A 72,089-nucleotide genomic window follows, 5' to 3' on the forward strand; every position below is an offset into this window, starting at 1 on the left:
ATTATGAAAGTGTTAACCTGGACATAGCGAAAGCAGTACAAAAGATGTTTTCAAACCACTTGTGGTACCTGAGTGAGGAGTTGTAGGCCTGGCATTCTTTGACGGATCCTTTTATAGGTATGAAAAGGAAAACGTGATACTCCGTATGAGGACATGTGAGGGAAAATATGATCCACCGAAGAAGGCATTCTATAAACATAAAGACATGACTAAGGTATCTTTATCAAATTTTGTTACCACTCATTCGAGAAAGCTATTTAATACATTGTAAATATGCACTCCATTCTTTGATGCGCACATGCGAGGATGGGATGAACAACCAAGAACGATTTGTAAATTATTCGCGGTCCACAAGTGGTAATTGATTGTGCAGAGAGAGGTGTGAAACAAATTCAAGTTTTCCAGTCAGTTAAGGAAGAAACTTTCAAAATTTATTACTAAGTGCGAATTTTCATCGCAGCACAACCCCCAACGTGCGCAAGGACACTTAAATTGCCAAATATGGGGTGTCAGTGAAAGATTAGAAGTACTCTGAAAATTGATTTTATTTTGGTTGATATCTACTGAAATTCATTACCAGCGTGAAAATAAATTGATCAATTGGATTGGAAATATTGTCATAGCAATTAAATTCTTTCTAGCGCAAGCACATTTTTTCAGAGGCTAGATCTTGACCCCACTTTGACACTACGTGTCGAAACCGGGTCGGTATTTTGTTAATAAAAAAGTGTGTGGAAGTTAACCATTTTATTTGATCCTCATGAATGTAAAACATTTCCACTATATATCGCCGGACACTGTGAATTATAATGTGTAATTAACTCGGACTCCATCACTCTAAGAACTCTTCCGCAACTACTACTCAAAATATAGACCCAATCGCCTAAGGAACTAAGTATTAGTGATACATAAACAGCAAGACGTAATACGAATCAATAAAGATAGGAAAAAACCTCGCCACGGAGCCCGAAAGAAAACACTCCGACGCCCCAACATGAGTGTGGAGTTTCTTCAGTGCATTCCATCCACTAATCTGAATTCTGATTGGGCTCATGCTCCTGGAGTTTGACTCCTGCTTCGGTAGCTCTGTCGCGTCCGTCCTCGTCGGCTCTTGGTGTCACGAAGGCTAAGGATGCAGGCTGCTTCATGTGCCAACCTTTCACGTTTTCACCGACCCGACTACATCAGTTAAGTCGGAGTCACTGCTGTCTACATATTATTGAATACGATAGAACATTCGCATAGTACGAAAAAGGACTAGATGGAAATGAAAAACTGTATGGATAATTTTCCAAATTCTTCATGAAATGAGATTTTGTTTCGAAAATCGATATCAGTGGAAAACAAAATAAATTTACGCAATTCAAAATTTTATAACGAGAGCAGTGATTCATTTGCGTTAGAGTGGATAACAAAAATATGGTAATGCCATCATATGCTTCGGGAAAAAAAATTTTTCGTAGAGATCAGAATCCGTGACTTCAAATTGCTGCCGTGAAAAATAATTTGCTTTTCCACTAAGCCAACTCACTCACTGATTTCAATATTGCTTCATTACGGGCTTTCTGAAATCATGCAAGAGAACGAAACAGTCTTCTAGTGTCATGAAACCAAACTAAATTGGAACTCGCTGTGCCAATATTTGCCGTGATATTGCGGCGAATATTTTATGCGTGTGCTTTGTTCGTTATTTCTCATCTCAAAATCTACACAGTTAATTGTAATAATAATTACTTCCACGGATTGGCCAATTTACGAGATAAAGTGATTTGAAGTTATGGAGGTGGATTCATGCATGAGCTGCACAATTTATGTAGCATTAAAGATTGCTCACATCCCGTGTGCAAAATTCTTTTTTAAGGTGTAATAATGATGAAGATATTGCGGGAGATGGGAACGTTGATCAAATTTCTCTCCTATTGGTCAGTGGCGGCTTGCCCATGAGGACGCCGCCCCTCCCAAAGATTTGAAAACGGAAAAAATTAAATACCCATTCAATTACAATTATACACCTAATTAACCAAAGTATTTTTTTCAATCGCATACATCGAAAATGTAGAAAAAAGGAAGAATAGCGCGCGAAGTATTAATTTGTAGCCGTGGGGCGCTGGCCGGAATGTCCCAATCCCTTTTAACATGCAGTTACATGATACAGTGGTAGTGGTGGGGGCAGCAGGTGCTATGACGCGTCTAAGCTTATGCCGTGTTAGACAAAGTTGACATAAGCGTCCAATTAGATAGTGCGTGCAGATTAAGAATTGAAAAGCTTAATGAAGAAGTGTCTAAAAACCGTTACACAAGCCTCACGAGCCGCCACTGCTACTGGTACTATAGAAAACAATGAAACTCAATTTCCAAACTGCGGCGAAAGAGGCTCAATTCTTAGCAGTTCTTTTGAATCCGACTGTGCAAGGACTGTGTTGTGTGAAGTTTCCCCGAACATAATATTAACTCTTCCTCTGAGGTCAAAAGAAGCATATATTGTCAGCCAAGAAATCGTTTCATCTAAAGAAAAGTCTCTCGGTAAATGGGTTCGTGGTACTTTATTGGGCCTTCAAAAGGCCCTTATTATACGAGACTAAAGCCAAGTGATCAAATTAGTATGGTAATAGAAGTGTGAGAAATATCACGTAAGTAAATACCTTAGGAGGGAACGCATTTCTGTTATACACGACGCACTTTTTAGTTGTATACATTTGGCGGGTTGCTGGATAGTATTTTATTGCAAAGAAATTAGCAAAATTCGAATAAACACTATTCAAGAGCTAATTAAGAAACTCAAACGTACCACTTCATTGGATGGGGATCACTATAACCTCAAATAAAAATACAGATAATGACCGCAATGGAAGATAATTCATCGGATCACAACATTATAATAAATGCTATTCTCCGATAGATATACTAAGTAATACGTCACTCATTTCTTATACGCAAGATGTTGACTCGTAACTAAGTGTTTTGAACTTAAAAGGACACAAAATTCACACGAAAAGGCACAAAATATAGATATGTGTAGAGCGTTACTCATTTTTATTCGCAAAATGTTGGTTCGCAACTGAGTCTATCGAACTTAAAACGGCACTAAATGTACATCACAAAGGTAGATGTAATAAAGTTACACGCAAATTAGCATGACCGCATTGTAGACACAAAAATCCCGCGCATGAAAAAAGTCGAGAATAAAAAATCAGTTCAATCTAAAAATAGGGATTATAAAAAAAAACAACAGAAAACGCTCACGGTATAATATTAATCAGATTTCCAAATAACGTACCCTCCATCATAATAATTATAGTCTTCATATGCACATATGTATATATAAAATGTATGCACTTATAATACTTATCTCTTCGCAAAAAAAACACATCACTATGATTTGTCCTGTTTCTATGAAGAAATTCGTGAATAGTTTTTCATGTTGTGTGGATGCTGATGCATGGATATGATTGCGGACAACAAGATAGAAATGGATAAAATAAGTGACCAAATTTAAACTTGCAGGAATGTAATTTTGGAGGGGAAGTACAAGTACAAGGTGGACCTACAGAAAACTGATTCTGAAAATACCATATGACGTCCTATTATTGAAGTAATCGATGGAAAAACATCAAAATGAGAACGTATTTGGTTTTACGCAATCACAGCCTAAAAAAGTGGACGAAGCTAAATATGACGGAACCGTTTTCATAACGATAGTAAACAAAACAAAGGTATCCATGGGCCACAAAACGAAACAATAAATATATAAACAAATTAATAAAGACCATTGATGTACGATAAATGCGGGAGAATAAACACATACCCCAACTGAAAGCACAATTCATCTGTCACTCACACAGGCAATATATCACGACAAAGAATATTACAGAAGAAAAAACTAATAGAAAAAGGCCAATGGCGATTGTGAACTTCATTCGTAATAGTCTTGGCGGTATGAATTGTGTTAAGCTTAAGTGCTCTTCGAAATATAAAATGAAAAAGGAGACATGTTTGAAAATGAAGTTATGCTGGCTGTCATGGCCTATAAATAAGGTCAACCTTTAAAATAACAAACAAATACCAACAGCAAAGCTTCGTGAAAGACCTGAAGGTCAACGTGTCTCTATCAAAGAGATGTAAGTAAACAAATTAGAATAATTTGATCGTATTTTCAACCACCTTTGGCAGAAATTGTGTTTTCTTAGCTAGGCTTAGATTGCTTGAACAATTGAGAATCGATATCTTCAAGAGCGACACGGAGAACATAATATTAGAGCCCCCACTATATTTCCAAATCCCTCATAAACGATAAAATTAGAGAAATATTTGGCCAAACGGATGGATATGGAAATTTGCATTTGCCCCGTATCATTACGGACTTAAATAAATGGCAGGCGTAATTCTGTTTGAAGATTCACTTTTCATATAGAAGCGGCTGGTGTTTTAACACCCCATGCCACACGCCTTTTTAGAATAACAACACAAATAATAACAGTCCAAGAGAGAGGAAAATTCATCTGTCAATTAATACGAAAAAAATATTAATGCAGAGTACTAAGGAAGAAATGATTCGTAGAAAAATAAAAAATGACGATCGAGGATTCCATGCGTAGAAGTGTTTGCGATGTAAATGAGATTCACGTCCAACAATGACATCAAAAAAAAGAAAGAAATGGCTGAAAATGCAGTTAAGTTTGAAGTCTTGTCTGCAGCAACAAGGTCGACCTTTGAAAGAAGAAGAACCTAAACCAACCAGTCTTTCGAACCGGCGAAGCTTTTCGAAACACGAAAATTCCAAGTCAATATATCTGAAGGTCAACGCCTCTCTATTTCGTAAAGTAGTAAGCAGACAAGTTATCTTCATTCCCTCGTACTCTCAACCATTTATTTTGCTGAACATTATGTTGCCTATTTTATTGTGGAGACATTAATTCCAAATCTGGCAATATGCGACGAAAGACTGCCCTTTTAAATGACTTCGTAAAAATATATAAAGTGACGGTAGGTGTCCCGTAGTGTAAATGAAAACAGCTGGACAGGTTCTTTAAGAGTTTAACTTGAATATCTATAGCAAGGATCTCCTAATAACTAAGAATTCATTAACTTATTTAATAACTAAATGCATTAGGAAGAAGTGAACGATTAAGTTAGGAGCCTTTGCCATGCTTTCAAACATTCAGTGGATATCGACGCAAGAACATATGAAAAGGTAATTCCGTTGTGAAGAATAACGTTCATTAAAGGTTAATGTGTAGGTTTTCAGTAAATGCCAACTAGACAAGACTATTCACATTACTTCATCACTATTTAAAAAATAATCGAACAACAGCAGGCGAATCAATTAGTAGCATTGAGGCATAAACGTGTTGATGTTGCCAAGGAAACATAATACTTTCCACAGATAATAACAGCAGCGAAATGAATAAGGCCAATCCTTCACCGAATGCAAATATAGCCGGAAAAAAACCCTTATGAAGCCTATTCACAAGACGCTAATATCCATGAAGAATACTCAAGTGTAGGTAAAATTTTAGAATCCAGTAAGTGGTAAAATGATTAATTTTGAAATAAGTAAACTATGATAGGGAAATTTAAAAAAAATCGTCACCTCCATCTTGAGATCTACGCAAAAAAACCTAAACTCATACGAAGCTCTATCGATCTTATTTTGTATTTTCCCTGCATTGTTTCTAATAATTCCATTAACGGAGGAACAAGACAAAGAAAAATAAAATCTTCAGTTCGTAGACGAAAGCATATAATCCCGCACATGTAAATAAATAATTACTTCCATTTGAAGTAAAGGTTAGCATATTAATGGCAACATTTTGGCATATAACATAATGAAATGATGTATAATATTAAAAAATGAAATCCACTTACCATTTCTCCCCTCAGGATATCTCTCCGACGTAATATAATTCCCAGAAATTCCACACTCGTTATAACTGACACAGCAGTATTTTCACACGGAAAAATTTACTGGAAATAATAAGAAATGGACACACATTAACATAATGCTATCATCAAGCAGAAACCAAAAGTACAAAACCCGAATGATTAAATATTACCGAAGCAACGTCCGGCTATTGTGAACACGGAAAAGTGTACATCGGAAATTAAAAAATAGTGAAAAATGATAGTTAATCAACTTAACTATTCAATTCAATTCTTATAATTTGCAACAGTCGTGTGATTCAACGGTAAAGAAGAGAAAGTTAGCGAAAAAATAATGAGAAGTTTTTTTGGTTGAATTCAGACGAAATATCCGAATAACTGCGATAAACTTAAGCGATCACAACTGCTTGCCGACGACAGAAAGGAGAGAGACGTCTACTTCAAATATAAACGCGAATTATATTAAGAAGTTAGTCCAGTAAGATCTCCGCATAACTCTCGTGACTGAAAACATCTGGGTGTAACAAGCGATGGTCAAATGGGGCAGTCTTGCGAGAATTCCATCTCCTTGGTGATAAGGCCCATAAAACTCGGAATATTCTTGCGGCAAGAGCTACCTCCGAATACGAGAATAATACGAGATAACAATCGCTTCCACCAAACGATGGGGGACGAATTCTTTCGTGTACGTTGTTCTCAAAACCTCTTAAGAAATCACCGGAGGAGTTAGTTCGTATGACCTTAGGGAAAAAGTACTCTGCAAGCAATTCACATATTATCGCAATCATGTCTTATTGATCAGAATCCGCCTTACATTAGTGAAAATAAGATCACAATATGACCAATGGATCGCTGCAACGGACAATTTATGAACATCTGATATGCGAGACATTCTGACGACATTACTGAAACTAGCTCACTAGACATCGAACTCAATTTGTGAACAATGTAGACTCGCAATAACTCTCGGAGTCGTGAAAGCGAAAAAGCGGTAATGAATAGGGAATGTATTGAAAATCGAAAAGAGAAAATATATCCCAATATCGTCCTATCTTTGGCAGAAACAATGGAAACACAGTAATCACTCTCTAATGTATCACAATTACGCTACCTTCAAACGTTTGAGGTTCTTTGCCAAGGGTAATACAAAATAATCAAAGGCGGGATAAATCTCAATAAAGTAGAGAAAATCACGAATTATTATAAGCACCAGGCAAAGCAGATTCACTGATATATTAAACATTAAAATGTTATAGCAATGACATATGTATGACACGATAAAAACGTAAACTAATGAATGGCTTGTTTACTTACGTCTTAACTCCACGGTGGTTAGCAGGACACTGAGAAGGATTGGGGCTCCGTGGATGCGATTCGTCACCTGAGTGAAGGACGTTTATGACGTCACGAAAATTTGAGTCTCATTTATTTCGTAAAAAAATAAAAATAGAGTATCAGTATTCAGCTAATAAGTAATATGAATTTAAAGTTAATTTTTAAATGTAATATTTTTAATTAATTCATTTAAAATAATTTTAAAAACTATTACGCCACTTTTTGATTTACGATTTCGAACACCGATTGGCTTTTGTTTTCCTGACGTCACGTCTGCTTTCCTTGTGCGCGGAACAAGTTCGTCTGTCTCAGTGTCTGGGCCCTTTTGACTCTCCGACGGTTTTTAAATGCTCTATTCAACTCCTCATTCCATTTTCGTATCCTCCCCACCTCCCTGACTTTCCTCCTCCACCCACAACTCAACGGTCTTCTTAAGCGTCATCACACCATATAAATCGTTATCTTTTGTCTCATTTCAAACTGCTTGCACACCGCTATAGCGTAACATTGTCTACATCAACAGACGGCTGTTTCTAACTCCATTGACGTCTGTATGACGACCCAATGGATACACGGATGCAGATACGTGATTATTTTTCGTGCACGCGGAGTTTGGTGGAGAAATTTAAAAACAGTGAAATAGCGTGTGCACGAGAGGTCAGAGTTGGAAGAAAACCTGGTGCACACAACGGCTTGCTGGGACGACATAAACGTGATTGGCAGTATTTGGGTCCGTGAGTAAAATATTATTATTAATGTGTATTATCATTATAATTGCCATCGTATAATATGCATTTCATTGCTTGATTCGTCGTTGTTTGGCTAATATCCATCAAAATACAATAACATGGTCAACTGCTGGGATCTTATGATTCAATTTGCTGCACTTTTTGACTCCACAACTCATCACAAACATCTTGCCGCCCTGCGTTTTATCAGCGGGTAAATCAGTTTCCCTTCGAACGGTATTTCTTTCTTAAGGCATAATTAAGCGGTACATTAAAACGTACGGGTTAATATGTGAATGAATGAACGACTTTGGTGGATATAAACGGAATATTTCACGAATGCATGAACAAAATTAGAACAGGTTCCATTTCCTGTAGATGCATTTGCTTAAGCTGGGTGGTTACACGCAGGGCCGGCCTTAGGGCGGGGCGACCGCCACGGGCCCCGCGCTTTGGGGGGCCCCGCGTTCCTGAACAAAAAATGAAATATGCGATAGTTTTGAAAACCCAATTCCAACTATTACTGTATTGTTAAGTCCAGGCTAGACAAAAATTAATATCATGAAAAAGGAATAATAATGCAGTAAATTTATTGTGCAATTGCGTTTGTCAGTACAGTACTGTGTCGTGTGAGTGATAACAACGAACTCAACTGCGTGATGGTATCATAACGGCGTAATTACGAAGTCTGAATTTGGGAGGGGAACGCATACTTAGCCAGAGAGTGGTAGGGATTAAAAATGCTCGAGTTTGTAGATGGGGTATAGAGTTTAATATTTTAAGTGAACGGCCCCGCACTGAAAGTTCGCCCCTGGCCCCGCACCTGCTGGGGCCGGCCCTGGTTACACGGTGCATTTTCATGTTCATTTACGCGTTCGTACATTTAGACATTAAGTTGTTAATGGCTGATATTCCGTGTAAACAGGCCGTAAGTGACGGTCTCTTTTGTGTATTTTTAAAAGGTAAATGCTTCATCGCCGTTTTGCTGGGAAATGATCCTACGGTACATGTGCTTTACTGCTTACAGAGAATGGGGGTACGGAATGTCCTCCCCATGTTTACGTCTCTCCATAGCAACCTTCCGTTTGATGCAGCGATCGAGTGAGTGATTACAATATAATTATATTTTCGAAAATCCCCTCAAATGTAGTTCCACGCCCCACCGCAATTGCTCAATGACGCCCTTTCTGTTGTCTTTTCAACAGGAATCCCTCAATAATATTCCATAAACTTATCGGGTTGCATAGGATGGGTTATTGACATTGTTTTCACAGTCCCATAATATATTACAAGTACTTTTTTCAATTTCTCGGATAAACTACCTGTATCTCAGCAATATTTAATGTGGTCACTTATTGATATTTATGATTATCATTTGTTTGCTTAATCACCCTATCAATAGAATCCCTACAAGTCCCATACTATAACGATAATCCCATAATATTTATTCAAACTATCGGATTCATGCAATATATCTATTTAAATCTACATCTACTTCCAAAATCTTTTACTTATATGTACTTCCAAAACCCTTTCTAATGCTGTATTTATTCTTCGGTGTAATTTTACAGTGATGCTGAACCAATCGTTTTCCTGGGCATTGATCCAAGTGTTATTCGGAGCTGCTGTCAAAGATATGAGAAATAAGCAAGGAGAAAATGCGGTGTCGATATTTAGTACGAATATGGCATCGGAGAAGAACTTCACGGGAAAAAATTTTGAACACGTGAGTAAAGAAAATGAATTTTCATATGAATGGAAGTGCTATTGCAATCTACACAGGGGTGCCAACTCCCCCAACCCCATGGCTGTACTTCAGCTTACCCTCACTGAAGACCTTATCCTGCGAAAACAGATGCTAATAACCACGGATGTAGGGGGGAGTAACAGGGGTCATAAACCCCCACATTTTATCTAAAACAGTTTATAATTAATGGTCCAACAATTTTTGTATCCTTGTAAAGAAGTAGTGAGAGTGTTTATAGGGGGAGTTAGTTATATATATTACGAACGCCAACATACTACGGAAGATCAGATAATAATAATAAAATAAGAGATATAATAGACTGCAGGACACATTGATTCAGAATGTCGGTTTTTCCACGACAGATAAGACGAGACTACAAAGGCAGCGTATTTTCAAATGCTTCTTTCCTGCAAACCCGGGCGTATATGGACAAAACCCTTCGACAGTATTCGTACCTAAGTGTCTACTATCAAATAAAAATAGTTTCATTTCTTTCTTGAGATTACTTACGTAAAGTATCCTTGTCAGAAAAAATACGTCATTTTTTTATCGTTCGTTCATCAGGGTGGTTTGGGTCCTCCAAATACTCTCCCCCCGAAAACGGCCTCTGGTCATCGCCTCCGTGGCGAAAAGCCGATTTCGCCACGGAGGCGATGTGGGAAGATGATTTCTATTGGTCTAAGGATTCGTGTAGGTGATACCTAACTTTCACTTGATTAAAATTAGATAGAGAATTTAGTGTTTCTACAAATTTCGGTAGGGTTGGATACCATGATTTTTTCGTATTCCGGTTCGTTCACACGAAACATTATTATGACTCTGTAAACCAGAGGTGGGCGGTGGGTTTTAAAGTATAATAATGCTACACCTTGGCGATAAATAATTCTAAATACATACAATCAGTGTGATTAATAAAGCCAATAAAGCTTTATTCCCACAAGCAAAGGTATAAATAAATGTAATACAATTAGTGTAATTAAATATGAAAATTATCCTTACTTTATTTTTTCCTTGTAATTGGAGCCGTTAGACGCTTTCCACAAGAAAGAAGCCAAATCGTAAGATCCGATAATCCTTGTTACTCTTCTTCGGTAACTTATTTAATGTTAACCCAACAAGCTACACAATACAACACAATCACCACAAGGTGCTTCCCCACGTACACCATAGAACGCACTTGACACTACATATACTTATGCACCAGGCGCTAATTCAGTGATTTCCAAATTCGGATTATTTTATTAATCCACATTCACCAATGCACTTATTCACTTTGCACCACGAAAGATAAACATCTTGGATAAGTGTGAAACACTTCTTTCATGTTGTCAGAGCACGGGAATAATTTCTTCACTAGACAGAAAAGGCACACTCGGGAATAAAATTCAACACTCTCGTCACACGGTTACCCAGCAACTGAACGATATTCAGAGTCGCTTCGCATAGTCGATGCGATATGTTTTCTCCGCCCTCAACTCTGAATTGAGTCATCCCAATGCCTTATAGACACGATTCCTTCCTACGGTTAGTACGTGACACAGATCACTGCATTTTAAGCAAACATTGAAGAAAATGCGGCCAGCCGAACGGCAGTAGTTCGCCATGTTCACAGCGAGAGTGAATGATATTAGCCATCATTCACGATGACTCCGTACGGGATCTACAGTTATTCTTTGGGGCTTTGGGCATGGGTAATGCTAATCTACGATCCTCAGTGATTGTAGTCTAATCTAGGGTTAAAATGTATCTCATGTTTAGTAAGGATTCGAAATATCAATTGCTTAAAACTTGGAATTAACAGTGAATAATGAAATTAATAGCATTCGTCATTCCCATTAGAGCCTCCCCTGCATATTTGCACACCTATAAGCTCCGCACAAAAAAAAACACAAATTCGAAATCGCAGGAGTACTGCCGCCTTCACGAAGATTAAATAAAATTCACGAACGGATTTGTCTTGGACGACGCAGCGAGCTAAACTACAGTGATGCATCGGGTGAATGATAGCGATCATGCACGATGCCTTCGTATACGGAATCCAGAGTAATCTTTCCCATAGAGCGCATTGGCAAATAGGTATAATATGGAAAGAAGGATGAAATATAAGACCTCGCTGCGGCATGCGATAGCGTAGACTCAAATACAAAAGCATAGATGAGAGACGAGGTCTCATGAATACAAACAATTGAATAGCGATCGCCACATTACGGCATCAGATGAATCATATAGTATTAAATACTTTTTTAATTACTCACCTTCTTATTCTCTGTGCTTTTACCAGCATTGATTAGGGATTATAACTAAAAATTTACATCCAAGATGACTCAATGCAGCAAATTCATCTCCTTTCCACGCTATTCCTCGCGTTTGCAGATACAATCCGATGCAAATGTAATTAACATGGACGTACCCAGGAGGGGGGGCTAAAATCCCCCCTAAAATCAAAAGTAATTTTTAACAATTTTCCTTTAAATCCAAGAATAATATACCACTATAAAACACGTCATTAAAATCAAATGATTTTTTTATGAGCAAACATTTAAAAAAACCAAGAAAGCGTTCTTATAATTTTCTTGAAATTTCGGTTTCCTAAACCTTTCATTTTTTAAATCTTGAACGACCGCGGCTCGTTCCCCCCTCTCTACTTTTTATAACCCGGACACGCCGTTGTTTATGAAAACAATCGGTGCATACTGTTTGGCCATAAACAAACACCAATTCGAAATCGCAGGGGTACTGCCGCCTTCACGAAGAGAAAAACAAACACGATAAGAATTTCCTGCGAGGACGCAGCGAGTTGTATGACAGAGATGCGTCACGTTATAACCGCTCGTGTGAATATTAGCGATTATTCACCATGTCTTCGCGTATGGAATCCAGAGAAATCTTTCCCTTTGATCGCATCGCCAAATAGGTTTTTAAAGGGGGCTGAATGTGTTAGTGCACCCATCCATAGGAGACTGATTTTTATCAATCGATTGATTCACTAACCATCAAAACCTTCATCAATTAAATCACCGCGCAGTAACAGTAGATTTTTCTCTAGATTATGCTGTAGAGGATAGATGTTGGAATAGGGTGGTTACCTATTATTTTTTTATTGCCTGAATCGAAATATTATTACTCATGGAGTACGTATTTCACGCATTTAAATTTTTAAATGACGATATCTATTCTTCGCGATTAAATGAAAAGTGAAAATTTTCTCCCGCGCGAAAACGCGACGGCTTAGTATTAATGATGGGAAAACCCCGTGTGACGTCATTCTGGTTCTCGCTGTCGCCGTGTGAGTTGACCTTGGGGCGATGCTATGAGCGCTGATACGACGCAGTCTGCTAGCAGGTAGCGCTTGGCTTAAATAAGGATTATTTATACCTTATCAAACTCTCCGACAATAGGCAATTTTTATAGGTGATTATGAAGAAATGTTTCCCTGAGCTCTATTGACCATTAACATTCGTCTAAAATTGGAATTCTAAAACCAAATAATTTTTTTATATTATGAATACGCTTACGGTGGGTAACGAATAGCAATCATTGCCTTTCATTTTCGTTGATGAAGGAAACTACCCTATTGTTGCTTGCATGTGCATTGCCTTTTTATATAACTAAAGACTTAGATTGCCTGAACAATTGAGTATTGATGTCTAAATCTACATCTGCATAATACCCTGCGGGCCACCTCTGGGGTGTTTGGCAGGGGGTGATCAATCACCAGCATGCAGATGGATGCAACATGCACACCACACGGTCCAATAAAAGTCACGCATACTAACAAATTACACTACCACTTCGCCAATTTCGGTGAAGTCAAGAGAGTGATTTCCCTGCCCTAATACGTAAAATTCATACACCCCTTGCTTAGCCTGGAAGGATCTCTATCATGTATACACCACGAACCAACCGACCGAGTTAAATCACTGTTTGAATGATGACCACACATTTTGTTCATTAAATCCAATTCTATTTCATTTTGAACACAAAAATAGAGAGGAACAAGATAAGAAGCATGCATCACGAGATACATCCGTTCTAAACGGTTTCGTATTCAATCACGAGTTGAATACGAAAAGTTTATGCAAATTCATTTCAGCATCAATACTCTTTTGGATACAGCAACCTCTATGAAAACAAATTTCAAACAATTTTGGGCACTTATACTTGCACGTTTTCTCGAATCAAAAGGGAAATATTATTAACGCTTGTATCTATGAATCGATTTTGGATTTTAGACGATCTCCTCATTATAAGAAATAATGCGAAATCATGCGTTCACGGCATGAAACTCACTGGGTTTAAGAAAATATTATTCATAATTATTGTTATCACCCTCCATTTTACATCTACGTGTACATAATAATCTCTTTCAGAGCGACATAGAGAACCGTACCATATTTCCAGGTCCGAAAGAAACGATAATTTAAGAAAGATATTTATTTAGCTGAACGGATAGATATGGGAGTTCATTTCTCCTCAACTAATGCATAGCAACGGGTGATTCGTGTGTTGACAATAAGTGCTATTACATTATTAATACAGGTAAACAAAAACATTGCGCAATTGCGTTTCAATTGACCAAACAGAATTAAATGAAAACTAATAACGAAGCGTGTATTAAAATTAATGATGCTATAACTTAATGCTATTATTAATGCTAGTCGTAATTTCGATGAAGTATTTTGCTTTTTCATTTCTAATCGGCTCGTGCCTTAACACCCCCTGCCACACGCCTTTTTTTGGCGCCTTGCGTGGTATTATGTAGCGGTATTGACTCATAGCTCCTGAGAATATGTTTTCAGGTACCATGAATGTGATTTCTCATTGACCTATCACTTTATAACTCATCATTCGGTCATTCACATTGACATCGACAGTTTTTTCCATCGCTTATTCCGTCTGTTTTGAATTTAGCCCTGTCATTCAATTTGTAGCCAATCAAATAGGTGTTACGGTCGCGGTGAGCAGCCGTGCCTTCTGATTGGTTGAAGGACCGTGCCAGCGATGGGAAAAGGGACGTGCCCAATGAAGGGATAAGGGATGGGATTGCCATCCCTATGGAGCATAGGCGGAAAATGGTGATATAAGGGAAACGGTCATTTTTCCACTATCACTTATGCGATCATTGGAGCGATCATTTTAGCCTGTTCCTTGAATAGGATGGAAAAAAAATGATTGCGTCATTCAGCCTTTAGTAAAAAAAACAATAGGAATTGTAAGAAAGTAAAACTCTGCGAAAGAAATCCCGAAATAATAAATTTTCACCTGCGAATATCAGTGGCCTCCATTTTAAATCGAAATCTTTTTGAGGAAGGTTTTCCGTGATTCTGCCGTGTAGGCTCATTTTTGGAGGACAAAAAACTTTTTTAATGATATATTTTACTAAACATAAAGAACCTTCATCAATTTAATCACTGCGGAAGCCTCCGCAAAGGTTAACTCTTTGCTACGCCACAGCGAACGTTCAACTTTCAAAATTGCCAAAAAGAGAGTGTTACTGGTTTTCTTGGATATTACACAGTTACTATAAAAACACTTCTTTTTTTATATGGCGCGACCCGGGTTTCAATGAATTATCATTATCTTTAGGCGCAAATAATGATTTGTTTATCTTAATATTGTTACCTAGTTACCAGATGAATTTTATAACGGACGCCAGAATAGGGGAAAAGGATGGGTAGAAATATTCATTTATAAGAGTACTGTCCTGACTTTCAATAATTTTTAAAATTTCCAACTGCTCTCTAGAGTCCAATTCAAAATTTAAAAAATTACGATCGATGCAAAATTTTAAAATATTAAGTTTAAAATCGCTCCTATGGTAGTTGTATATTAAATGTTCAGCAAAATTACTTTTTTCATCTTTGTTATTTTTGTAAGCACTTGAATGATCTTTCTGAATTGTGCCATATCCAAGAAAAATTGTTTATCTTATTATTGTTACCTAGTTACTGGATGAATTTTAAACGGACACCGGAATAGGGGAAAATGATGGGTAAAGATATTCTTTTATAAAGCCTAAATCACACGATCATTCTTTTTCGCCGCGAAAGTGATCACTATCGCAATCACTTTTCCCGTCGCGAAAAGCGATCGCTCTAGTGATCATTTTTCTGAATCACACGGTCACTCCCGTCGTCGTCGGCTTTCGCATCACTTTCAATATCACAGCTCGTTGTCATAGGACCCGCATCACGAAAATATACAGCGTGTTTGTTTATCTATGTCGTTCCCACAATTGTCAAACGTTGCGCTGCAATCGCTCCATACGGGCATGCGTTCCGATTAGCTGATATGGGGTTTTAGTGACGGTTTTAGCCCTTTTAGCGACGGAAAAAGCGACCGGACTAAAGAGATGAAAAATAGCGATGGGAATCCTCATCGCGATCCCTAAAAACAATTGCCGGCGACGATCAATTCGCCTAGTGATCGCGATAGTGATCACTTTCGCGACGAAAAAAATGATCGTGTGATTCAGGCTTAAGAGTACTGTCCTGACTTTCAATAATTTTTTAAATTTTCTAACTATTCTCCAGAGTCCAATTCACGGCGGTCATTGCATTATGGTCATCAAAATTACTTTTTAATAAATTAAAAAAATCAAGAACAAATTCAGTTGCCGATCAGTACCGACACTAGTATACCACAGAATGTAGTAGGCTGTCTGTTTCCTGAGCTAAAAACTTTTCCTTCCAAATAATCAACAAAAACATCTGCCAACAACGGAGAAAGTGGTGAGCCCATAGCGAGGCCACTACTTTGTTTGTAAAATTTATCATCGAACTTGGCATAATTTTCCGCCACACATATTTTGAGAAGGGTGGATAATTCGTGCTTCGTTTTTTCTGCGATCTTGGCTGCCTCCAGGAGATCTGTTGCTAGGCCGGTTGCTTCCTCTGGTGGCACACAAGTTATAAAAGGTAGACGATATCAAAAAATAAAAGTCTTGAGTTCTTCGGAGGTATGATGTCTTTAATTTTAATAAAAGATACAGTGTCCGGCGTGATGCGGTGGAAATCTCTGATATTCAGCTTATTAAAACAACTTGTCCGTTTCCACACCATTTTACTTTCACCGACAATGATTTCGGCATTTTGTGCCATTGTCAAGGTCCAGTTTCCTTGGGTGACAGCCTTTTTGTAGTTTTTCAGGAGGGGGAGGGAGGGAGGGGAGGGGTTATTGGGGTGTGTTCATGCCGAGGTTACTGATGACGTCAATGGGCGATGGGTTGGAGGTGGGGTAACGTTCAGAAGGGGTGAGTGGAATATGGTCGTTACATAATTTAAAATCAGCGGGGCAATTCACGATTTCAAACTGTTCTAAGAAATCCAGTCTCCTTGGATCAAGAAGGAATTGCAGTGCTGGTGCGGTATCCGTGATTCCATCTCCCACCACCTCTACTACTTGGTAGCGTCGGCGAGCTATCAACAACAATCGGCGAACTGTCGAAAACGCCTTAAAGATTCTATGTCGAGTCGATGCACCCTGCAATGTGCATCTATTGCCGTGTGACTTCCATATTTACGCTGAATTGAAGAATTGGCCAGAAGGGAAGCATTTTAAAACGGGCGACGGGCTTCAGGACAAACACAAAATTCATTTGAGGCGGCAACCTATCCCATAATAATAAACTGGTCCACGGGCACGACCAATAGGTTAGTTTCCTTCGTCTAAGAAAACGTAATGCATTGATTGCGATTAGTTACCCACCATTGGTGTATTCATAATATACTAATTATTCGGTTTTAGTAATCCCAGTTAAAGACGAATGGCTATGGTCATTTTTTAACCTCATTTGAAAAAGGCCAGATTGGCGCCCATGCGATCCTCGTGACGTCACAGGGACCTAGTTTCTATACGAGTTCCACATTGTCTGAGATTAATAATGGATGCATGAGGCACAGAGCTCAGGGAAACATCTCTTGATAATCACCCATTAAAATTGCCTATGGTTAAAATTTCCTTCGTTTGATAGGGTAATAATTATCCTTATTTAAGCCAAGCACTACCTGCTAGCAGGGTACTCTGCTACCTGGTAGCATCCTGCGTCGTATCAGCGCTCAAAGTCTCGCCCCAAGGTCACCTCACAACAATATCGCGGTTCTTCGGCGTAGCGCCGGGTTTCCTCTCCTCTGTCTCTCTTCTGGTTTGGAGACGTGGCAAAGTGGTGTAACGCATGGTTGAGGCAAGCCATTGGAAGTCAATTCCCATATCTATGCGTTCGGCTGAAAATATCTCCTAATTCATAAAAAGGGTGGTTTCCTATTATTTTTTATTGCCTAAATAAAAAGATAATTACTCCTGGAGTACGTATTTCACGCTTTTATATTTTTAAATGACGATATCTATTTTTTGCGATTAAATGAAAAGTGAAAATTTTCAAGCGCGCGAAAACGCGACGTTTAAGTATGTATGCTGGGAAAAGCCCGTGCGACGTCATTCTGGTTCCCGCTGTCGCGGTGTGAGGTGACCTTGGGGCGAGGCTCTGGGCGCTGATACGACGCAGGATGGTAGCAGGTAGCAGAGTACCCTGCTAGCTAGTAGCGCTTGGCTTAAGTAAGGATTATTAATACCTTATCAAACGAAGAAAACTTTCCGACCTTAGCCAGTTATAATAAGTGATTATTAAGACGTTTCCCTGAGCTCTGTGCATCATGCAAGCATTGGTTATCTCAGAAGATATAAAACTCCTATCTACTCGTATAGAAACTAGGTCCCTGTGACGTCACGAGGAGTGGCATCGCATGGGCGCCAATCTGGCCTCATTCAAATGAGGATAAAATTGACCGTTGCCATTCGTCTCCACTCGGATTTCTAAAACCGCACATATTGGCGAAGAAAGTATATAATAATACGTCACTTTAATGATTTTTTTCTCAATTCTGATTCAAATTTTTCTTTTATGAAAAATTCAAAAATCAATTGATTTTTTAATTTTTCATAAAAAGATTTTGATTCAAGACACGCCAGTGCAATAAATGACTCCGCGCACCATAAAATTAGCCGTTTTGTCAACTTCGTGAACTTTGCAACTCAACCTAGAAATAACAAATACGTCTACAACATTCGTCTTCCGCAATAAGTTGCAAACATTAATACAGATTGATAAAATGGCTATTGCGTATTTTTAGAACGCATACTTAGTTGTAAAATTATTTTTTCATTGGCATATATGCTATATTTGAGCAATTTTTTTCTTAACTTCTTGTGTGGATAAGGTCATGAAACTTTTCACATGAATTTGTTTAGTTACATTTCACACATTGAATTGCTTTTAAAGTTTCAACACTTGATAGTGATTTTTTCTGATGCACACACTTCATTGGTTGATTGGTTATGGTGCGTTCTTGGCATTACTATTTATTAATGGTTATTATCGAAATACAATGTACACTCACGTTCTTTAGACGCAGAAGGATCGCTCAACATGTTCCCCTACGGAACCCCAGAATCCATTTTCCGAAGAAGTCTGTTAATTTTTAATTCTAAAATTGTGTTTAAAAACTGCTTACGCACAGAAAAAAGCCGAAGAATTCATTTCAAAGTAGAAAAAATAGTACTATTCATCGAAATTTATCATTGAAAAAAAAACTATTGAATATTTAACCACATAGCAACGGATTCCTGCTGTGAAGATGATCATAAATGAGTGGAAGGGTTGGGTTTAATTGTCGAAGAATGGCCCTAAAGGACTCGCTAAGCTGAGTGTCTCAGGCTGGGCCTGAATGCTTCCGACATTGCTACCACGATCTTAGAAAAAGAGATTTTGCTACCTCAGCGGTCGCTTCCCTTCCCTCTCGACAGCAAGACACAACCTCCGATCGTTTACATCTAAAACATCCGCGACAACTATACCCAACGTCATTGGTCTTCCGCGTATGAAAACGTCCGTCGGCTTAACCCGAAGTTCGGTGCGAAAATGCTACGACCTAAGCCTTCGACGCCTGGAACAGAAGATGCATAGAAGACAAGAGAATAAACAGTCACACACACAAAAGTATTATTTTTTTTTAATCTCACGAACAAAGGTCTTATAGGGAGCTCGTTCATTGGAATCGGGCAAAATACATTGCAAGAATTGCATCGCCACAAATCCCGGCTGACTTTTAAAAGTGATTCTCCTATCGGTGATCGCAATCACAGGTAAGAATCGCAGTTACCATGGGCGCAGCTAGCAATTAAGGCTGGGGGGGGAAAGAGGTTTGCGTGCAACTAATACCGCGGGGTGTGTGGGGGTATGGAATACCCTCCAGGATACGGGGTAGGTGCGAGATTAATAAATTGCGGAATTTTAAAGATAAATAAACGATTTCAGTTTTTCCTGGTGAATACTTCTGACAAATATTTATCGGGTTTGCATCCAGGTTAAAGCTTTTATGCAAGCCGACGTTTCGGAGGATGGAAGACAAGTCGTCTTCCAAAACGTCAGGCTTGCATAAAAGCTTTAACCTGGATGCAAACCCAAGAAATATTTGTTATAGATAAATGGTTCAAATGGCGAGTTTTATGGCTTTCTGAGGGAAACTTTATTAATCCTTACACTATTCTATATTATTAGTAATATCGATCTAATTAAGTGAGATGGATTAAACTTTAAAAAATTTATGAGCTCTGGGGGGGGGGAGGGGTTTATCCCCCTAAATCCCCCTGTGCGATGTGCCACTAAAAAACACAACGGTCTGATAGGGGAGGGTTGTAAAGGGGTTGAATTATTCCCAGCTGGGTGGATCTTGGCCAAAAAGCGTGAACGCAAGGTAATATTAGTCCAGAGGCCTTTACTTATTTCTTTGTGAAACTCTTTTCTGCTTCTTATACTAAAACCAAACACGCACAATAGGTTCTGCATGTATAATTGTAACAGCCAGCGGTGGATGCAGAATAAGGGCCAAAGCAGGGGGTATCTATTACCTCTCTGCATTAGTGGGGGTTCGAACAAAATCACCACTCTATCTAGTGTGTATACACACCTTGGACACCCAAGGGGAGGGCTGTGGCCCTTTAAAGAACCTATACCACTCAATTGCAACATAATAAAATAGCACGTAAAATAGGGTCTATGTTTAGAGCTAGTTTCTATATCAATTCGTTAGAGTAGGTATATATATGTAACGGAAAGCATATCTATAAATACTATATACAAGGGAGCAAACCCTTAACCAAAGCATTCATGAACGGGAAAGAGTTTCTGAGAGGATCATCACATAAGAATTTCAACCTTTCCGTGACTGTGCTGTGTGAATAACTCAGTCACCCCAAATTACGTTAATCTTGTTAACTTTTTAATTATTTTGTCCCTTTGACAATTTTTGTACTTGAGCTCTACCACTTGGTCATTATTTAGATGATGGATGATTTTTTAAACATTTATATTGTTTTTGAAAACTTCAATTTTTATTTTGAAAACTTTGAGATTTACCCCACAGCTGTTGGTGGGAAGAAAAAAAAAACTTGTTTATTCATATGAGTGCACGGATAAAAGTTGAATGCAATAAATTTTATTAACTTACCCCTTCAACAATGTCAACATTCTACATGATGGCACCTTTAGTAGTTGTTTTTCCATTCCATGATAGTCAATGCACAGTTACTTGCAATAGCAATTAATATGAAATATTCGACTGCCATTTCGGAGAAAATAAATGTAAAAACCTAAATGTAGCCTCCTATGTATTTATGAATTATGCATAACAAGATATTATATAATTAAAAAAGAAAGACATGGCGTTGAATTACAGGAAATACTAAAACAGTGCATATAATTTATGAATTGTAAATGGGGTACCCACGAAATACTCAACAATGTCCTTCACAAAAGTTTTCTACGCACAGTACAGGAGGGCAAAAGAAAAGGTTGGAGAAAGGTGTATTTGCTGGAGTGTCGAGTATTACGGTGCAATTATATTTGCTATTTACTAAGAGGACAATTTCCAACACAATGGGGAGTGATTTTTGAAGAGTAAGGATAGGAACGTAGAATTCCAGAGAACAATATAGAGTCAGAAATTAATGTTAGGTATGTGGCATTTTTTAGTGTTTCCCCCCCCCCAAAAATTTCTGGTACCCCTCCCCCCCAGAAATTCCTCGAACTTCCTCCGAACTTATCCGCAGAACTTCTCCCGCCAAGAACTTTTCGCGCTAAGGTTTTTTCGTGCAAAGGATTTTTCGCGCAAAAGGCCTGTAGCGAAATCCTGTCTCTGCAAAATCCTGTCTCTGGAAAATCCTGTCTCTGAAAACCCTGCCTCTGGAAACTCAGCCTCTGGAATCAGCCTCTGAAACAGCCCCGAAACAACCCCGAACCAACCTACCTGCAATGCAAGACTTATATAGGACTACTGCGGAGAAATACTTACTCCTTGGCAAGCAAGGGGAAATCGGTGCTAAGGCTTTAGTATTGCACTTGGAGTGAGAAGTTTTACCATTGTCCTATCACAACTCTCTCTCCCTCCAACACCTCACCCCAGTATCTCCTCCCCCTCCATGTGTTCCAATGAATATCCCTGTGATTCAACTGATGTCTCCAACCCAGAAGTTGAGGGGAAAATTCTGGCTGGTATGCTGTTGTCTCAAAACCAGGGAATGGTGTTTTGCGGAGCGGCCGTTTCTGCAGGGGCAGTGACGCATCAGTGGCGCAGTAGTTGAATTCGCCTGGCTACCCCTCCACTCCCTGGAAGAATCCCTCCCCTCACATCCTGTCTTGTCCTGCATAGCCAAGCTCTCTTGTGCTCGGGGAGTCGTCGTTGTCACATGTCTAGTGAGACATGGCAAATTTTGTGCAATTATTCTGCTGGTTTTTAGCTGGTAATGTTTCTTTTGGCATCATGAATTACTATCATTGTTTTCTGTAATACTTCTGATTTTTGAATACTCTATTTTGAATAGATATCGAACGGTAATAACTCGTAAAGTATTTTTTGCTACCTTTTTCTTGTGAGCTGTTTTTCTTGTTTGTGGAGTCTTTCCCTGATCCAGCTTGTGACCGACGGTTGGAGTATTTCCCTTGTCTGGACTTACGTGAAAAATCAACCAGATTTTACGACGTAACGTCACAGGTATATGGAGAGAAATGATTCAGATCTAATCTGGAGGAACTCTAACATATTGTAACTTATAACTTATTAATAAAATCAACCCAAATTATTTATTATGTTGATTCAATTCCATGATGTCACGCCTGAGACAAGTAATTATGGTAAAAATTATCATCCATTTCAGATAGATTCTAAATAAAACATTGAATACATATATCCTCTGTTGAAAGGGAAGTAGTAAGCATATGTCATCTTTTTCCCTGATTATTAGCAGTCAAAATAACTTGCAATATAGCAGATGACCATATATATATGCCTCCCTAACATACTGTGTTTACATTGCTCAATTGTACATACATACATACATGGAATGACGTGCTGAAAAAACACACTATTTGTTTAATTTTTTGGCTTGAAAAAAGCAAATATTGTTAAAAATACAAGCATGCCACCCTCGCATTGATAGGGAAGGAGAGGACCCATACAAGTGGGAAACTTGGAATTTATGGTAAAATATCGAGAACAAGAACGAAAGTCCCACCCCGATCGTATTCCCCATGTCACTGCCACCCAACGCAGACCAAAGGCCGACCTGAGAGACCATTGTATGTGTCCTGGAATCCTGGGTAATATTTCTCTGAACATACTGATGATTCTTGTAATACCAAATCAATAAAAAATAACACTTACTTATCCCATGCCGTCATGAAAGCAGGTTCAGGAAAAACCAGGGCTTATATTTTTGAAGTAGGCAACTGACATCTGATTACATACATTTACAGGGATAAGTTAATGTAAATTGTTTCATTGCAGGTAATTGAAGGCGTTGCATTATTTGAGAATTGCTAACCTTAATTATAGCAGGAGCTAAGTGAAAGCGTGGTTAATTAAGTGATTATGATCTCCATTTAAACCTGACTGAGTATTCTCCTATCAAAAATTACTCTGGTTAAGGAACCATCTTGTACCTGGCAAGACATTTTTTAATGAATACCTACAAATTTGTTTTTCCACAGAATTTTTTATTAAATCACCACCATGATGATGTTGTCGGGACACAAGTCACTCTCGGCTGAATCGCCGCCTGATGTAGGGCAGCCTAAAGATAAACTGATACGAGGGACGTAAACTGTTGCATCGGAGACAGATCTGTCTTGGGGGATAACTGGCATCAACAATAAGGGAGTATAAACGCCGCAAATCCTCCAGTAAAGCCCCACTCTTGAAAAAAAATATATAAAAGAAAATCTTATAAAAAGAATTCTATAAAAAACCAGAAATGAGGCAAAACGATGTATATGAATTGACTGTATAGAAACTTCCAGACCAGTAATTAATCACTTTATTAACTAAAAAATCCTGTACCAGAGCCCAGATGGCTAATGGCATCTTCTCTCCGCCTAATATGTATTAGGGCATTTTCTCATCTTCTTTGGCATCAGTTGGACTAAACACTCAACTGCAATTCACCTGGAATGAAAAGAAAATTTTGATCATCTAGCAGTCCAAGAAGATTATCATGAGTGCGTGAAATATATTTGGCAATAAAAATTGTAATCAGTAACTAGAACCCATTATTATTTTATAAATTAATTGGTTAACATTACAAGTATATTGAAAATAACTATCCTGAGCATTTTAAAAATTTAACAATAGGTTTGTGGACCATAGTGAGTTTAGTTCATTTTAACTACAATTTAAGACTATTTACTATGTATCCGCAAAATGCATAATGCTTATAATTTAGAGTATTCAAACAAGAGTAGAAGAAAATACCAGATATCTGACATTCAACTTAAATGATTTTGATCAGCTAATAGTTCATGAATATCATCAGGCATGCGTAAAGTATTTAGATATATGTAAAAATTTGTAATCATATAGCAAATACAATCAGCTGCAATTAAAAAAAAAATCAATTGGTTACAGTCATTCACATACAACAATGACACACAACTTTGTTCTGAATATCCATAAACTTCTAATGTCAAAGGAGGACGTTAAATCAATTGTCGGGAGCACTCAGTTGAATTTGTAAGCAAGTTTGTAGAACGATCTTGTGTGAAACACAGTGTGGAAAAAAAGTAACTGATTTATTTTAAAAAGTGTCGTGTATAAATAGATTTGTGTACAGTGAATGTAAAAAGTGTTCATAATAGGGTGGTTTCCTATTATTTTTTTACTGCCTCTATCGATAGATTATTACTCCTGGAGTACGTATTTCATGCTTCTAGATTTTTAAATGACGATATATATTTTTTGCAATAAAATGAAAAGTGAAAATTTTCAAGCGTGCAAAAACACTACGGCTAAGTATGAATGCTGGGAAATGCCTGTGTGACGTCATTCTGGTTCCAGCTACCGCCGTGTAAAGCCACTATGGAGCAAGGCTATGAGCGCCGCTATGATGCATGCTGCTAGCAGGTAGTAGAGTACCCTGCTAGCTGGTAGCGCTTGGCTTAAATAAGGATTATAAATACCATGTCAAACGAATGAAACATTCCGACCTTAGGCAGTTTTAATAGGTGATTATTAAGAGATGTTTCCCTGAGCTCTGTGCCTCATGCATTGGTAATCTCAGACGATGTAGAACTCCTACCTACTGGTATAGAAACTAGGTCCCTGTGACGTCACGTGGAGTGGCGTCGCATGGGCACCAATCTGGCCTCTTTCAAATGAGGTTAAAATTGACCATTGCCATTCGTCTGAACTGGGATTTCTCAAACCAAATAATTTGTATATCATGAATACACTAATAATGGGTAAGGAATTGCAATCAATGCCTTTCGTTTTCTTTAATGAAGGAAACTACCCTATTGGACATTCTCCATGAAGGAGTAGTGTCAATGATTGAATTTATGTGGTGTGGACATAAAAAGTTTTCAATCCTCCACCTCACTGATAAGCACCATCGAAGATACCGTTGGTAAGTACATGAATCTGAATTTTAGTTATTTTCAATTGTATTGGACAAAATATATTTTTCACTAATGATGTTTCATTAAGTTTTTTTTATGTACTTTCATTCGTGTGGTTCCATGCAATATTTTTTGCACAATTCAACATAATGAAATTTCTGTTTAACAAACCTATCATGGCAGTTCATAGAATTTTGTTATAAAGACATTTCACTGCATTCAAAGAGGGATAATACGTGAAAAATAAGAAAATTCACCACAAAATTCAGCTTCCAAAAAGGCAAAAAGTAGTCATACCACACACAGCCATATATTTTAAACGGCATACACTAAATTTGTTATTCATTCTCACCCATTGTTAAACCATAGAACTCTTTTGATAAACTTAAAACTTTGTTAAAATAATCGTGAAAATTATATACATCATTATTTTCACTGTTCAACATAGATTATGTCCTAGAGACATAGTTGGTCGATCTTAGATATATTTTTCATTCTTATTCCAAATCTGTGCTTATATTCTTTTTATGATGTCTATTTCCTTAGGACAGCTTAATGAATATTTTTCCATTTACAGAGGTAGTCATTTAATTCATTCATATCTCGTGATAGCATCATTGGCATAGCCAGGGGGGGTGTCCAGGGGATCCGGATCCCCCCCAGAATATAAAAACAAAATTATTTTCCTTCATAAAAGAAAATGAAACATTGAAAAATCATGAATTTAAAAATTATTTCTTTGATAAATAAAGTTTTGTCGATTATTAAAATTAGTTGAAAAACCATTACTTTGTACCCTGTTTTTCAAACATTTTCCCCCATGGCTTCGGACCTCCCCCCCCGAACAAAATTCCTCCCTACACCACTGGATAATAATAATAATAATAATAATAGTTTTATTGGACATTAAACAAATTAGAATTTGCAATAGTCTTCGTCATACACATAGGAAATATCAATACACAAAATACATATGGCAAAATCGATTGGATTATGCATCAAGAAAGGACATTACAATTTCACTTTCGAAAAATTCATTAATGGAGTAAAAGGCTTTTTTCAATAGCCAGTCATGAATAACTTTTTTGAACTTTGTCACACTTACAACTTTAGCTTCTGGGGGCAATCTGTTAAAAAAACGAATTTTTAGTACATCAAATGAATTGCTGTTTTTGTTTAACCTACAATAGGGAACATCTAGGGTGTCGCTATTCCTTGTATAATGATTGTGGAAATTAGACCTTTTTTCCAAAGAGCCCAGATTATCTTTGACATTGCACAGGGATTTATATATATACAAGCCGTACAGAGTCATAATCCCAAGCTTGGAGAAGATAGGCTTGCAGTGATCCCTTGGTTGAGAAAAGGATATTATCCTTACTGCCTTCTTTTGCATTTTAAATAAATTATTGGCAGATGGTGAATGGCCCCAAAGTTCAATACCATAATTAATATGGCAATGAAACAAAGCAAAGTATATATTTGTAAGGTACTCTTTAGGTATCAAGTATACAAGTTTACGTAGCATATAAACTGCCTTGGACAATTTACTAAGAGTGCCTACCGTATGTGGCTCCCAAGTCAGTTTTTGGTCGAGTTCAAATCCTAATAATTTAATGGTGGTCTGGGGATTATCAGAAGTGCTCAAAGAGAAGACGAGTGACTGGGTTTTATCATTGTTCAGAACCAGACCGTTCGCAGAAAACCAGTTTGAGGCTTCAGTAAAAAACAAGTTAGTCGTAGTGCTTGTATTAGTCAGATGATTAGACTTGTGAATAAAAGTAGTGTCGTCTGCATAGAGTATGGACTTGCATGAGACGTTACGGGGTAAGTCATTGATTATAATAAGGAATAGAAGAGGCCCAAGGACTGAGCCTTGAGGAACTCCATAATTTAAATTCTGGGGTGAAGAAAGGTTATTATTGATGAAAACACACTGGGATCGATTGGTGAGATAGGATTCGAAGAGTTGTAGTTCAAGATTATTGAAACCATAATAATGAAGTTTTTGAAGAAGAATCGGATGAGAAACGCAGTCAAATGCTTTAGATAGGTCGCAGGCAGTTAGAGAAATGGAGGATTTACTTGAAAAAGCATTTAGAATTTCATCAATGGCGGACTTAACAGCTGAGGTGGTGGAAAACCCTTTGCGAAATCCAAATTGCGATGGAGAAAATAAGTTGTTAACTTCAAAGTGTTCGTATACCCGAATCTTAATGGCCTTTTCGAAAATTTTTCCAAAAACTGGTATTATAGAGATTGGCCTATAGTTAGAAGGTAAGGTTTTATCACCTTTTTTATAAATAGGTATTGTTTTAGAAATTTTCAAAGCATTAGGAAATATGCCTGATTGAAAACATGAGTTCAGGATTAAAGCCAGCGGTTCATCAATAGTATTTGCCAGATGTTTGATTAAATTTACTGATATTCCATAAACATCCGTGCACTTTGAACATTTTAAATTTTTGATGATTTGACGAATCTCATATTCTGTAACCCACTTCCATTTGAAGGGGGATGTGATTGTTTGAGAATTATGGAGAAGAGGCAAGGCCAGGTTTGGACCCAGATGAAGATTTGACACTAGGTCGGCTATTGAGTTGATGTAATAGTTATTCATATCATCAGATGTAAAAGGTAAGTCAGAGGACCCTCCTGAATGACCAATTTCCTTGTTTATGACCTGCCAGGCTGCCTTATTACGGTTGGATGCATTACTTATAAGGTCAGAGTTAAAACTACGTTTTGACTGAAGTATTTGGTTATTGTAAAACAATTTATGCTGTCGCCATACAGTTCTATCTTCAACATTGCCTGTACGAATATACTTTTGACGCAGCTGAATTACTTGCGACCTTATTTCTGAGAGCTCAGGAGTAAACCAGTTTAAGGATCGCTTGGAATTATTAGTTTTTTTCACGAGTTTCTTGGGGAAGCACTGTTGGAAAAATAGCAAAAAGTTTCAAAGAAGCAGGCAAAGTTATCGTTACCGTTGGCAAAGGTGAGCAGTGAATGCCAAGAAACATTTGCAAGGAGTGAAATTAATTCACAAATCCCTTCAGGGGTAATTGGACGGCTGAAGGTATGGGTAATTCTACCAGTAGTACTATGTTTGCACTTTTTGATTGAAAATTGAAATTTTAGTGATAGCAAGTGAGCAAGTGAAAATGAAACTTTCCTGCCTGCACATGAACGTATTTCATAACCACAGCCCATCTCACACGGTGCAAGATCCAGTATCTGAAACTCATAACACGTTGCAACCTCTCGCGTGGGATCCATCCTCGTGCATGACTCTGACACCTTACGCCGATTAACAACTTGCCACTTGCTCTCTCGTGGGAATTGGTCTCCGCGTATTCCTCCAACACTTAATGCCGTTACACGTTGCAGTATCTTGGCGTGGGAAGGTGTATGATGTGCATAATCATGTGACCTTTTCCGGCCAATAGGAAGATGCCGAGAGGGTCACGAGACGGACGCGACACGGGAGGAAGCCTCTTGGAGGGAATAGACACGGTAAGCCTCTTACGCTGTATCTCGGAGGGGGAGTTTGTACCTGTGCTCTGACAATTAAACGTGTGGAACCAGACTTGCCATCTCATTCTGCCTTCTACGAACCTGGCCCTTCTTATAAGCTTAGTGCTTACATATTTATAATGAAGGTAAAGCAAACAATTTATTTTTATTTGCGTACATTTTCTCTTATTTAAGATTGCTTTCCGGGCTCACTAAGAGCTTTCTTCTTTCTAAGATCTTTTTAGAGATGATAACACGAGTGCACTCGTATTCCCACTGGTCCATATAAGACCTGGAAGTATGAGACGCTTGGAAAAAGGAACACGGAGCTCCCATGATTGCAGCTAGCACACGATCGCATCCGTTTTACGAATGGGATAATAAGCCCTGTGTTTCCTAACATTAAAATGCAGTCATTCTGGTGATTTTGCATACAATTTTATTTATAATGAAGATTGCGGAAAACATCAAATGAGAGTGAAAATCATGCATTGATAATCTGCGACACTGATATGCCACAGCTGGATAATGGGGAGTCTGTAGCTGGGAGGATAATGGGGAGCTGTATTTGGAAAGGGATTATACGCAAAAAAAGTAGAAAATTCACCACAAAATTCAGCTTCCAAAAAGGCAAAATGTAAAGTCATACCACACTCAGCCAAACATTTTAAACAGCAGGTGGGAGGCATACGACCCAAATTTGTTATTCATTGTCGCGAATTGCTAAACCATAAAACTCCTTTGATAAACTTTTAACTTTGTCAAAATAACTTTGAATACTATATACATTGATCATTAATTACACTGGGGAACAGCCATTTTGCAATCTTAGATCTGTGACTTTTTTCTGACTAACTTTTGGTCTCTGAAAGATTCTCCTGGATCATTTTTGGGGTATTACTCTAAAGAATATGTATCATACGACCATTATTGCAATTCCCTCTCCTGCATGTTCCATTCATCGTGAAATAAAAATGCTGGAAGATGCTCATGTAAAAGTTTTCAGGAAAAGCAAATTTATGAAAATAATATCTGCGAGACAAAAATGAAAATTTGTTCCAACACAAACAACTAAGATTAATCGAGGAAATTAATTATGCATTTTTGACATGATCACGTGGTTTCGGAGAAAACATTTTGTGAGAACAGAAATTTTTCAGTTGTCATCATCTCCAAGCAAAGGAGACGGAATACATTTTCCGTATTCCATGAAAGGTATAACATAGTATCGCCAGAAATGGTTCATCAATTATATCACCTGTTAAACATTTTCACTATGCAATACATGATCGATTTTAACCCTTTTACTGCAGCAGCCTATTTCAGGTGGGATGCACGAAGACTGCCAAGGCTATTTTCCGGAATTAGCAACATTTCAGGTTTAAAAATTTCTCAGCTACTTAATAATATTTAATACTTCTAGATTTTTTCCCAATTCCTAAGATATATTTATATCTTATAACCATAGATAGATTATGGGGGCTTACTTAAATTACAGCCGATAAAAAGGCTAAAATCACAAAAAAAGTGAAAAAATTTCGCTCAACCAGCAAGGACCGATATATCAGCCTGTTGGCAGTAAATGGTTATATCAATTTTTCAAATTGTTATCTAGGAAATGTTTAAATGTTTGTTCAGAAATACCCCCCCCCACCACCTTACCATCTTCCCCCTACCCCCCCACCTTATCAAACATCTATTTACGCTAGGTCTTTTTGTATCACCCCTTGCAAAATATGGAATCAATAGGGTAGTTACCTTCATCAAAGAAAATGAAATGCATTGACTGCGATTCCTTACCCACCATTAGTGTATTCATACTATACAAATTATTTGGTTTTAGAATTCTCAGTTTAGACGAATGGCAACGGTCAATTTTAACCTCATTTGAAAAAGGCCAGATTGGTGCCCATGCGATGCCACCCCACGTGACATCACATGGACCTAGTTCTATACGAGTAGATAGGAGTTATACATCGTCTGACATTACCAATGCATGCATGAGGCACAGAGCTCAGGGAAACGTCTCTTAATAATGACCTATCAAAATTACTTAAGGTCGGAAAGTTTCCTTCGTTTGATAGGGTATTAATAATCCTTATTTAAGCCAAGCGCTACCTGCTAGCAGGGTACTCTGCGACCTGCTAGCAGCCTGCATTGCAGCGGCGCACATACCCTCACCCCAAGGTCACCTCACACGGCGAAAGCGGGAACCAGAATGATATCACACAGAGTTCCAGAGAGCATTTATTACTATTATTATTCCCTCACCCAACGAACAGCGTTCAGTGCATCTTTGCGTGGTGGTTGAGCGTGCTCTTCTGCGAGAAGCGCTTGTGGCACACACCACACGCAAAGGGCCTCTCCCCCGTCTGCACCCACAAGAGAGTGTGCAGGCGCCACAGGATCTCGTCTGGGTTAGATACCCGTGATTCTGTTTCCCACCCATGGGTGGCGGCGATGGCAAGGATCCTAGTACGGTTGTACCCAATGTTCCTCGTAGTGGTCGAAAGAGTCGGCCATTCAGACCCCAATGTGAGTAAGAGAAGGAGCTCGTGTCCCTCCCACCTGGTGAGCTTCGGGGAGTCCTTGTTGTTTGCCAGGAGCGTAAGCAGCTCCAGAACCTCCTGGTCTGCGGGTGTGGGCAGCATTCCGGGCGCGGTGGCCGGGAGAAGCTGTCGAAAGTCTTGTTCCAGGGAGAGGGCCTGGGGAGCTGGCTGCGATGCCGGAGGCTGTGACTCAAGGTATTGCGATGGTTCTTGTGTGGAAGGCAGCAATGGTTTTGTAATGATAGGAGAAACATCGGCGTAAAAATTTAAATGTCACGCTGAGCGAACAGAAACTACATGACAGAAATAATGAATTCTTAAGGGCGTTTTACACGGGGCATGGAATTGTGCAGATTAGAGCTGCATTAATTTCTAAAGTGGCGTGGAATTGCACGAATGCATGAACGAAATTAGAACAGGGGCTATTCTGCCATCTCGCATCCACGCATTCTCACATGTGTTCCAGCAATTCACCGCTTTACACGACACAATTTTGATTGCGCCTTCGGACGTACGTCAGATTGCACAATTCCATGCCCCGTGTAAAACGGCCTTTAAAATAGTAAAAGAAGAGATTTGTTAATATTGTCAAGCCTATGATTTTTCCAAAGCCCTTGAAAGAGTTCTGATGCCCTGAAATATTATAATCCCCTGGAAAGCATCAACAATCTCAATTACAACATTAACATATTATCCCTCAAGCCGTCCCAATAGGCGCATGGCCGAGGGTGAAATCAATTTTTTCAGGCTGTGTAACTGATTAAATTTGTATATGAGAGCGTATGGGTTGGAGAATTGCCAAATTCGACCCAGAAATATGAATATGAAATATCAAATCAAGTCATCGCACAAATTCAATAGAGTTGAATAGTTTTTGCAGATTGCTGTGTGGAGCAAAAGCAGACTTTTTTCAGGTCTTACTTCATTAAATTCACAGAGTATTCTGAAAAGACAAAAAGGCCCACATGATTCCACGATATCACAGCTTCACAGGTAAGCAGACACCCTCGGGGAACTTCAGAGAATCTCTCACGAATTGGATGAGAGAAAATTTAGAATTCCTTACACCTCCAATTCGAAGCATTTTCCATGAGAGGAGACTTTCAGTTCATGACTTTACCTGTGCGGTTTGATGGCACTATGGCTCTTTGCGTGCTGGGTCAGGTCACTCGCCTTGACGTACCGTCATCCGCAATCCCCATACGCAAAGGGGAGCTCCCCCGAGTGGAGAAATTTTACAACATTCCAAGTTATTACCACGATGGATAAGAATTTTAAAACACCCAAAATTACTTATATACTTTTAAATAATATTATATTTATGTATATAAAAGGACAAGGAATACAGGCGGTCCCCAACTTTCGCACACAATGCTTTCCCGAAAATGTGTACGAAAGTCGAACCATTGACTTCCATACTAATTAGGGTTTACGTTCCAAAAGAGCGTAATATACGTACTAAAACCTTTTTTTCACGGATTTTATTTCAATTCACTAAATTTTAATAATACGTCAATAAAACTCCTCAAATCATCTAATTTCTTTCGAAAATACGCAGAAAATGTAAATAAAAGTTAAAAAAAAAACCAAGAAATGCGTTGACTATCGAGTGAAACATCCTCTTGGCGTTTAAGTTGACATTCCACTTATTACGTCCACTATAAATAAAAAGACATATCAAGAAGCATAACAAAATGTAATTGTTGAACCCGCGCTCTGGATACCTTTTAATTTTTACACCAAAATTCGACATTCGGCAGGTGACATTCCTGATCGCGTATATTCGCATGTTATTCAAAAAAGACAAACGAAATTCGGTTGATATTTCGTGCAATATCGTTGCTGAAGGTGAATTAAACAGCACTCAAACGAAAAAATTCAATTAGAAAGAAGATCTTACTAGTTTTATTGAAAGCTATTTTATGATGTCTAGTCAACTTTTTTGAAAAATATCTTCAATGAAGGCTTTCTTCTTCTCTTGATGAAGGAGCCTATAGCAGGCAGTCCCTCTCTCAAATAAGTCACCTAGATTAGACTCAACTACCAACAATTCCCTTCATTGTATACGTTCGTATTGTTCGCATATACTGCCATTTGAAACAATTGAATGTTGGGATGCGCACTGAACATCGCGGGAATTCAAAATAATTACATACCCACATACGAAAGTCCAAATTTATCGTACGGAAGCCAAGTAAAAGGTGTCAATTTTGAACGTACGAAAGTGTGAATTGTACGAAAGTCGAGGACCGCCTGTACATTAGTTAGCACATGTTGAATTTAAAATTTAAATTTATTCCATGCAAGCTAAGACACCGTTTAGACCTCATAAGCAGATGTTGAAGCCACCTGGAATTCTATTCTTTGTGTTTTTGAAACTTACATTTCGATTCTGTTGGTTTGCCTGACATTCCACGTTTCCATGCAGTCATAAAAAATATATTAAGCTACTGCCCTAATGATTAAGAAAAACACAAATTTAGGCCAGAAAATGGGCGTTGAACTGGAAAAATTATAGGTGAAACGAATTTGCAAAATCAGAAAATACCTACACACACAACCAAAGCACCTGTAAGTCTAAGACATTTCACAACACTTTCTCTTCTCACTAAGGCTATTAAACGCTGGCCTGCTCAAAATCACTGGCCCCTAGTCCTGGATCTGACTAGGCTGCTTGCTGGCAATATCACCATGCATCGTCTAGTTAGAAGCAGCTGCTGAACAGTGATTTCGTCTTATAGCGCACTTGGTTGTGCCTCCAAAGTGGACTGGAGTTCGTCTTCAGCCACAGCTGACGTAAGCGACGAATTAGAGCGTGTGGTGTTTCTATCCTTTTACCTCACGCAAAACAGACATGCGAGTATTCTGCCTACACTGCAGGATGTGTGCAATATTTAACACTCATTAAAATCGAAGTGCAGAGACATTCTGTTTTTTTGTTATTTTTGTGAAAGCAGGACTTTCACGCTTTTGAAGAATAATACAGTGATAGAGCTCTTTACATCGTAATGGAGGGGACCAAAATTTGGTCTATTTGATGCATGGAGGTTCACTATAGAGAGATTTTAGTGATAGGCACCATTTTTACATATCCCTCAGAAATTAAGGCACTAGTGTCTTTTAAACCATCATATATATGTGTTTAAACAAACATGCATTTACTATTTAATAATTGCAGAAAGCGAGTGCTATCGCATGATTTTTACCATGATCAGAGAGAAAACGATGTGATCTCTCTTAAGTCAACAGTCACTTAAAATGATTAGGATAGTTGAACATCTTTTTTCTCATTTACTGTTAGGTATGCTCTCATATGGAACAAACCGGCACAACTAATGGTTAATGTGAAAATTACAACATATTAAGGGTGTATGTATAAAAAAAGGTGAAATGTTTAATGCTTAAAATGTCATTTAATGTACGAAATTGCAGCTGCATTATTGGTCTCTAGTTGCCTCGCTACAATTTGCAGAGGTAGTTAGGCCATATTGGGTGTTTCTCCTTGGTGCGATAAGTGGAGGTTTTACGATATAAAGAGGTTAACTACATAGAGGTTTGCCAATAAATTTACCTGTAAATCTGACAGGAGCGTAGGCGTGGTATGAAGTATGGAGGTTTATGATATAAAGAGGTTCACAACATAGAGGTTTTACTGTATTAATATTAAGTAAATTATAAAGGCATAAACCATAAATCAAAATAATTACAACATCAGAATATTGTGACAATGAAAACAAATGATTCATTTTCCATTGTTGTACGTATAGTGCCTTAGTATATACACACATTCACTACAAACTAATGTGGTATCTGATAAAATTAAGATTATTTTTAACGTGAATAGATAATCAAGTTAAAGTTATTAACGCATGCAAAATCTGATTTCATAATTCTCAATATTCTTGTTGCTACAGAGATTCAAAGTTTGCGAAAACTACTAAATTCATTAGCACTGTAAGAATGCTCTGCGACTTTAATGAAGATTTCTCGGCGCGGAGTTGAGAATCCACAAAATTGAAATGGAACATAAATCAAATCAACTACCTCGTTCGCTAGTAATCTAGAGCTTGGATAATAAAATGCACTGAGAAAAAGATACATACTAAGTGATACATAGGTTTTCCTAAAAACGGGACGAATAGTTTACTGGCACCACGTAAATGTTTTGTTTATTGGACTCTGACGTCATGCTTATTTGTTCCAAAAACGCGTAGGCAACCCAACATATTCACAATCTGCAGTCTGACGTTAAAACGGCAATATTTTTGCCAAATTTGCATTTAAGCCCCAGCATAGACCAATTTTCTAACCACTCCCTCAGTGTGTCATCATTGGATTCTGTGCCGTGACGTCACACACAAGCGTTCATGATGACATTGTGTTTTCAGGCAGCTGATGAAGAGTTATTTCGAAAGACTCATACCTCCGTCATAAAAAACGTCATTCATCCACAAAATTTCCATTGAATACATAGAGTTCTTTCTCTAGTACTTGAACAAAATCATGCATGTTCCCCATTGCAGATTCTCCCGGTCGTTGGACCCCCTGTTCCATGAAGAATGCACTCAACATGAACTCCTACGCTCCAGTCGTCTGCCAGACCACACTCCATTGAGTGGTCACCAGGGTTTGGGAGTTTTTATTTCCTCTCAATACATTCACCTCCTCAAGGAGGAACTCCGAGAGGAAATCTGAGATCCTCCTCCGAGAGGGGAGAATAGGAGAAGGGAGAAAGACGAAAAACTCGCACGCGTTTCTGAAGCCAGAATACTCCCTCCCGATCGAGGAAGAGGACATTTTGTCGTGGAGGAAGAGCTATTTTGAGGATTATTTCAGGTAACCAAATGTTCTCCTCTTGTTAGAGCTATGCTGTGAGGACTCTGAGAGGAAATGAAAAGTGGGTCCCAACCGCCATTAGGGTCCCTCGGCGTGAGAGGTCCGATCCTTTCCTATTGTCCGCGTGGGGATTACCTCGGCCCATTCCGGCTCTCAGTGTCCCACTCAACGAAGGTGCTCATGGTCACTTATTTGTTTATGAGTTAAAATAACTAAAAACGCTCATGTTGCATTTATTGAAAATCAATGCGAGGAATTACATTCTGTTTGTTCTGCTGATTGGTTCCAAATTTTAAACGGAATTCTAGCGTTCATATTAACGGAGTTGATCATCACCTAGAACAATTTTTGGAGACGCTAAGGTTAGATGTTTAATTGTTATTTTTATAACTTACTGGCAAGTTTATAGGAGCGATATTGTAATGGTTTACATCTAAAAATATACGTTACTCTGTTAGCTACATTCTAAGTGTACATTTGCGGTGAAATTCGATAGAATATCCGATTTAACTTCTAAGAAAAAAGCCCTCGTAATGTAATAAAATATGATTCTCTCAGTTCTTTGTCGTGAGCCAAAATTACAGCGACTATTTTTTATAACCTCTTGCCAACCTTTGAATACAAAGATATTACAAACGATTTTCGCTATAAATACTGATTATTGCATATCCTAAAAAATCGTAAATTTAACCCATTTCTTCCCAACGTTGTGTGAACGCAACGCAAACTTTGCGATTTTTTCTCTCCGTATTTGTTATTGATAAGTAGTTAATGTTTTTAGTATAGGTAGTTCAATGCTTTCTTAAATGCTATGAATTTTTTCACGGAAGAAATTTTGTAACTTTTGTTCTTACAATGGCCTTTTCATTTATATGTAAGTTGTTATTTTAGGTTATCTTCAAAGTTTACATATTATGTTAAATCTGAGACACTCGATGATTATAACTCTCTGCAAATACAATGATGCATTTGTATTCTAGGCCATTGCAACAGATTGGGTGAATTTGACTATGTGGTTCTCAAATTATTTAACAATAAAGCAAGTGTTGCGTTAACGCAACGTTGGGAGGACCCCGGTAATCTAGGGAAACGGCGCGCCGCGGCGGTAGTCGTGTAGAGCGTTTCTTTTTGGACTGAAAAATGAAAAGCTTATCAAGAATATGTTACCTTTTTATGGCGAAACTTTAGTTTCAGGCAATTGTACAGTATTTTAGTCCTAAATATACATCTATATAAGTGTTGAAGGGTCTTTACTAGGATGTTTGGCAGGTGGTGAGTTTTTACCGAGTTGTGACTGTTTGATATTTTTGACTTCACGTATCGAGCAAGATTAAATCAGCGTTTACTTGTGCTATAGTGGAAATTTACTGTGACCTAAACAAAGGATGCATAAAAACTTTGCTATACAGTTCTCCAGAAAAATGTCCAGATTTCTGTAGGCGTCTGCAATTCCAAGACATACTGGCATTCTAAGTTAAGAACGATCTGTTTACCACAGTTGACGAGTATGTTAAAAGCAAGTGAGTATGTGAGGGTTAGCAAATAGATCGTAAAGTCGTATTTACGTGGTGTTGTTGACTAGGATTCAAAGGGAAGGTAGTGGGAGGGTAAAATGCATAGTTAGGCTGGGCGGGGATATCCCGGCACCAATGGGTCTCCGTGCACAGTGGGGGTTGGCGAATGAGCAAAATGAATGGAGAGATAAGAGGGATCACATTATCGCATTATTTTCTGAGAAATTCATGCCCACTGGCTGCTGACGATAATGAGCTGGTAAGGCTCCAAATGAGGGTTCAGGTTATTTCGAAAGAAATTTTTTGAGAACTATGAGTGACTATGAATGCATTGGGATACCAAGAAAAATATTTCTTGGTATTTTGACTCAGGTAAAGGGCTTTCTGGGTATTACGGTATATAGAAGGGGCGATGTTCCGTTCCATCTGCTTTTACTGTATCTGTGGTTGTCTGTTGAACAATCGTTCCCTCCAAAGAACCTGAACTCACATTTGCAGCCTAAGTTGTTCACTATCGCCAGTGATCATAGTGCGTGAAATTCTCAGAAAAGATTCCAAAAGCGTGGTATTTCTTCCGTTCTGATGTTTAGTGGTTATAACACCTTAGCATAAAATATTACTGGAGTAAGGACGTGTTCCTAATGTGCGTCAAACGATGTTCCGGAAGCGTTTTGTTGAACCTAAAATGTTCTTACGCCTGACTGGTAACAAAAGTTTGGACCAGGGGGATAAGTTTTCTAAGATACGTCCATACTTTGCGAGCTCAACCAAATATTTCTACGGTTTGATCCAATTTCTCATAAATTATCTTTTGACGAGAAGATGATGCCATATTTTGGCGAAAGTGAAGGAGCAATTACTCATTATTAGCAGTCACATGTTTAGTGATTACCAAAAGTGCTATATTCATTTACATACTGATTGGTCCTCTAAAATTCATGAACAATACCAAGTTTAATCTATATTTTGGGTTAATTATATATTTGGGTTACAATAAAAGCAAATTATTTGCAAAAATAAAAGAGTTCCGAAAGAAAAGCAAAACGGCTCATATTTTATTCATGCACACAAACATTCTTGAATAAATTTTAATACAATGCAAAGAAAGAAAATGTTGTTTTACATCGAAAAAACTGACATATTATGTTTTTTTCACTTTCCGATAATCTTAACGTACAGAGAGCGAAAGAAGAAAGTGTAAGGAAGAGAAAAGAGAAAAGTACAGGTCATAAGTGGTTCTGATTTTTAGTAGTTTTTAGTGTTAGTCATCGGAGAATTTCGCAGTTGTTCACAGCCCTGCGTGTCTATGCCAAAAATTTCTCCAAAAACTATCCCGCATGGCCCAAAAACTGCGCTGAATAATTTATAAGTGCTCTCCAAAAATGTTTCAAATATAGTTAAAGTTACTAGTCATTTTATATTCAAAGTTTTGCCATTTCTATCACTTCTACAGTTAACTCTTTCGCTGCTGTTCAATCTCCGGAAACCTTCTCCTCACATGCGGCGAATATGTTAAAATGCGTTTCGTGGGCCCATGGAGCAGGTACTTCCAGGATGGGTGTGGTGCACACTCCGAAGGGTCGCTAATCCACGGCCCTATCCTGGACGAGCTCAACCACGCAGGACTGTCTCTTCGACCCTACCAGCGGGGGGCCTACCTCCGGAAAAGTGACCACTCTGACTGCGATTTCAAATTCAATCACTCAATCTGATCATCAAAAAATAATTGTTTTCATCGCACTCCCGCCAATCAAGCACGTCTTTGAACCGTGTTTCTACGATGAAAAATAACGATTTTGTTAACTCTTCTAGAGACGTGGCTGCGGACAACCGGAAAAATGGCCATTTTAGCAAAGTTAACAAAATCGTTATTTTTCATCGATGAAACACGGTTCAAAGACGTACTTGATTGCATGATTAGCGGGAGTGCGATGAAAACTATCATTCTTTCATGATCGGGTTGAGTGATTGATTTTCAACTTGCAGTCGGAGAGGTCACTTTTCGGGACGTAGGCTGCCTGCTCGTAGGGTCGAGGAGACGGTCCTGCGTGGGTGAGCTGGTCGCGGATTAGCGACCCTTCGAAGTGCTTCGGCGAAAGAACTGACCGCATGTCTCCACTCTGTCCAGAGCTCTGCCACATGTGCCGTAAATACTTTTTTGTATTGCTCTAGCTCTTTTGGGAGGAAACTCTTTTCGGAGGAAAGCCTTTTCATTCACCTCTTGACATATGCTGGAGGAGAAAAAAGCTCTGAGAGTTTTTTTATTTCCTCTGAACAGAGTTCTCCTCCCAAGAGTTTCGGAGGTAAGGAGTTGGGAGGAATACCTCCTGAGTTTCCCCCAAGGAGGACTCCCAAACCCTGGTGGTCACCTGCAGGGGCATCGCCAAGGAACTCCTGTCTTCACTCCACTGCCGCTGTTTGGTTGAAGCAACAACTTCTCAACCTGCAACCATGACAACCTAAAAAACAATAAGGAAATTCTTATTTTAGAGAAACTGGGCCAAAAACATCCCCACCAGCCAAAAATGCTTATTTTCTGATTGTACGTCTTTAAGAGATATCGTAAATATAGTACAGTGTGTCCTCGTTTAACGCCATCCAGTTTAAAGTTGTTTCACGATAATGTTGTCCAAAAATTGAAACCCTTCATCATTTAACGTCGTTGCTGCTTCGCGATAATGTTGTTCAAATTACGCGCGACGAAAAAAAATTGAATGGCAAATAGGACGCAAGCGCATCTGATGTATAGTAAATATTACTATATTAATGCGATTGATAATTTTCGTTCAACAGAAAAGGTTGGCGTGGGTAGCACATGTTAAATATGCATCTGAGCGAATAATTATCTATTATCTGAACATTTATCTGATTCCAACCGAAAAAAATGTCCACGAAGACGAGTGGCTATCCTGGAGGTTCTTCAGATGTGAAGAAAAAACGGCGACATTAGAACAAAAACTTGATATTATTAAATGAATTGAAGAAGGTGCAACTGCTGGAGATATCGGGCAAGTTTTAGGTTTTCAGCTTGAGTTTTTACAATTAAAATTTCTTCTGTTACTGAAAATATCAATGTTACGCCATTAAAATACTTTCTCAATTTAGTTAGTATATTTCTTTTAATAATGCCTTATTCCCAACCTTTTATCGTTCCACTGTGCATGAATTGCTGTATATATTAAGTGTGTACAGATCTCTTCTTGGTAACTTCACAGTGTTTCTAGATAAACTTGGCTATTTATTAGATGAACTTTATAATGTTGGTAACAACGTCCACATCATTCTAACCGGTGATTTTAATTGCAATTTACTAGTTGATGATAATTCATCTAAAGATTTCTTGAGATTGCTTAAATCCTATAATTTAATGCCTACGATTACAGCTACACCCACCAGAATTACACCAAATTCACAATCACTGTTGGATAATATTGTTTCTAATATAAACTTAAATAATGTAAATACTAAAGTTCTCAACTCCACCATATCTGATCACTTTCCCGTATTATCTTATTTAAACGTAGACCCACGTACACATTGTCAACATTCACATCTCACCAGAGTTTATTCGCAAGAAAACATTGACACATTTATATCCCTATTGGAATCCTCTGACTGGTCTGTTATATATAATAGCCATTCATTTGAAGCAAGTTTTCAATACTTTCATGACTGTCTTCAACACTCATTCGATGTTGCCTTCCCCCTCCGTTCTATGAGAAGAGCTGCTTTATCGCATAAAAAACCTTGGGTTACTGACCAAATTCGCCACTTTTCTGTCATGCTCAAAAATCTATCTGCCAGAGTTAAATGCTCAAATTGTCCTCTCCTTCATGATGAATACAGGGCCAAAAAAAAGAATTATCGGAGGTTATTGGAACTTTCCAAAAAATCCTATAACAATGACAGGGTAATTTCATCTAGTAATAAGTCCAAAACATCTTGGGATATTATTCGAGAGTCAATGGGAAAGTTGCATCAGCACATTCTCCCTAGATTAGCTCAATCCAGTGATAATGCACACATTGATATCACAAATTTAGCAAATGAATTCAGTAACCTTTTTACAATTACACCACCGTTACCCACCTCTCCTGCCTCTTCTGCAAACTTGCTCCATAGTCCAGAGTCTAGTGCTTTTTCAATTTTTATTCATCCTTGTACGGAATCGGATTTACAAGCTATAATTTCAACCCTAGCTAACAAAAACTTTTCGGGCCCTGATCACATCCCAGGGAGAATATTATATCTCTCTTATAGATGCATAAAGGAACCTCTTCTATTTCTGATTAATGAATCCCTTACTCAAGGGATTTTCCCATCTTCTCTCAAGCATTCCATTATTAACCCTTTATATAAAAATAAAGGCTGCCCCAATAATTTGGATAACTATAGGCCAATTGCTAAACAAAATGTCTTATCTAAAGTATTTGAAAAAGTATTCTACAACCAATTAATGTCTTTCCTGGATAAATATGCCTTAATCTCCTCAAATCAACATGGCTTCCGTAAAAATCGCTCTACTACATCTGCTCTATTCCATGCCACTGACTTTATTTTGTCATCACTTGACAACAATCAAAAAACTGTAGGAATCTTTTATGATTTCTCCAAGGCATTCGATTTTGTGGATCACTCTCGCCTACTTCGTAAACTTAATTATTTTGGAGTGAGAGGCATTGCCAATAAATGGCTTCAGTCATACCTCAGCAATCGGACACAGGCTGTCTCACTGTCTGTAAATGGCAGTATATACTCTTCCAAAAGTACTTCTACCACCATAGGAGTTCCTCAGGGTTCAATCTTAGGCCCAATCTTATTTTTAATCTACATAAATGATTTAGCTCATTCCCTCAGTAATATTCCAGGTTCTAAAGTCATATTATATGCTGATGATACAAATATTTTACTTTCTTCTCCAACTCAAAATGACATTATTATGAGCTCTAAAAATGCAAATGATAGTATTTTAAGCTGGTGTACAGCTAACAAATTGATTTTAAACACACAAAAGACACACACTGTTCAATTTTGTGGTAATAGCAATGTTCTCGAGAGCATCCTAATTAGATTGGATAAAAAGTCTATTGAGAATGTGTCCCACACAAAATTCCTTGGTGCATACTTATGTGGTAATATGTCCTATGAGATGAATATTGACTTCTTAGCCAACAAACTAAGTTCAATCTGCTATCTATTAAGACACCTTAGGAACTCTGTTGATTTAAATATTCTTCTTACATTGTATTACGGTATCTTTTATTCTCGAATGTCATACAATATAATTTTTTGGGGCTCATCCCCTCATGCCTCCAAGGTGCTCACATTACAAAAACGTGCAATTAGAATCATTGCAAAAAAACCTTTTGATGCTCCCTCCAAGCCTATTTTTAAAGCACTTAACATTCTTCCACTCCCGTGTGTATATTTATTATCAATTTATATTTTGTACGTTATAATCTTGATTTGTTTATGCTCAATTGTGATGTTCACAAATATAAAACTAGGAATTGTAATAACCTTCATTATCATTCCATTAGGACTAACAGATCAAAGCTGGGCCCACGCGAGCTGGGCCTCAGAATTTATAATAAACTTCCTGCGCATTTGAAATCAATTCAGTCAATGGAGTCATTCAAAAGGAAGTTAAAATCTTTGTTAAAAGCATTGGAAGAGATATTCTCTTCTTTTCAATGGAAGAATATCTTTTCACCTGCTTTGTCCCTATTTCAGAAATGCAGTTAGTCATTGCAGTGACCACAGCATTGTCATTCCACCTTGCTATTAGCAATGTACTATTCGATGTATATTCAAAATCACCCCTCTTCTATTTACTGAAAAGATTTTTTTCACCCTATTTTCTCAAAGAGTTCCTGTTCCTCCTAAGCCTTTATCTGATAAGCATGTAAGGAGCTTTTTGGAAGTGAAAAAATTATCAAAATACAGTTTTGTTCCCTGCCATAAAGCAATTTTTTTGCACAAGCCCAGGACAACATCCGCTCCTCGACCTAGGTTCGTTTTCGGAAGGCGTGTATGAGATCCAGCATAAGGCTCTGCATGAAAAACATATCCAGAGGGATCAGCTATAGTCCATAATTTGAATCCGAACCAAATAGGTTTTCCACGGATGAACTGTTTGGATCCGTGCCTGCCGTAATAAGGTATCATAGTCTCATCAACAGAGCATCTGTCTCCTGGAAGTATTGCTTTGAAGTTTTTGTTTAGAAGTTCAAAATAAGGCCGAATTTTGAACAGACAGTCGGACCCATCTATCATGGTATTGTCAGCTAGGTGTAGGAACTTGAGAATCATTTCCAATCTATTTCTGATCATGGCATTTTGAACAATTTCTACCCCACAATCACTGTCTTTACTCCAATATAGTCTTTTATTGGGTAACGTATGATAACCCGACAAAAGCAAAATACCCACTACGCAGTACATCTCCTCTCGACTGACATCATAATTATGCAAACCCTTTGAACCTGCATAAATACAAGATTGTTGTAACAACAGGTCGAAAATATCAGGGCTAAAGAACACGGAAAAGCAATCAATAGCACTCTTCACTGACTGACTGAAGAAGTCTTCTAAAGTGGGCCCCAGCATTGGTGGAAGAGGAGGGAAATGAATGTGTACCTTCTTTGGATTGTACTTCCAAGGGCTCTCATCAAAGACTGTGCGATCAGTTTTCCTACGTCGTTTAGGACATTTGGGCTATCGAATGAAGTAGATGGGTCATTGTGTTTTTCGTCTGGATCATTTGAATCTTCCGTGACCGCCGCATTAGCCAAAATCACCCGTGGAAGATGCGTCGGATCGCCTGTCACCTCCTCATCTGACACATCAGAATCTACATCGGTGACGACATCAGGCCCTTCCATATGTGGCATAAATATAATTGTCTTTTGCCCCAAATCTTTGTCCGAGGATTCCAGCAATTAGGTGGTTTCCTATTATTTTTTTATTGCCTAAATTGAAAGATTATTACTCCTGGAGTACGTATTTCACGCTTTTAGATTTTTATATGACGATATCAATTTTTCGCGATTAAATGAAAAGTGAAAAATTTCAAGTGCACGAAAATGCGACGCGTAAGTAGGAATGATGGGAAAAAGTCCGTGCGACGCATTTCTGGTTCCCCCTCCTGCCTTGTGAGGTGACCTTGGGCGAGGCTCTGAGCGTTGATAGGACGCAGGATGCTAGCGGGTAGCTGAGTACCTTGCTGGCTGGTAGCGCTTAGCTTAAAAAAGGTTTATTAATACCTTATCAAAGGAAGAAAACTTTCCGTCGACGGAATAAATCTCACCGGCAAAATCACACCAACCACCAAGAGACACGACGAATGCCCAGTGGCAACTTCAGTTGCCCGCATAGTTCCACAGTGTATAAATCACAAGCGCAATACACAAACATCGATATTTTTCACAGTGGCATCACATATATATTACGTATGCGCAAACCACAGCAGCGTTGAGAAATTTGAACAATGTATCAAGAGAAGCACGAGTGAACACTACAATGTCAAACTCCGAAATGACAACTTGTGTACCCTTTGCAGTCTCTCCCTCATAGATACCGTTAGCTTTTATATGGAAGGGTAAAATTTTCACCTTGCTCAACAAAAGAGAGGGTAGGGAGCATAGCGAAGAAAGAATTGGGAGGGTACGACCAATGTTTTTTGGAGAAAATAAATTTCAAAAACGAGCAAAAATTTTGGCAACTCAGGTTGCCAATGGGCACTAATGGGTTGAAATTGAAAATCGAGATTCAACTATATCAGATCGAGGAAATCGAAATTGAAATGTGATCTTCAAGTTTTGATCCAAACTCGATTTCGCTTCTTCAATTTTGACCCTTTCCTAGCACCTATCACTCCATTATTTTTTTCTGGAGTTGACCCAGTAAGGAAGAATATGGGCAGAAGAAGAATTATACGTAAAATAGACATAGGACACAGCAACATCTTAATCATACATACCTCAACAGCTTTGCTAACCGACAGTTTCTCGTTCACTTCAGATTTCAGCTCTTATTGGCAGAACAGGTTTTAACCATCATAGTGTGGTTGCACCATATGTAGTTGCAACAATAGCTGGAAGAATCTTAATCTGAATATGGCATTCGTTTACTCTCAGCAGTGTCATTACCAACCTATGATCACGTCACCCGTCTCATTGAGAAACTTTTTTCACAGGCCGGTATTATTGGAGATGCACGATCATCAAGAAAGCATCTCTTGATTTCAAGTTTCTATTTGTAAAATTAATTTTAACAAAAAGTGTCTCCTACCCGTGGTGAAATTATGTAACAAAAAATTTGCACGATACATTTTTTGGGTGTACAGTAATAGTTAAATAATTAAAAAGGGGTACGGGAATAAAAAAAGGTTGGGAACCGCTGCGTTAGACAGACTTCGATAAAAATAAAAATGGAGAAAGTATGCAACCGGCGAATGCATGACTGAAATGCAATGCAGCATGTAATTCAGGATAACTACTTCAAGAATTTTCTAAAAATCAAGACTTAGGCCCGTATCATAAAAGTCCCCTCGAAGCCGGCCTCCACCTCATTGTCGTCAGGAGGAGGAGATGCGATATCATTAAACCGACCTCAACCTCAAAAACGTCGAATTTTGAAGCCAGCCTCGGCTCAAACTTTGAGGTTAGATTGTTGTCGGCTCAAAGCGTTTGAGGTGACTTCCGCCATTGCGAGAAGATGGATGCTTTCCCGAGTGTGAAGGATTAATACGATCTGGAAGAGTTTTTGGGTCATATTGAGGACGATGCCTTCGTATATGCACCCAGAATCCGTCTAGCGGATAGAGATAATCCACTAGATTGGTACACGGACGAGGAATTCTTCGTCAGGTACTGGTTTCAAAAAGTAAATATAACCGACGTGTTACTTCCGATGCTACGACCGGATAACGCCGACTTGAGAGGCGTTCCTGTCCCAAGGTTATTATAATTGCTTGCTTTTCTAAGGTTTTATTCCACGGGCAGTTTTCAGGTGAGTGATTTAAATACTTTACCTTACATACCTATTTGTAGTGGTGTATTAGTGCATTGATATTATTTGTTACGTACACAACATCATTGCTTTTATTCTTCTCGCAGTCACTGTATGACTAGTAATCATGAAACACCGGGCATAAATTATATTAGTTGACGAAAGCATTTATATATGAACTTATTATAAGCTAAATGTGTTACATACGTGCAACGCTGTACGATTTTAAGATATATGTTTACATTGTATATCATTTATATTATTCGAAACGCCATAGATAATTATCATGTGTATCTGTCATTGTTGTAGATAGTCTCTGGCGATTTCCACGAACTGGCTCAGTTGACAATGTCGAAGATAATTAAGGCATGCGGTTTTGTTTATTATGGCACAATCATGGGCGTACCCAGCGAGGGGCAGCTGCCCTGCCCCCCCCCCCCCAGAAGCAAAAATCGCAAGTCTTTAAGCAAAATCTATTCTGAATCGAAACGAAAGCATTCAACAAATTTTAATAAAACCCGTGAAAAATTGCACGCACAATGAATGTAACTGAAGTAAAACTATTTTTTCATGGAAATAATCTCATAAACTACTATTACAACTTGATTCCCCCCCATTTAGACCATGGCTTGCCCCCCCTAGTCATAATCCTGGGTACACCCTTGTGCACATATCTGAATCATCTCTCTACATTTATCTTTTGCCTTGGTCAAAGAGAACAACAGAGTTGGAAACCTACTTAAATTTAACTTGTGTTGCTACGTCGTAAATGTAATGATTAATACTTCTTTAAAAATATACAATACATTGGTTTGATGATTTGATCCAATTAAATTGCAGGTTATTAGTACAGAAATTACTGGGAAGCTGCCAAAGGTAGTGAAGATTCTTCAATCACACGAGGCATTAGCCACTGCAAGAAGACTTTTGTATCGAGTGGCACACTTTCCTGGGGTTGATTTGATATGATTATTTACCTTAGTATTAGAACAAATACAAGTGATATTTGCTTTACTCTGCATGTAACAGGTGGTTGCTGGTCCCAGGCTGGAGATTTTGGATATTCCCTGGTGAAAATGAACTGTTCGCTTAACTGTTCATAAGCTGTGCACGTACTGTACAAACGGTTCACAAATTTCCTGGGCTGTTCATGAAGCGTTTGGGAATAGTTCGCACACTCGAACCTGGTACCCACGAACGGCCCATGAACGGAACGCCTTGTGCACGGCTCCTGCACAGTTGGACATGAACGCTTCATGAACAGATATTTTAGTTCTGCTCATCTCCTCAACAGTTACTAAATGAAATTATTTACCCATGCTTCACTATTTTACAAAATTGATGATCATTAACATATCATCATGAATTAAGGAAAACAACCATCATTGTGTTCATAATTTTCTAAGCAAAATTAGGATCAGATGTTGACTTAGAACTTGAAAAATTTCCTGGGCCGTTCATGAGGTGTTTGGGAAATGTACGCACGCTCTAACCTGGAACCCACGCACAGCCCATGAACGGAACGCCTTGTGCACGGTTCCTGCACAGTTGGACAAGAACGCTTCATGAGCATATTATTTATTTCAATAGTCCAGCCCATTTCTTCCACAGTTACTAAATGTAAAATTTAATTAATGCTATTCATGATTCACTATTTTACATAAATGATAAGCATGAATTAAAAGAAACATGAATGAGTGCATTATGAGGGAAGACAATTAAAGTTACGGCTAGTATGTAAAAAAATTCAAAAGTGCTCTAATTCCGCGTGAATTTTTATGCTGAGTTATTGGTGAAATGTACATGACTTATGTTGGCAATTATTCTCAATGAGGGTAACATATATTCACATAGACAGTTTTAATAAAAGTGTAAATATATAAGTACAAATGTTTTGAGGTTGCTATGCACAACAATAATGTGAGCAAAGAAAACAAGGCTGTCAGTGTGTGACTTTCAAATACAATCCAGAGCTTGTGCAATAACTAAAAGTACTGCAAATAACCCCACTCTATTGGAAATTTCTTATAAGTCTTACAGAAATTCTTATAAAAACCTATAAAAATTCTGTAAGACTTATAGAATTCTACAGGTCTTAGAGAATTCTTATAGGATTCTATAAGTCTTACAGAAATTCTTATAAGAACTCTGCATTTCTTATAGAATTCTATAAGAATGTTGTGTGTGTCGCCTACCTTCGAGGTTTTCATCCGGTAGGCGTTTAAGTTACCATAACTTATGTTGGCAATTGAGAATTATTTAAGGAATTTTATATAAGATCATTTATGGAAATTATGTATAACTCTTTGTTAAGTAATGTTCTGCTAATTTTCTGGCGTTTTCAGCATGGTATTTGACAAAAACGGTTCCAAGAAGTGGAGGCTTCTTTTTATGCCACCTGTTAGTATATATATCCCTGAGAGCACATGAAAAATTTTTGACTCAAAAAATCTGTCTGTTATGAGTCTACAGATGACTCAACCGATGGAAGTTCAATATGGGCCATGAATAACCATAATGCATACGTTGCAGGATACTGTTTACATGGAAACCTTGTTTGGTTGTTAGGTTACTAGGGATTGCTTTTATATGTTAATCATTCACTGTTTTTGTGATAGCAGTTTAATAAAATAAGTTGTGTGCTTCTAACAAAAATAAGGCATTGACCAAATTTGGTAAGTCTTACAAAACTGGAATTCCTAAAATCATTTTACCTGAAACATAGTTTCGTGGAATTTTAAAATTTTCATCATTAATTTAGAAAAATATGTATATTTTTCAGGTTGTGGCATATCTAATATAAGTGGAAGTTTTAATGAAAACAGTGTTTCAATGGACAAAGTGAGTAATTCAGTCATCTCTGAAGAGAATGAGAATGAATTTGTATGAGTAAACCTAAATAACATCTGCACAATTATTATTTTATGGAAAATACATCAACTATTATTCTCAATCAGTGTTTCTGTGATTCCTATTAATTTCCCTGAATCTTTCACTTATTGTAAGCCATATTCTACATATCCTTATCTCTAAATGGCATCAAATTCCATTTTACTTTATTTCTTTTATTATCTAGGTATCCAAATCTGTATGCAGAGGTCTCATTCTCTCCGGCATCTTAAATAAATATTGTTCATATGCCTTTGATTTATCAATTTTTACTTTTCCTTCCCATATATAATTTCTTGAAGTACCTATCCCCAGTCGAATTGAATTTTATTTCATTTGCTTCTTCAATTTTCCAGTTTAAATCATATTCCATATTGCAATTCCTGTATCTTTCATTACGTAGTGATTGCCAAAGTCATATTCTATTATCAATCCATCATTCTAGCCTATCGTTGGTTTCATTAATTTTAGTTTCTTTTAGCATGTGGGGACGTTAACCCTATACAGAACCCATGCCCTGAAAGACCTCTATGGTATCTCGCCTTTTCTGGCCAGCCAGGTGAACTTTACAGAGCTTCAATGTCCTTTTTGATGTACACTGATGATAGACATCTACATTTGGTTCATGGAAAATCATTAGGTTTGCTGTATACTAGATATTGGCGTCTACATTTGGATTGAATTAGGTATAATGCTAACTTTGTACTCTAAGTAGGGATGTAAATCTTGTGTAGCTTTTTATAGAAGTTTGCGCAAGTGTTTTAAGCATGATGATATGATATTTATAATACCTAAATATTTCCATCAGAAAATTTCTTATAAATAACATTTTGTAATTGATAGTTATAAGAAATTCTCTTTTAAGAATTTTCCAATTGGGCAGAAGCTTGAAAATCTTAATTCCCAAAGACTTGAGAGCTCTCCCTGAACCGTTTAGTTTCATTGGTATGCAACACTTCAGTTCAACCTCGCTACAGTTTGTAATCATATCTACCACAGCTTCCTGATCAAGCACTGGTATTATTAAAGGGATTTCTTTTTCTTGACCTCATTTATTTAATGATGATTAACGCCTTAGTGTAAAGGTCTGAAAATGATATACAATTGTTATGAATGATAAAGGTTGCATACCTGGTGAAAATAATTTGTTCAAGAAACATTTCAGAAGTGTGATGCAAAATGTTCAGTAACTGTAGCAGAAGTGTTCATGAGCTGTTGGGGAACCGTTCTTGGAGTGAATTTTGGCCCATCGAAGTGCTGCAAACTGTTCAAATTAGCTGTTCATGGGGTATTTTCCTGTTGTTCATGAGGTGTTTTCAGATGTTCATGGAGCATTCTTTTAACTGTACAGGAAGTGTTTACAATTCTACGAATGATAATTAATGTCTTGGATTGTAGGTCACAAAAAAATACAGAAAGAATTCAATTGTACACAAATGTAAAAGAAGAGACAAGAATTTTGGTATATTATGTATGTAAAATTGAAGTCTTTTTACATATATTCTTTTATTGTAACAAAAATTTGTAATGACCTTTCATTCCTTTATGCATAGGCTGATTTAGGGGGGGGCGCATTCCCCCCCCCTAAATAAGCTTATTGGAACCGTTCCTCACGGTTCAATGGGCCAAAATACAGTCCGTGAACGGTTCAATAATAGTTCATGAACACTTAGGGAACAGGTTCTGAACACTTAGTGTAATACTTCCTGCACGGTTACTGAACACTCCATGAACAGCTGAACACCTCATGAACGGCTGGGAAGCGCCTGCTGAACAGCTTATTGGAACGGTTCGTCACGGTTCAATGGGCCAAAATACAGTCCGTGAACGGTTCAATAAAAGTTCATGAACACTTCAGGAACAGGTTCTGAACACTTCGTGCAACGCTTCCTGCACAGTTACAGAACGCTCCATGAACAGCTGAACACCTCATGAACAGTTGGAAAACGCCTGCTGAACAGCTTATTGGAACGGTTTGTCACGGTTCAATGGGCCAAAATACAGTCCGTGAACGGTTTCCGAACAGTTCATGAACACTTAGTGAACAGGTTCTGAACGCTTTGTTAAATGCTTCTTGAACGGTTCGTGAACAGATCATTTTCACCAGGGTTGTTTGTCGATGGCCTGGGTCTACACACGATGCTAGGATCTTCCACAACAGCTGACTGTGTCTCCGCTTCGACAGAGATGAAGTCAATGGCTTATTGCTGGGAGATAGCATAGCTAAGATACCTTTACACACCAGTGCGCAACCCAGCCACACCAGCTGAGCATAGGTTGGTTAGAGGAAAAAATAAATTGTCTAACTTTTATTGAAAAGGGTGATGTGCAGTGACAAAATGATTTCATGGAAATCATAGCGGTTGTATACATATCATTTATTTTTTTCAGGGACAATGCATCAAACATTGCAACCAGATCTGCAGTGGAGAGGGCATTTGGGATATGGAAGAGGCGATTTCCCTGCCTCTCAATGAAAATGAGAACAGCCACTCAAACATCAGCTAAAATAATACTGGCTTGAGCTGTGCTCCACAACGTGGCCATCAGCCAGAGGGAGCCAGTTCCAGAGCACATACAATTGCAAGATCCCCATGCTGATGTTCCAATACCTGCCGTGCAAAATAGAAATCTCAGTGCCATAGTTGAAAGAAGGGCTTTCACTAATCGCTACTTTACCTTCATCCAAGGATAACTGCATGCTGTAAGGTGAAAGAGGGAGGTGGGGAAACTTCTCACGACATGATTGAAAATAGGAGAATGGGATGTCTGGGCTATGAATAGGAAATGAAATTGTCAGGGGGGTAATGAAGCAATGCAATGTATGCAAGACATCAAGAGGCCGCAAAAGCATAGCATAGAGTGCACAATGTCACGCCATGATCATTTTGTTACATACTGTAACCGGTGCATTCTGCCCGCTTACATAGTGGCGCATGAGACGGGAGTGCGAGGTAAAGGAAGGCCGTTTTTTTTTCTTTTGATATGTGTCCGTGTGAATGTGTGCGTGAGTGTCATGAATCATTGAGTCCCCGTTTGATGTTTCCCTATTTTCCTCCCCACAATGTGTAATGCTCTCCCTTCCCCCCCCTCCTAATGTGTGCAAGTCGAATTCTTAAGACGAAGAAGAACGTGGTTTCCCCCCCCCTGTGTCCTTGGTGAAGTGACCGTCCAGCCCCAAGTGCATCATCCCTTTCTTTCCCCTGACCCCCCCCTCCCCGGTGTTTCCTCCCCTCATATGGCTACATAACGTGGTGCACCGGAGGAAAAGGGGCTTAGATGATTTTCTTTTTTGGCGATTCCGAAAAAAAACGCTCCCAAGAGTAGGCGGAGTGTGGGGAGGCAGAGAAAAAAGTTGGTGGAGAGATCCCGAGAGAGAGAGAGAGGGTGCCCAACGCGAGTCGGAGTTGCAAGGTAGACTCGTGGTGCCGATGAAAGGATCTCCCAACTGTCGCTAAGAAGCCATCTCCCACTCGTGAACCTGCCGGAGTTGATGCAGAGCAGCCTACGCCGCGGAACCGAATCGCCACGGTCAGCAGATCGAGAGCCCCGAAAATTCGACAAACTGTAAGAGAAAAAGCCACGAAATCCCATTTCCCCCCCCCCCCCCTCAAGGAACAGAAGAAAATTCCCACTTCACCAAGTCAAGAAGAGAATTCATTAAAAACATTGATAAAATTCCCCGCACAAATAGAGAAGAGGACAGTACTTCCCCTATTACCGTGTGAATTTCTGTGCAATATCTATTTCGTTGTTTCATATTTCCATCCCCCCCCCGTTTCTTGTTTTTTTTATTTGTCCCCTTTTCTTGTGGTTTTTGTATGGGTTATGAATGTGAAAACGTGTAGCGTGATTTTTTTTTGGGTTTAGGTTAAGGACTGAAATTTTTCTGTTGTGCAGCATGGTGAATTATGCGTTGTATTTCATTGAATTCAAGGAGAAGAGGTTAATTGTTACTTTTGCCATTGATTTGCTTGTATTTGTAAATGGTCATATTTAAACTCATTAAATTTATGTTGAGCGAACTACGCAGTCGAACGGCTTTCTTTATCCGAACGCTCCTGTCTCAGGTCTCATCACCCCTAAACTTCCCCTCCTACCCTTTCCCAAAATCCCATTCCCTCGCCCCAGGTGCACGGAATACCCCCGCTACACCTCCGCCCCCCCCCTTTTGCCCTCCAATCTCCCCCTCCCCGAATGTGCCCCGCACGGTGGGGTTACAATACATACATGAAAACAGAGATAAATCAGGTTTTAAATTATGACAAATAATGGTTGCCTGCTGATAGTGGTAAATGATATTTTTGAGGGGTTAAACCATATTAGCATGTCTATATTGTAGTGCATGTAAACTTTTGAGATCCAGTTTCAAATTAAATTGGCTTTTGGTAGCATAATCCCTGATATACTATATCATGTTCCACAAAACCTTATAATAGTCTGACCTAGGTTTCGACTTGGTACAATATGTCATTCTCAAAAGATAAAATACATGTTTTATGTTCTTATACTGTTTTGGAAAGGTGAAGGGGGGTAAAGACAAGTCATTTGAAGGTATAAGATCAAACAGTATAAGGTATAAGAAAACAGTATAAGATCACCAAACATGTATTTTAACTTTTGAGAATGACATATTGTACCAAGTCGAAACCTAGGTCAGATTACCCGGCAGTGGTCGCGTGGGGTGTCCCAGACACCCCAGTCTTATATAAGCGCTATTTTTCTTGCAATTGAGACTGCAATGACCTGTAACCTCCTCTAGCTGATTTTTTAAGCTTTCTGAGAGTACTTGTAAAAGAGTATTATAAAATCAATGCAAGTTTTTAAGAAAAATTACTTTTGTCAAAGCTCTGCAGAGTGGGGTGCGCCAGACACCCCACGCGACCGTTCTCGTTACGGTTTGCCGCGGAATGTTTTTCATCCATTTTCATCACATTAGATAGCTACTTTTCTGAAACTGGCCATTCAAGTTGTCTTTTTACGTTTACATTAATAGATATTTATTTATTGGTATATTTTTTGCCTAAATTTATGTCAACAAATAGAAAGTTAGTATTTTTTTATAATGTTACAGTGATTTTTCTCGAAGTGAACCACGAAAAATCTATCATGCAATACTTATAGCACGTTCATTCAGTACACTATGGATTCCTGCAGTCTTTCTAAAAAAAGGGAAAAAGCTAATATACTTTGACTTTTGACTGAAAATTTGGATGAGGATTTATTTGTTTCTGACGTCAACTTTTGTAGAAAATGCGATTTCTTAGAAGTGATTTTTTGAAGACTTCGTTCAATTATGCTAGTGCAGTAGTTATTCAAAAAAAGTCGTTATTTACATGTTTCTGTGAATTTACCAGTGAAGGTTGGCTTTATAATACTCACATTCATCGTTTTCAATTCATACTAGATGTCAGCTACCTCTAGCGTAAAAGAATGAGTCTTTGCCTTTTCAATGAATCTTTGAGGGAAGAAGATTGATTCTGATGAAAAAGAAGATGGGTGTCATATAGCTGCGCATGACACTTACACTGAACAACAGTGCAGAGATGATTAACTTTTGTAAAAGGGAAGGGAGCTTATGTACGTTGGGAAGTATGGAGTTGAAACGTGTAATACGCAGGGATCAAGACCAAACATAAGAACATAATATTGTAGCAGTGTTACTGAGAGGAGTGGACTTATTAGCAAAATAAATTGGATTCAAAACTCAAATGTTTTGTTTTCGTATGATGTTCATTGAAAGAATGGTAGAGAAAATTGTAAATTGCACTAATATTGAGGTAGAGAAAGTCACTGAAAATTATTCTCGTAAAAGAGATAGTGAAACAGACAGGAAAGAATTAGTGTTCCTGAATAGTATTTTACTTTTAGCCAAATAAAACTGTGTGGCTGAATTTTTTATTGTTTTGGAACCACAATGGATTAGGAGTGGAAATATGTTATTCCTCCATGAGCTATGACATATTTCTCTTTTCCCCTTTATCTTTTCGTTTCGACAACGTGACTGCTAGAGTAGAGAAAATGAAAAGTGGCAAATTAGCACGAAGTAGAGATGTATTTGAGATGTTTGCTCGCAATACACGGCAACATTATAGAATTGGGCCATGAGAAAAAGCTGATGAGCAATTGATTCCTTTTCAAAGGAGATGTTCACATAGGCAATATTTACCTTCCAACCCCGCAAAATATAGCATCAAAAGTTTTGCATTGGCAAATTCGATTGTATTTTAAGATGTACCTATTTAGGGTGGCAACCAGAGGGTCCATTTTTTGTAGATAGCAGTCTGAAAGAGGAGTTAAAGCGAACGTTTTCTTTTGTAAACAGAAACGGGAGGAACATTGTTTGAACTACTGATTCAATAATATTCCGCAAGCACATGAAATTCTAAGCAATAATTTGATGGTTGCGGGAACAGTGCGCAAAAAATAAAAGAGATTTAGCACTGAAAGTCGTATAAGTAAAAGAAAGAAGAAAATAGCAGCTTATTTTGGTTTAGGAAGAAAAAAGCTCTAGTTTCCTGCGTCGTAAAATGGTCAAAGAATGTAATTTTTTCGCCAACAATTCACACAGCTATTTCTATCAATGAATCCAAGACGAACAGATAATAAAAGAAAACCGGAAATATTGACCTTTTATAACTGCACTGAAGGAGGTGTAGCCACATTAGATAAAATAGGCAGCACCTATCATACAAGCAGAAACATCAGGAGATGGTCCATGGACATTTTCATTCATTTTCCAAACACTGCTGACATCAGTGCATTTGTTATACGTAGGTATTCTAATTCACTATTACATTGCAAAGAAGTTTTCTTGGTGAGATAACTCGATCGTTAACTTTTCCATACAGTAAAATTAGATCGATATTGAACACGATCTCTAGAGACTTGAAAAATAGAGGAATATGCGTAAAATGAGCCTGAGAAAAGGATGAGGAGAAAAATAGAAAAAAGTAGGAAGATGTGTTTTTTTTCCCACAGATATAAAAACAAAAATATACTGTAAACTGTGTTAGAAACTAATGCGCGGTACACATTTGCTGAAAATTTTGAGAAGTGATTAGAAGCAAATAAATAGTTTACATAATTTATTTTCTGCATTCTTTAGATTCAATAAAACTTTTCAATAGCCTGAAATTGAACTTCTGTTGAGGACTACATATTTGTTAGTTTACCTTTCCAATGCTGTATATAATTTGTAACAGAAGTATTTCAATAGTTATAAGTGACCGTAATATCATCGTAAATTTTTCCTCAAGAATACATTTTTGGAAATCGATTCAATATCGATAAGTAAATTAATTTAGTACAATTATTAGTATTTACGTAAGGCAAATAGAGGTCGACGCTGAAAATATGATGAGATACAGTGATTGATGTTTATAAAAGTATATGCCATGTATTTATATCTCAACATTTCAACTGTGTTCTTTGGCTGTAACAAAAAAAATTGGCAATTTTTCCGGAGGAACTGGGACTGCCTACTGGAAAATAGGGTATTCAAAAATATTTTCTTAAAAAAATAAAAGTTGAATTTATGGTTTTTAAAATATATAGTATAGCCATTCCTAAATAAACAAAGGATACGTCGAGATGTGAAATTTTTAAATAATATATACTATTTGAAAGGAATTGAAGAAAATCTTTTGGGGTGCCAGAGACACCCCACGCGACCGTTTATGTTCGGAAAATGGGCGCGACTACCGCCGGGTTAAAAGGTTTTGTGGAACATGAAATAGTGTATCAGTGATTATGTTTCAGCTGTCACACACCTCCACCACCCACCAATATCACCACCCACCCTTTGATTGGAAATTGGTTTTTACTTAAAATACTCCCAAGTACAGTGTTTGTTTAAATAAATGTTGTGACTAATTACAGCTTTTCTTATTATAACTAGGTGATGCTGCCTTTGACATTAGTGGACATGCTGCACCGTCTGCTCCTTGGCTCATAATAATTATCACTGGATATTAACTGATTAGATTATGTAATTATTTTAACAAAAGAAAATTCTCAAAAATCATATGCTTTCCTACCACCTATAACTGTGTATTACATCATATTACATTATTTTCTTTTCCAGATAATATGTTATTGTTGTCATTTTCTTATGAACGCTTATTCAATACTGCGTTACAGGAATACAGGGAGCTGTAGACAGCACTTAAAACAAATGACATACACGAAGCACAGTATCATGACAATTGTTAACTTGTTATACCAGCTAAAGTATATGATTACTGAGGTTTCTGCCAAAATTTATGTATTTTATCCCTGCTCTTGCAATTATTAAAAAAATATCAAGCAACTGATGCCTTTTTTTTCCTAATATATTATTGAATAAAATCTTAGGTGATTACTTTCCAGATAAATTTAAATTCTAACAAAAAAATAATTTTATTACTAACTATATTGTAAAAATCAAAGAGTGCAGATAGTGATGCAAGCAATGATTTAGTTAGATAATGATTCAAAATTTCCTATTTAGCTTTGCATGAAAATGTATATTTTTTCCAAGGTCACTACTTGACAATGTTTATTGTGGTTTTTACCAACTAATGACAAATAAATTGATTGAATGACCCAGAGGAAAATTCTGCAAATTCCATACCCCCGAAATTAATAACTTTCTTAAATAAATACAGTTAAAAGAAGCAACACCAATTGATCAGCGGGCATATTAAGGGATAAGCAGGCATTGTAAAGAAAACAATTTCATGCCATATCAGATAAATATATTTCAGGCCATGCAGGCAGAAGCAGGTTATTTTGTGCAATTTGGTAGTACAAGGACATAATTGAGTGTATGCAGTCCGTCATAAGCAATGCAAGATGTTGGCAGAAATAATCATGGACATGCAGCAATTGAGGAAGGCGTGGGAGTGAGGAAAAGGGTGCTTGGAGCGAAAGCAAGCGACAAGCGCCACCCAGAGCTATAGGCACATGGAGTGAATCACAGCAGTGGAGGTAAACCAACAGCACCAAGGGCACTCAGGAGAGATGGATGCAAGGTTGTAGCACTCGAGGAATTGCAAGTAGAATATAAGCAGCACCTTTCACTTACTATATTGTTGCTAGAAAGAAAAGAAAATTCGCAATTAATTATCTAAAATTCCAAGGCACTCTTCCACTATGACCCTGCAAGTACAAATTGTCATTATTAAATGTAACTAAAAATGCAGCTACTGTTATTTATATTATTCAAGTATTATCATGAATTTGTGTAGGTACATGAATGCCATTTTATGAATTATAAGTTACTCAGGAATCAGTCAAATCCACATGGAAGACAGGAGAGATAAAAAACATACTATTATTTAAATGATGCAAGTAAGATATAAAAACAATAAGCATACATTAACATAAGAGTTCCTAAAGTGACTAAGTTATATAAGGATCTACACACAGAGATACCATACCCGCTTATATTCTACTTCCATTGCATGCAATGTTCTTTGATGCTCCAATTCCTCGAGTGCTGCCTGAATCCTTATCTGCCGCAGAAGAGCTTCGTCCTCTGCGGCAGCCTGCCTCATCTTAGCTTCATCAGCTGAGGCAGTCTGGATTCTGGCTAACCTTGCATCCAGCTCCCTTCGATGAGCTTCAGCTCTTGTGAGAGCCCTTGGTGCTGTGGTGTTTCTGGTTCCCCCCACACAGTCTGTTGGCTGCTGTGGAGAGGGACCAGGTCCCATAGGGGACTGTAGGGTATCCACAGCCTGCCTTGGCTCTGAAGCAGAGCCAGAGACAACAGCTGTGGATCCCACAGCTTCCACTATGGGTGTCTCCTCCAACTGGTGGGGTTCACTCCATGACCCAGCGCCATCTTCATTTTGAAAAATAAAATGGATAAACGAATTTAATTTTTAGTGGTGAATACTTCTGATGAATATTTCTCGGGCTTGCAACCAGGTTAAATCTTGAAATTGGACTTCCTTTGAATAACACAGCCTTGAGGATGGGAGACAAATAGTCTTCCGAAACGTTGGCTTGCATAAAAGCTTTAACCTGGTTGCAAACGTGAGAAATAATTGTCATAAAATGGATACTTTCAGATATGACTACATGGAATTATTACTTATGAAAGTTATGTTACAAGTGTCATAGTATCATGGAAAATCTTTTAAAATCAATAACTGATTATTTTAAAAGCCATTGCACAGCACAACACCCAAGATCCCCGGCAAAAGTATCCATTGACCTAGGCAGTGGCAGCCTGTGACTTAGCCAGTGATTCTTGATTTTAAAACAAATCACTGGTCATGTTGAAATATGGCGAGATAAACTATTCTTAAATTGACTGATTTTTTCAATTCTTGACTTAATATATCTATGTTTTAACTTAAAATATCAATTACATATTGATCACTGTCAAGCCCACTGGCCCAATGTCACTGGGCAAATCACGGTCTCATTTCACTGGGAAACTCACTGAGTAGTCACTGAATTCACTGTGTACATCACTGAAAAGTCACTGTATATTTTTGCCAGGGATAAGAGAAATAGTGCATGGGTATTTAGGTATCCTTGAACATTACTTCCACTCATTAGTGCAATCTAATTATGTCTTGATAAACTTTGAGGTGTACAGTTGACAGAATTTTGTTTGACAAAAATATTAAATAAGTAATCAACATTATTAATGAATAAATTTCAAAGACCCGTTGAACTTACCTTCTCCTCCGAGGTCTCCATCAATGATAACAAAGTCTTCAGGGCCGCTGGGTGCTTCCATCAATCGATCACTATCCCCAACTGACAACAGATAGTGATCGATCGATGGAATTGCCACTTCCAACTCTGGGATGGTGCTGTCTTTCGACGTGGATGGGCAAGGTCCTCCGCCTGTACCCATCCGACGTCGCGCTTCCTCTGCTAGCACCCTTTTCCTCCTCATTTTTATATTATCCCACGCCTTCCTCAATTGTCTACAGTTTCGCTAAATAAATGGAAAACAAAGAAACATTTCGTGAAAGATATAACGGCTAAGTAATAACAAATTATAAGTTACACGAATAAAATAAAACCGAAATACATCATAAGATAATAATAATAAATTTATTGGTGCCAAAAGATATGCAAAACATATATAGGACCCGTCAAAAAAGATAAACACTTACACAAGAGATTCTGAATAAACAATACATAAAAGAATGTTACACAGTTACAACAAAACAATTAAGAATTGAGGAATTCCTCAATAGAATAAAAGGTATTGTTTAAAAGGTACATCTTTAATTTAGAGGAGAAATTTCCTTTCTCCTTTTCATCTTTTAATGAGGCAGGTAGGTTATTATAAATCCTGCAACTCATGGTGACAGGACCAGTATTAAAAATACAAAGGTTATGTTGTCTCACAGCATAATTGTCTCTGCTTCTCGTGTTATGATTATGAATATCAAGATTCTTTAGAAGTGTCAAGTGAGATTGGTGATTTCTTATAAGCATCACAGCACAATAAATATAAATACAAGGTAGAGGAAGGATTTGTAACTTTTTGAAAAGATTGCGACAGCTGTCACGTTTCCTAGCTTTGCAGATGATTCTGACTGCCCATTTCTGTAATTTAAAAATATGAAAAAAAAGCCAAGACCGACGATAGTGAAGTTCGTTGCGCATTGTGCTCCGATAAATTTGATGAAAATAGCGTAATAATTACGTGCAAATTCGATTGTCTGGCTAAATTTCACTTCGAGTGCACTAATTTAAATAAGGCTAGCTTAAATGCTTTGAATTCCAGCCGAGAACTGATATATCAGTGTAATAATTGTCAAGTTTTGCCTGCGCGCCAAATCTACAAGGCGACGAGCACATTGTCTCAGCTAATGACGGGACAACAAGATTTAAAAGTACTCATCGTAGGGCTAGTGTCTAAGATTTCCCAGTGCTGTGATACTATTACCGCTCAAGATACTCAAATACTGCGACTCAATAATGAGATTCGAGTGCTAAAAAACAATAGTGATATTCAGTGTCGTTCGACGATCGTAGCTACTCATCTGTGACTCCAGAAAGTAGTGACACAAAGAAAACGTTCTCTACTATGCTAAGAGTTGACTATCACACGAAAGACACCCAGAAGAAGACGACCGACCCATGTTCTTCACGGGAAAAAGCATCTGTGCCTCCGACATCTTCGCAAAGGATCCCAATGCAGTCTGCCGATGAGCCAAACATCAAGGCCACTTTGGAAAAATCGGGGGAATCATCATCATCCCCTAACGGAACCTTTCTGCGGCAAGAAAGAAACCAGGAGGAAAAAAGTGACTCGGTGTTCACAGTGGTCGAGAGCAAGAGAAATCAGCGGCGATCAAGAATGTTCGGAACTGGGAACGCTAGTTCGGGTTGTCCTTTCAAGGCATTGGAGAGAAAGGCGTTCATCCATGTGTGGAGACTCGAACCACAAATAAAAGATAAGGAGGTTAAAGATTACCTTGAAGAAAAATTGAATTCTCCCGTGACTGTTGAAACCTTAAATGCCAGGGGTCCCTATGCCTCGTTCAAAATTACTGTTGATTCTTCAAAGTTAAGTCAAGTCCTTGACGTAAGTCTGTGGCCAGAGAATGCTGGCATCGAAAAGTTTATATTAAGTAAAAACCATAAGATAGGTAAAGTTCCCCAAGTAAAGTCTTGACTAGGGCATTTTGCTTGTGACACCAATGTTGGCCTAACAAAATTAAAGGTTTTACACCTAAACATTCAGTGTTTACGCTTCAAAATTAATGTTCTTGAATTATTCTTGAACGAGCATAAGCCTCATGTTGTTTGTATCTCTGAACACTGGTTAAACTCCAATGAGTTAAACTCCTTCAAAATTGAGGGTTTTAATCTTGCCTCCTCTTTCTGTAGAACACTGTATAAGAATGGCGGTGTGTTGATTCTGGTGAAAGATAGTATATGTGTAAGAAACTTTAGATTTAATAATCCTAGTAAGGAACTTGATTTTGAATGATGTGGGACTCAACTATTACTTGGTGATACTGCTATCTCTGTTGTATGTGTTTATCGTTCCCCAAGTGGTGATTATTCTCTTTTTTTGAATCTGCTGGATAATGCTATCCCAGCTTTCATGAAAAATGCAGCCAACACAATTATCTGTGGTGATTTCAATGTTGACTTCAGCTCGAACTCCTCACAAGTGAGGCAATTACTCGATTCTTTCGGGACATTTAATTTTTCCCAAACAGTAAATCAAGCTACTCGAGTTACCAGATCTTCTTCCACGATTATTGACAATATTTTCACTGATAAGCCTTCAACTGAAAGTATTATCCTTGATACTTATTTCTCTGATCACAAAGCCCAACTGATTGAGCTTATTACACACAGCAATCCTAACCCCCTGGCCAATAAAGTTTATTACAGACGATCTTTCTCCCCTACAGCACAGTCACAGTTTAATAGTTTACTCCATCAGCAATCCTGGGATTCTGTATACACAGAGGATGCACTTGATATTAAATTTGACAACTTCTTAGGCATTTTTCTGTATTGTTTCGATGTAGCATTCCCTCTAAAAGCAATAAAATCTTCAGTCACCTCTAAGAATAAGTGGGTTACCGATGAAATTAGGGCCTCATCGTTGAAGTTAAAACAGGTCTTCCATGAATTAAAATTTAGTGACTCCCAGTCCCTCAAAAAGTATTATAAAACTTTAAAACGTGAACACCATGTTTTAGTTAATGAGACAAAAAGAAAGTTCAACATGCATACCATTAATTCCTCAGATAACCGAAGCAAGGCTGCCTGGAATTTAATCAAAAATTCCACTACTTCAAAAGCTTCTAAATCCTCCATTGACGTGGTTTTGCATGACAGCTCTTTAATATCAGACAAAACTGTCATAGCCAACTTGCTCAATAATAACTTCCTGAATACCATCAATGATCAGCAAGCTTTCTCTAACCCTCCAAAGAATCCTGTTAACTCTCCTAACCTCAGAATTCATTATTCTCAGTCTATCTTCCTTTACCCCACAGATGAGAAAGAAATTAATAGCATACTGACTAAAATTAGTAGGAAACACTGTGCTGGTTATGATAACATTCCTGGCACCATATTGAAAGGAAATGTAAAAATGGCTATTATGACTCCACTTATATATTTAGTTAATGAGTCACTGTCACTGGGTATTTTTCCAGAGAAATTAAAGGTAGCGAGAGTTGTCCCAATTTTCAAGAATGGTGACCCCCAAGATATGAATAATTACAGACCAATTTCTGTTCTATCTGTATTTTCAAAGGTTTTTGAACAAGTCATCTTTAACAGAATCTTATCGTTTGTAACTAAATTTGATATTCTCTCTAAAAAACAATTTGGTTTCATGAAAAATAGGTCAACTGAAATTGCCATGGCTAAGTTCATTCACAATGTTATTAGTGAACTTGACAAACACAATTCTGTTATAGGAATCTTCTATGACCTAAAAAAAGCTTTTGATTCTGTGGATCATGAGATCTTACTTTCTAAACTTGAAAGCTATGGTATCTCAGGCATAGCAAATCAGTGGATAAAATCCTTCCTAACAGGTAGATCTCAATCAGTGAGTATCTTCTCCTCGACTATAAGTACTTATGCAACATCAACCCCTTTAACAGTCACTAAAGGTGTTCCACAAGGGTCTATTTTGGGTCTTCTTCTTTTCCTTATCTATATTAACAATCTTCCCTCATATTTTAATGGTGGTACTGTTTACATGTATGCAGATGATACAACCTATTTATTTTCCTCGAAGTATTTTAACTATGATGTAGTACAAGGAAACATTAATGCAATGAGTAAATGGTGTGATGATAACAATGTGGTCATAAATGATAAAAAATCTACGTTTATTCAGTTTCATACACATCAAAAGAAAATAACCTCTACTCCACTTCTGAGGGTAAATGGCAAAATTTTAAGTTCTTCCACTGAAACAAAATTCCTGGGATTATATGTGCATGAATCATTATTGTGGGAAATTCATATTGATACTCTTTGTACCAAAGTGGCATCTGGATGTTTCCTCCTTAGAAGGATCAAATCGTTCCTCTATATTTTTTGATAATTTGGCTTTGCTTTTGGAGAAATGTCTCGTTAAAAACCGTTTTATTATCCTTTGTGGTGATTTCAATGTTGATTTTAGTCAGATTAGCAATATGAGCACCTGTCTGTGGGACATATTTTCAGCATTTAATATCAAGCAAACAATATTTGTTCCTACTAGACAAACTTCCCAATCTGCCTCAACTATTGATAATATTTTTTGCAACTTGAAGTGTGAGTTGGGCACAGCAGTTGAATCACATCTTTCAGACCACCATGCTATAATTACAACAATGGAAATTTTTTCAGAATATTCTCCCCCTAAGAGGACTAAAGCTAAAAAAAGGTTTTTCACTCCTGAAAATATCAGTGAATTTTGTAATGCTCTACAATTGACAACCTGGGATACTGTTTATTGTTCAGTCTCAGTAAATTGTGGCATTTTTTAGTGTTCCCCCCCCCAAAAAAATTTCTGGTACCCCTCCCCCCCCAGAAATTTTCCGAACTTCCTCGAACTTCCTCCGAACTTATCCGCAGAACTTCTCCCGCCAAGAACTTTTCGCGCTAAGGTTTTTTCGTGCAAAGGATTTTTCGCGCAAAAGGCCTGTAGCAAAGTCCTGTCTCTGCAAAATCCTGTCTCCGGAAAATGCTGCCTCCGGAAAGCAGCATCCGAAAGCCAGCACCGAACCCAGCCTACCTGCAATGCAAGACTTATATAGGACTACTGCGCAGAAATACTTACTCCTTGGCAAGCATAGGGGAAATCGGTGCTAAGGCCTTAGTATTGCACTTGGAGTGAGAAGTTTTACCATTGTCCTATCACAACTCTCTCTCCCTCCAACACCTCACCCCAGTATCTCCCTCCCCTCCATGTGTTCCAATGAACTATCCCTCTGATTCATCTGATGTCTCCAACCCAGAAGTTGAGGGGAAAATTCTGGCTGTATGCTGTTGTCTCAAAACCAGGGAATGGTGTTTTGCGGAGCGGCCGTTTCTGCAGGGGCAGCGACGCATCAGTGGCGCAGTAGTTGAATTCGCCTGGCTACCCCTCCACTCCCTGGAAGAATCCCTCCCCTCACATCCTGTCTTGTCCTGCATAGGCAAGGCTCTCTTTTGCTCGTGGTCTGCTCGGAGTCACATGTCTAGTGAGGCATGGCAAATTTTGTGCAATTATTCTGCTGGTTTTTAGCTGGTAATGTTTCCTTTGGCATCATGAAATACTATCATTGTTTTCTGTAATACTTCTGATTTTTGAATACTCTATTTTGAATAGATATCGAACGGTAGTAACTCGTAAATTATTTTTTTGCTACCTTTTTCTTGTGAGCTGTTTTTCTTGTTTGTGGAGTCTTTTTCCCTGATCCAGCTTGTGACCGACGGTTGGAGTATTTCCCTTGTCTGGACTTACGTGAAAAATCAACCAGATTTTACGACGTAACGTCACAAAATGACAACTTCAATAACTTTCTTGAAATCTTTCTCACACTCTTTAACAGCTGTTTTCCATTAGAAAATTCTAAATCAAGTAGGTCTCCTAGTAAAACTTGGATTACTCCTGATATTATCCATAATGCACAAGTTCTCAAATCTCTATGGGTTAGTTATAAAGCTACAAATGATAGTGAATTAAAACGTCAGTATATTGACTTAAAAAAGCACTGAAATTCTTCTCTTCCGAAATTTCTGACCCAAGGTGTTCCTCAAGGATCTATTCTTGGCCCAATTCTATTTTTATTATACATAAATGACCTCACCAACTTTGTATCCTCTGCAACTGGTATTCATCCAGTATTATATGCTGATGATGCCAATTTTATTATTACGTCCTCAACTGTCAAAGGGTTACATACAGCAGCCAACTTTGTCTCCGATCAGGTTCTTACTTGGTGTAAATTGAATTGTCTTAATCTCAATGTCACAAAATCCCAACTTATTTACTTCTCTAATTTCAACAAAACCCCTAGTTTGCTTAATGTTGACCTAAATGGAACATGTATTCCACAGGTTGACGACACCATGCTTCTGGGAATGAATATCGATGCGCATCTTTCCTGGGAAAAACTTGTCTCTAATCTAGCTGGTCATCTTAGCTCTAAGTGTTTCCTAATCAGATCAATTAGATCCACTGTATCCATTGATGTTCTTCTAATTATTTACTATGGGGAATTCTACCCCCATTTACTATACACCATTCTACACTGGGGCTCTTCACCCCATGCAGTGACCATTTTTAAAATCCAAAAAAGAGCTATACGTTTGATTGCAAACAAACCATGTAGAACCCCATGTCGCCCTTTGTTTAAATGTCTCCGCGTGCTACCCATTCCCTGTGTCTACATACTTTCTGTTTTATTATATGCCAAGTCAAACTTTAAGGACTTTGCGCTAAACTCGGATATTCATAACCAGGGTACTAGGCAGCAGGGAGACTTGCATATCCCATTTGTACGTACTAAGAAAGCTATCTGTGGCTTTAAAACAATGACTCTAAGGCTTTATAACAAGCTTCCGAAGAACCTAAAAGCTCCCATGAGTTTGTCGACCTTCAAAACTAAGTGTAAAAACTTTTTACTATCCAATTGTTTCTACTCAGTTGATGAATATTTATCTTTGTAACTGCCTTTGTATTTAAACTGCCATTTTGTATATAAATTGATTTTGTATTCATGACGTGCCATATACAATGTATGTACAATACTTGTCGTCTGGCAAATTAATAAATTATTATTATTATTATTATTATTACTGCTCCAGTGTGATCAACAGCACCAGAAAAATGTACAACATCAAATCAATTTCCTCCTCCAATAACAAATCTAAAACCGCCTGGAACATTATTAATAATACCTATGGGAAATCCAAGAACATTAATTTTACCAAATCAATTCTCCACAATAACATTTCAATTCATGACCCTGAGCAAATTGCCACCTACTTCAACAACCATTTCCTGGATACCATTACAAAACCAGCTACTGGACGCATTAACTCAGATAACTACTCACATATACATTCAGTTATGAATAATATATACTTTTATCCTACATGTGAAAAGGAAATTGAATCTGTAATTAAAAAAATTAATTTAAAACACTCAGCTGGATGGGATGAGATTCCATGCTCCCTTCTTAAAGGAAATTGCATGAACTTACTACTCCCTCCTATCACGCATCTGGTCAATGCCTCTCTTTCCTCTGGCATCTTTCCTGATAAACTAAAGATGGCTACTGTGGTTCCCTTACTCAAAAAGGGTGATCCTCATGTTATGGATAACTATCGACCTATCTCTAAACAATCAGTCTTTTCAAAAATAATTGAAAGTATCATTTCAAGGAGGATTATGTCTTTCTTAATCAAGAACAATGTTCTATCAAAAAGCCAATTTGGTTTCATAGGTGGCCTCTCTGCTGAATTTGCCATTTACAAATTTATTGATGCTGTCATTGATGGTCTCGATCATCATTTACATACCATTGGGATCTTTTATGATCTCACCAAAGCTTTCGACTCTGTTGACTTTGAGATTCTTCTTAAGAAAATTCACTCATATGGAATAAGGGGCATCCCTAACAACCTCATTAGATATTTTCTTTCAAATAGGACTCAATCAGTAACTGTTACACATGACAAGATGTCCAAACATACTTCATCATTTCGCAAGGTGGCAGGGGGTGTTCCTCAAGGCTCCATCCTTGGGCCCCTCCTTTTTTTACTATACATAAATGATCTTCCTTCATCATTGCATGGAAATATTTTCATGTATGCTGATGATACAAATCATCTAATCAAAAATGATGATAATCCTGTAGTCACTGCTCAAAATGCTGTCTTCGACATGGAAAAGTGGTGCCTCTTCAACAAAGTAAACTTAAATAAAGCCAAGTGTGCATATGTCTTTTTCCACCCTGCTCAAAAAATAATTGATTACAGCCTTTATTTAAAATTTGAAGACGTCAGTCTTCAACGTGTCAATGACACCAAATTTCTTGGGCTCATCATTAATGAAAATCTGTCCTGGGACTCTCATATTAATCATATTTCATCCTCTATTGCATCTGGATGCTATCTCATTAGACGCATGATGCAATTAACCGACTCACGAACAGCTATCACTATTTATTTTGCTCATATCTATAGCAGGCTAAGATATGGTATTTTAGCCTGGGGTCTATCCCCTAAGGCTGTTCGTATTTTTAAATTACAAAAATGGGCAGTCAGAATCATCTGCAAAGCTAGGAAACGAGATAGCTGTCGCAATCTTTTTAAAAAGTTACAAATCCTTCCCCTACCTTGTATTTATATTTATTGTGCTGTGATGCTTATAAGAAATCACCATTCTCACTTGACACTTCTAAAGAATCATGATATTCATAATCATAACACGAGAAGCAGAGACAATTATGCTGTGAGACAACACAACCTTTGTATTTTTAATACTGGTCCTGTCACCATGAGTTGCAGGATTTATAATAACCTACCTGCCTCATTAAAAGATGAAAAGGTGAAAGGAAATTTCTCCTCTAAATTAAAGATGTACCTTTTAAACAATACCTTTTATTCTATTGAGGAATTCCTCACTTCTTAATTGTTTTGTTGTAACTGTGGAACATTCTTTTATGTATTGTTCATTCAGAATCTCTTGTGTGTTTATCTTTTTTGACGGGTCCTATATATGTTTTTGCATATCTTTTGGCACCAATAAATTTATTATTATTTTGTTCTTTAATTTTCTTCAGTTTTCACTGAGTAGCTTTAGTGTTAAGAGCACGGGTTCTCACCAAGGTAACTCTTTACTGATGAATTGGGTTGAGAAATTTTCTCGTGATATGACAGGTTGAAATTATTACAGCCTTTTGCAGTTTGATGTATGTATTTGGATGGAGGTTGAGTATTTTGAAACTATTTTGTATATGTTTTGGAATGATACCGGTAGCTGAGATGACAATTGGAGCTATATAAACCTGTTCCATATTCCATATTCTTTTTATTTCTATTGCCAATTCTTGGTACTTGTTAATTTTTCCTGTAATTGTCTTTTCGATGTTATGCGACAGTGGCACGGCAATATCAACTATGTAGCAAGTTCTATATTTCTTGTCAATCAACACTATATCTGGTCTATTATTAACTATAGTTTTATCTGTTTGTATAGGCAGATCGTAATAGATTTTAAATGCGCCGTTTTCAAGCACTGTTTCAGGGTGGTACACATAATATGGGGTCTTAGTATCTATTAACTTGTGCTGGTAGGCCAGTTTTTGGTGGATAATTTTTGCAACTTGATTATGTCTACTTAAATATTCCGTATTAGCTAGCATCTTACAGCCAGATATAATGTGCTGGATTGTTTCAGGTACTTGAAAACACCTTCTACATTTGTCATCTATTATGCTTTTATCACCAAGGATGTACTTTGCATAATTTTTAGTGCGGATAACCTGGTCTTGTATTGCAAGCATGAACCCTTCGGTTTCTCCATAAAGTTCACCCAATGACAACCATTTGTTTGATGAGATTTTATCAACATATGGTTGATTGAGGTCATTGATGTGTCGTCCATGTAATTCCTTCTGGGCCCATACTTCTACCTTTCTATTTAATAGAACAGCTCCTGTGTTGGTTGCTTCATCGGTCGTGCCATTTTTTAGATTTAATGGTGTTAATTTGTTGTCGGCATATACTATTGATTTGTGAAGCTTCGAACTGTTTGATTTATCGTAGAAGAAATGTTTTAGTCCATGAATTTGGTTTTTGAGGAGCTGTTGTAAATCTATTAACCCTCTACCTCCCATATAGCGGGGTAGCGTTAGCCTTTCTATTGCAGCCTTTGGGTGATGTAAATTAAATTTTGTGAATGATGTACGTATTGATCTTTCTATGCCTGCTATTTCGGTTTTGGTTATTATTATTATTATTATTATTATCGCTCACCGACACCAACACGGCCCTTTCTGTCTACAATGCGTATATCCATAGTAGGCTGAAATATGGAATTGTGGTCTGGGGCCACTCTCAACGCAGTACTAGACTTTTTAGACTCCAGAAATGGGCCATTAGGATCATTCAAGGTATTTCTGGTAGAAGTAGCTGCCGGGAGCATTTTAAATCTCTGGGTATTCTAACATTACCATGTATATATATTTTTTCAACTATTTTTCTTATCTGTCAATACAAAAGCATGTTCGAGATTGGAGTAAATAGTGATATACATAATTACAACACGAGAGCATCCAAAAACTTCAGGATTGTCCCCCATAATTTAAACATGTATTGTAAAAACCCTGTCTATGCTGGGGTGAGTTTTTACAATGCATTGCCAAAAGAGTTAAGGGAAATATGCTCTATGAGCACCTTTAAGAAAAAACTGTACTTGTATCTAGTGAGCAATTCTTGTTATTCTGTTGATGAGTATATGTCATTGCATTTGAATTCCTAATTTTTACTTTCATTGTTTATGTTTTGTTTTGTGTTCTCCATACTTGACTTGTTCTATACATGTTGTCCACATGTCCTGGAATCAATAAAGAATTATTATTATTATTATTGACGGAAAATCGAGTACAAAAATATAAGAAGTTCTATTTGAGTGAGACTATTCCCCTATGAAAAAATTGTATAAACCTGTTTCAAACTTTCATGCAATTTATACAATTGCCATGGCAATGTATAAGATTGTATAAAAATTTGAAACAGGTTTATACAATTTTTTCATAGGGGTTATGTCACTACATAATATGCTAATGTAAGAGACAGAAACAGCAGAGTCACTTCCGTTCCCACCCTTTTCACGTCCCAACCCATCACCTACACTCTCTTTCATATTCCTTCCCAAGTTTCTGTCTTTGCGAAGAGTCGGATCGCTTTACCTCCGCGTATCCAGTGGCTGCTCCATCCTCCCGTGGGAAACTGCAGAGCTTGGTGAAAGAAACACGATGGCTGAGGAGGGAGAAGGAGGAGGAGGGGAGGTCAGCGAAGGCGGGCTGTGGAGAGGCGTTCGTCGGTAGTCGGACGCGTGACGGCGGAGTATGTAACCGAGGACAATAATAAAATCATCTCTCCGTAGCCTATGAGTTTCCTTTCAAAAATCCCTGCCAATTGATCGGCGACACCCCT

At 37.9% G+C, this 72,089-nt stretch overlaps 1 protein-coding gene and 1 long non-coding RNA gene across 6 annotated transcripts; one reads left to right on the forward strand and one right to left on the reverse strand.

Moving 5' to 3' along the window:
• Window positions 1-8,911: 8,911 nt before the first annotated feature.
• On the forward strand, window positions 8,912-23,937 carry LOC124171329. Its single transcript, XR_006867679.1, has 3 exons — window positions 8,912-9,044; window positions 9,515-9,669; window positions 23,732-23,937. It is a non-coding gene; the product is annotated as an uncharacterized LOC124171329 (long non-coding RNA).
• Window positions 23,717-40,818, reverse strand: LOC124171328. Of its 5 annotated transcripts, XR_006867677.1 has the most exons (4): window positions 40,376-40,818; window positions 31,424-31,910; window positions 24,081-24,185; window positions 23,717-23,936 (listed from the first exon to the last, which is right to left on the reverse strand). XR_006867677.1 is itself a non-coding variant. In XM_046550478.1 (3 exons), exons 1-3 carry the CDS (start codon window positions 40,430-40,432, stop codon window positions 24,163-24,165), a joined length of 522 nt encoding a protein of 173 aa, XP_046406434.1. In that variant the 5' UTR covers window positions 40,433-40,818; the 3' UTR covers window positions 23,717-24,162. The 5 variants fall into 5 exon arrangements, 3 of the variants coding, with proteins under 3 accessions (XP_046406434.1, XP_046406435.1, XP_046406433.1); XR_006867678.1 differs by lacking the exon at window positions 40,376-40,818 and adding an exon at window positions 32,667-33,022 and having other exon boundaries at window positions 23,717-24,185; XM_046550478.1 differs by having other exon boundaries at window positions 23,717-24,185; window positions 40,421-40,818.
• Window positions 40,819-72,089: the final 31,271 nt, after the last annotated feature.

Source organism: Ischnura elegans, chromosome X, assembly GCF_921293095.1.
Source record: "Ischnura elegans chromosome X, ioIscEleg1.1, whole genome shotgun sequence".
Lineage (NCBI taxonomy): Eukaryota > Metazoa > Arthropoda > Insecta > Odonata > Coenagrionidae > Ischnura > Ischnura elegans.

What these genes read in the sequence shown, in the direction of transcription:
- LOC124171328 (XM_046550477.1), bottom strand. Translation starts at nt 40,432, where the DNA reads ATGCCCCTGCAGGTGACCACCAGGGTTTGGGAGTCCTCCTTGGGGGAA. An exon ending in CCTTGGGGGAAACTCAGGAG is followed by an intron (nt 31,911 to 40,375) that starts GTATTCCTCCCA and finishes CTTCCACACAAG; the next exon opens with AACCATCGCAATACCTTGAG. An exon ending in CACTGAACGCTGTTCGTTGG is followed by an intron (nt 24,186 to 31,423) that starts GTGAGGGAATAA and finishes TTTTCATTCCAG; the next exon opens with GTGAATTGCAGTTGAGTGTT.